Source organism: Elgaria multicarinata, chromosome 8, assembly GCF_023053635.1.
Source record: "Elgaria multicarinata webbii isolate HBS135686 ecotype San Diego chromosome 8, rElgMul1.1.pri, whole genome shotgun sequence".
In the NCBI taxonomy this organism is placed as follows: Eukaryota; Metazoa; Chordata; class Lepidosauria; order Squamata; family Anguidae; genus Elgaria; species Elgaria multicarinata.
The window spans coordinates 105,851,600-105,922,860 of NC_086178.1; the positions used below are offsets into that span (position 1 = coordinate 105,851,600).

At 43.7% G+C, this 71,261-nt stretch overlaps 3 protein-coding genes across 7 annotated transcripts in view; all 3 read right to left on the bottom strand.

Annotated features, from left to right (window-relative positions):
* Positions 1–1,626: 1,626 nt before the first annotated feature.
* Positions 1,627–11,334, bottom strand: LOC134403191 (pulmonary surfactant-associated protein D-like). The gene is made up of 5 exons (XM_063133298.1): positions 11,327–11,334; positions 8,045–8,226; positions 4,988–5,050; positions 2,640–2,723; positions 1,627–2,000 (listed from the first exon to the last, which is right to left on the bottom strand). Exons 1-5 carry the CDS (start codon positions 11,332–11,334, stop codon positions 1,627–1,629), a joined length of 711 nt encoding a protein of 236 aa, XP_062989368.1.
* Positions 11,335–14,103: 2,769 nt separating this feature from the next.
* On the bottom strand, positions 14,104–43,716 carry LOC134403077 (pulmonary surfactant-associated protein D-like). 5 transcript variants are annotated; one of them, XR_010025741.1, is made up of 7 exons: positions 43,606–43,716; positions 39,601–39,840; positions 38,142–38,240; positions 33,004–33,087; positions 27,237–29,692; positions 25,582–25,642; positions 18,390–18,414 (listed from the first exon to the last, which is right to left on the bottom strand). XR_010025741.1 is itself a non-coding variant. In XM_063133153.1 (6 exons), exons 3-6 carry the CDS (start codon positions 18,397–18,399, stop codon positions 14,517–14,519), a joined length of 765 nt encoding a protein of 254 aa, XP_062989223.1. In that variant the 5' UTR covers positions 18,400–18,414; positions 25,582–25,642; positions 27,094–29,311; the 3' UTR covers positions 14,104–14,516. The 5 variants fall into 5 exon arrangements, 2 of the variants coding, with proteins under 2 accessions (XP_062989223.1, XP_062989224.1); XM_063133153.1 differs by lacking the exons at positions 33,004–33,087; positions 38,142–38,240; positions 39,601–39,840; positions 43,606–43,716 and adding exons at positions 14,104–14,896; positions 15,111–15,194; positions 17,752–17,850 and having other exon boundaries at positions 18,198–18,414; positions 27,094–29,311; XR_010025742.1 differs by lacking the exon at positions 18,390–18,414 and having other exon boundaries at positions 25,580–25,642; positions 27,094–29,692; positions 39,601–39,779.
* An 8,817-nt stretch (positions 43,717–52,533) lies between these two features.
* Positions 52,534–71,261, bottom strand: part of SFTPD (surfactant protein D) — a 24,636-nt gene continuing 5,908 nt past the window's right edge. Inside the window, exons 3-8 of the mRNA XM_063133152.1 lie at positions 63,635–63,751; positions 60,181–60,288; positions 59,342–59,458; positions 57,373–57,489; positions 56,529–56,612; positions 52,534–54,754 (exon numbers count right to left, since the gene is read on the bottom strand). Coding sequence (XP_062989222.1) covers positions 54,378–54,754; positions 56,529–56,612; positions 57,373–57,489; positions 59,342–59,458; positions 60,181–60,288; positions 63,635–63,751 — 920 coding nt within the window. The 3' untranslated portion in view covers positions 52,534–54,377. The remainder of the gene's footprint in view (positions 54,755–56,528; positions 56,613–57,372; positions 57,490–59,341; positions 59,459–60,180; positions 60,289–63,634; positions 63,752–71,261) is intronic.

Consider the following 71,261-nt stretch of genomic DNA (forward strand, 5'->3'; position numbering starts at 1 on the left):
AAGGCAAAAAGCTTAAGGCAAAAAAGCCTTAAGGCAAAAAGCCTTATTCACCATGGTTAAAGCCATGATTTATTTATTTATTTATTTATTTATTTAATTACATTTATATACCGCCCCACAGCCGAAGCTCTCTGGGCGGTTTACAACATTTTAAAATAGTAAACATTAAAAGTATACAATTTAAAAACACACACACACACACATAAAAACAGTATAAAAACAACAGTATCCATTTAAAAACAACAATTGTGGGGTCCATTAAAAACAAACTTAACGTTGTTAAATGCTGTTAAAAAGCTGTTAAAAATGCCTGGGAGAAGAGAAAAGTCTTGACCTGGCGCCGAAAAGATAACAATGTTGGCGCCAGGCGAGCCTCATCGGGGAGATCATTCCACAGTCGGGGGAATGTCTTCCACGTGTCTTCTGTACAGAGCCATACTCTGTTAGCATAATCTACCCCACAATGCTGTTGTGAAGAGACAGTAGCAGAGGAAGAACAGTGTCTGCCACACCAAGCACATTGGAGAAAGGATTGGATAAAATAGGTATTAATTGTAAACAAATAAATAACATAGAAGCATCTATTAGCTTTGCCTGCCTGGGCAAAGTAGAGGCTGGGATTAGTCCTGCAGTTGCAAGGCCAATGACTGGTTATTGTTCTGGGAGTAACTGAGGAAATATACATGTATCTTTCAGAGTGCAAGAGTAATGGTATGACTCCAATTTTAATATAGAGGTATGCATTCAGCACCTGGAGAAATTCCCTCTTCGTCACAACAGTTAAAACTGCAGAAGCCCTGCCCTCTTTTGTCTAGAGTGACCAGATACAAAAGAGGGCAGGACTCCTGCAATTTAACTGTTGTGATAAAGAGGGAATTTCACCAGGTGCTGCATGCATACAACTGACACCAGTTGAAATTCCCTTTTCTGTCCAACTGTTAACGATACAGGAGCCCAGTCCTCCTTTCCATATGGCCACCTTAAGAGAAACAGACTTTACAAAATACCATATGCCTCAAACTGAATTTGCTATGTACTGAATCACGCCACATTTGTCCAGTTAGCTCAGGAACTGTGATTGGGGAGAAGCTTTTTTGAATGTTCTGAAAAGACCTTCCCTTGCCCGGCTACTTGAGATGGAGGGATTGAACTAAAAGATTTATATCCTGCCTTTCAGTGCATATTGCCCGCATAAGGCAGTTTGCAAAATGCTAAACCACAAAATACTACTACTAATAATAAATTATAACCTCAATAAAATATGCCACCAATTCCACAGATTTATATGCAGCAGCATATATTTAAAATATTTTTAAACAGATTGAAGCTTGTCTGAAGGACCTCGTCCCTCCAAACCCCTAGGAGACTCCTTATCGCTCAGGTGAATGCATTTTTAAAAAGCCATAGGATTGAGATACTAGATAACAATGTAAAAATCAAATCCATAGCAACCAATGCTGGTGGGAATGCAATTAATTTATCTATAGCCAAACAGTTTACACTTCTCTGTGAAATGTTTTCTACAAAGTAAGATACAGAAAAGTAAACACATTGGATTCGACTACTTCACTGTCACAAGCACTGTGGAAATCCCATTTTTTGCCAAAACAAAACCACTGCCAAATTTTAAAATTCGCAAACGATCAACCACGGAATGGCGCAACTCCTGTCGTGCCACGTGCCGTCTGGATGCATTTCTACACAGTCTTCATTGCCAACGTTGTTTGGTTCTCCTGGGGCCCAGTTTGAGTACCCGATGACTTGGCCATCCAGGTACTCAAACCTGCCTTCCGTCCCCATGTCGTGGATGCCAAGAACGACTCTTTTGTTATGCCAGGACACCATTTGCTGGAGGGCACTGTTCTCTGCAGCATCTCTTGGCACGGCCACCGCACCACCCATGTGTGAGCAGCTGGCCTTTGCAGTGTCGTAATCACCGGTGGAGCCGTCCGTTTTGAATATTTTCCCACCAACAACCCCACCATTGGGGTTAAGGAGAACTAGGAGGAGACAAAATGGCAATGCTTTTATAAGTTATGTTTTGTTTATGCCAGGTATGAGCAACTTCAGACAGTCTAATTGTGTCCCCCCCACCCCCCCACCCCCAGATCTGCTCCAGGATGCACACACATAACCTCACCCAAACACTGCAAAAGTGTGATTATGCTCTCCTCCAAATAATGAACAGTCTTTACACATTTGGCTTGCAATATAAGAAACAACTTCTTCAGAATCAATGCTCATTTTTGCCTATATGATGAGGATTAAGAACACTTTCCCTGTTAAATTCCTAACAGTTCTGTATTGGCCTGGTTCAGACAGCACACTAAACCATGCTGCTTAACCACAAAATGGTTAATGGAATGCATACCATTCTGTGGTTAAGCGGCACGGTTTAGCGTCTGAATGGGGCCATAATATGTTTAATCACAATGCTATGTTATATTATGAAATCTAATGACAGCAACCACCGTAAACTTGAACCTATACCAAAGCCCACCTATCTAAGCCATTTTTTCCATAGAATGATAGAGTTGGAAGGGGCCTATAAGGCCATATAGTCCAACCCCCTGCTCAGTGCAGGAATCCACCTTAAAGCATCCCTGACCGATGGTTGTACCATACTTTCCCTTTCTTACCTCTTTGGATTTTGTTGGTGGTATCTTTGAAAGTGTCCAGTTGGGTTTGCAAATCCCTGATTTGTGTTTTAAGAAGTTCAAGTTCTGAATGGGAAAATAGTTGCATTAGACTTCTTGATCAACATTAAATTCCATACATATTTTTTTTTCCTGTGGAAAGTTTTCATAGAATTTACACAACACAGTCATTTGGGTCCAGTTCCTGCCAACTACACACAATGATTGGACCAGGCTCACACTTTTTTAAAAAACTGCTGTATCAAAAACAAACAAAGAGTTTGCTTTTCACATTACAATTTTACTTTCAGTATATGCTAAAAAGTTGTGTCTGCTGCCTTTGGAGGAATCTAGCCCTTAAAAGTATTCAATTAATTCAATTCTGTAGTGTGGATATGCTGAAGGAGTTTAAGATCTTTCACTAGAAGGCATTAGCAGTCCAGCTAATAGGTAGGTGTCTTAGGTTTGCCAGCTTCCTAAACAATCTACATGCTTGCAAACAGGAATCTCCCTCATTTGAAATTTGTTTTTAGGTGTACACATGAAACATCGTCAGAGATGGCAGTCTGCAGACAAGCTAGGACAGCAGAGAGGCAGGGATGCACCATCTGAGATCTCAAACTCTACTGATTGCTCCAGCTGAAGATTCAAGCCAGAGTGAGCAGCTTTTTAAGGCCAGGTGAAGCCCTATTGGGCCACAAGTGTCACCTGAACCGTGCTGGGCTATTAGCTGCCTCAGTGATATTTGTACTGTTGCTGCTGCTGAAGCACATCTAAAATTATGTGTACATCTTATGTGTACAATCTAAATGTACAATTATGTGTACATCTAAAACTGAATTACAGTACAGAGTAGCCCATCAGTTGCTCACATTATTGTTGACTTATACATTTTTACTGTACGTAAGAAGCAGGATAACCTTCTTAATAAAGTAGAAGGAAGTTTGCTAGTACAAACAATAGCTATTCTGTCCTCCAGTCTTTAATCCTTTTGTCAGGAACACAACTTGGCCTTTTGTAGGAAGGCAGGTTGGGCAAGTTTTAACCACAGGTATACAAACAGTCCTTGACCGCACTGTTCTTGGGTGGTCCACTATTGCATGTTTCTCAAGAAGCGAGTCTTGTTCACTTCTTGGACGTGTTGAATTACTCTTGTTTGTAGGTGGAATTAAAGCAGTCTTATGTAAATATGTGTAAGTATAAGAAATGACCCAGCTAAGAATGCTGCTAACCATGGGAAGAGAAAGAGAGGTTTTGTGGATTGTCTCTGCAAGCTTTTGCCTAGCAACAAGGGAATAGTAGGCTCAGCTGTCTCCTTCTTGAGAGAGGAGAAAATGAGAAGACTGAGGAAAACGGTAAGAGTTTGTTTTGTCTGTTGAGGTATTTCTTTTGTACCTGAGGTGAAGAACTGCTGTCTGAGTACTGTGTGTTAGCTGTTGAGACTGCACCTGTGGAAGAGTTGCCAGTATCCTGATCTGCGGCCCTCTTTCCCAGTACCAGAGCTAGGCCGAGACATTTGTTGCCTAAGGCAAAAAACAAGATGGTGCCCCCACCAGTCCAGTACAGAAGCCAACTAGACATGCAGTTTCATTTTTATCTCACAGTGGTGACGGGACAACGTCTTCTACAGCAGCTGAAAGTGGCAAGCTTTGCCAATACTTGGATATTTGTAGTTAGTGTCACCTCCAGTGATATTGAGGCTCACTTTGCTTTGACAATATAAAAACATAAGGAGCCAGAACAATGCAATTATTAGTATGTTAGGGCTAGGACTGAGCATGACTTGAATTCAACTTCCTACTGCAAGCTAGTTAGGTGACTGTGGACAGAGTGCAAGTTCTTGGCCTAGCCTACTTACTTCATTGTGTTGTTCTGAAGATAATGAACAAAATATTGTAAAGCACAACCCACTGTTTGCACAACAGCGCTTCTGCTCTTCTAAAAAATAACCCCAAATGAGCAAAATCCCTCATTCCTGGAATGGGGCAAGGCAGTGGAACTCACAAAAGGGGTCTCTGCTGGCCTGGAAATGAGTATTTCCACTAATTTCTGGGATTTTTAGAAGTGCCAAAGCCCTGTTGCACAAGTGGTGAGTTCAACAAGTGCAGCAGAACCAGTAGATGTGGAATGGCCCCATTAGATACTGCCCTTTGCAGACTGCAAAAGTAGAATAGAAATGAATCATTAAAAGATATTTAAGTTTTTTCTCTAGAAGGCAAGCCTGTGGCAGGGTCTATGTATTTTTGTATTTTTTGTACAGTGTCTATCATCATCATCATCATCATCATCATCATCATCATCATCATCTGGAAGGTGGCTGCTTCCTTTTGATCTATTTTCACTTATTGAACCTTTATCTCCTTGTGGTCCAGGAGTTCCTGCTGGACCCCATAGTTCTTGAGCTGCTGGTATTCCTGTAATGGAGATAAAAACCAATGAACTTAAAAAATAAACACCTCTGTCATTTGAGGTTTCTTAGGATGTAATACCCCAAACCCTCAAACTTGCTCTAATTCAAATGTTCTTCTGTTTTGTAGGGTGACCATATTTTGGAAACCAAAAAGGAGGACAACATGGTCGCCCCCAAGGGGGTGTGTCCAGTACCAAGGGGGCGTGCCCACCCGAACATACCCGTGGTCACATGTCTGATTTTACAGCACACATTTAAGACAAATCTGTTCTACATAACATCTTAATGTTAAAATCACTGAAATAAAGAACAAGTGAGAGATTCAATGTATCTGAAATTAACTTCACTCACTCCTACTTTTGTAGGTTTTGCTATACTTTGAAGCTTTTGCTATACTCTGTGTGTTACATTCTCCCCTTCCCTCAAATATCTTTTCTGACTGTATCTTCACTCATTGCAAGCTGCTGTTGTTGTTAACAGGGTTTGCTACTGGGCCCAGATGTGTTTCAAATCTGGTATGGCTAAAGCTCTACCTAAAAGCTATCATGGTGCCAAGTTTCAGCTCTTTATCTTTAAAAATGACAATTTTAAAAATAATAATTTTAAAACCTCATTTTTTAAAAAAAATCCTAAAAAATCAATGGATGAACGGATCTGTTTCAAATTTGGTGTGGCTAAAGCTCTACCTAAATCCTATCATGGTACAAAGTTTCATCTCTTTAGCTTTAAAAATGACAATTTTAAAAATAATAATTTTAAAACCTCAATTTTTAAAAAAATCCTAAAAAATCAATGGATGAGCAGATCTGTTTCAAATTTGGTGTGACTAAAGCGCTACCTAAATCCTATCATCGTGCAAAGGATCATCTCTTTATCTTTAAAAATGAAGATTTTAAAAATAATAATTTTAAAACCTCAATTATTAAAAAAATTCCTAAAAAATCAATGACTGAACAGATCTGTTTCAAATTTGGTATGACTAAAGCATTTCCTACGAGCTACCATTGTGCCAAGTTTCATGTCTTTATCTTAAAAAATGACGGAGTTATAAGCATTTTTGTTAATTCCCATTATAGCTGCTCTTTGGAAAAAAAAAATCCGGATTTCCCCTCCCCCACCCGGATTTGCCATCAAAAACCCGGACAAATCTGGGCAAATTCGGTCATATGGTCACCTTAGGTTTCGTTATGTCTTATGGCTAAACAAGAAAACTGTACTACTAGCAGGTTAATACTCCATACCTTAGAATAGTATCCTTGTCGTCGCTGAGACTTTGCTTGAAAAGTTCTTTGGCACCTCTACCAAAGATATAAGGCAACTATTTGACTCCTGACAGGTCTACCAAATGTTAACAAAAATGTAGAGGATAGGGATCTGTGCCCAAGTTAATTTGTATAAAAAATCCAGTTTCCACCCAGCTAACAGTTTGGGTGCGAAACCGGCTGTTGCGAAGGGGAGGAGTGAGAGGGAGACACCCCATGTGGTGCCAAGAAGGACCATGTGAGAGTAGGGTGGGGCTGTGCTTATAAAAGGCAACCACGCCCGAGGCTCGGCCTCTTTCTATTTTGGCTCCCACCCTCTTCTAGTATGGGATTAGCCAGTTGCTCTCTTTGGAGGGAGGGCTGAGTAGGATTTTTTCCTATTATGGTTTTTTGCCTACTCCATACTTAAGGTTTTATGTGAGGGGGTGTGTAATTAGGTTGATTTGTGGAAAGGATGTGTGGGAATTGGCTTCATTAGATAGGGACGGTGAGCACTCTGGCACCTTTATGGTGATTGGCATAGCCGGATGGCCTGCTCCTCGGGGGCTACGCGGCCCCAGTGCCAGGATATGGTGTGCCTTTGGAGACCCTCCTGTCCTCACCTACGTGCTGTCAATATGGCAGTGGGTGGGGGTGTAGTAGGGGGGTCTCCCCACACTTACAAAGTGTCACATAAGGAAGGAGCTGGTTTACCCGACTCCTTGCTTTGGAGAGTGGCTTACCCTTTATTACAGGCAAGTGGCCTGAGATAAGGAATTAATTCCAGCACTTTCATGTGCAGATCCAGGGAGGGTTGAATTACCAATAATTAATGAAGAGGCCCTAGATGTTTTATTGTGGTTTTAATTTTTGTGAACCACCCAGAGAGCTTCGGCTATTGGGCGGTATAAAAATGTAATAAATAAATAAATAAATAGATAACCCAAGCTCTTGTGTCCGTGTCTTCATTCTCTGCTTCCTCCTCTACTCACAAAAGGAAGCAATGAGACGTTGATCTAATATATGTCCATGGGTTAACCACTGGGTTGTTTAGCCCCTAAATAGCCCAGCGGTCTGGGTTTGCATGTCACACTCAAAACCTCTGATTGAGCTGATCAGGGGTTGTTTATAGAAAGCGCAGGTGACTCATGCACAGTGTGCATCCCTGCCATGACATGTGAACCAGGTCACTTTGTATTCTATATATGTTGCTATTTCATGTGCATTCTGAAAGGAAAAAGGATCACTGCTAAGGTGCCTCATGAGGGCCAAAGATGCACATTATTACTTTGGTCAGTCACATCATACCTAGGGTGACCCTATGAAAAAGAGGACTGGGCTCCTGTATTTTTAACAGTTGTACAGCAAAGGGAATTTCAGCAGGTGTCATTTGTATGCATGCAGCACCAGGTGAAATTCCCTCTTCATCACAACAGTGAAAGCTGCAGGAGCCCTGCCCTCTTTTGTATCTCGTCACTCTAGTATAGCTCTTGCAGCTTCAACTGCTGAAATTCCCTTTTCTATAGAACTGTTAAAGATACGGGAGCCCTGTCCTCCTTTTCGTATGGCCATCCAAACACTGATGCACTAAAAGTCTGTGAAACCCTTACTTATGATGGTGCTAGTTTTAGCTTAAGGCCTGTCCATGAAGTTCAAATAAGCTCTAGGACTTATTACAGAAGAAAAGAATGGCACTGATGTCCAACCTTGCTTTAGTGCATGGAGAACACACCCTCCCATAGCTTTTTTGTTGTTACCTTGTTCTCCCTTGTCTTCTGTTGGGCCTGTCTCAGCAGAGGCACATATCACCAGTGTACATGCATTCGGAACCCATCCTTGGAGAACATGTTTTGTATCTGAGCTGGTGATTCTCTGCAGAGATACACCCAGGGCCAATGGCAGAAGTATAAGAAGTACCAGCAGTATTTCTATGTATGACCTGGAGGTGGGAGAAAGAATATGAAGAAAATTATATTAGGTGGGCTGTAAGGGTTGAGAAGTGGATCCTTCACCTTAGCTCAGCCTTCCTCAACCTGGGGCGCTCCAGATGTGTTGGACTGCATCTCCCAGAATGCCCCAGCCACTGGCTGGGGCATTCTGGGAGTTGTAGTCCAACACATCTGGAGCGCCCCAGGTTGAGGAAGGCTGCCTTAGCTGATTATATATATATAAAAGCACACACACACTTCACTATAAGCAAGTCCTTATATTAAAGAAACAGGGTATGGATGGTATTTGAGGAATCATGGCAGTGAATCAGAACAGATATAAAATATCAGAATTTTGATCCAGGGCATGTTGGAAAGACACGTAGCAGCAAGCATGGCCAGTTGCCACGTTGGAAGGTAACTAGGACGATCCTAAAATCTTTCTGAAGAACAAGCTGGTGACTGAAATATTAGAGAAGGATCCAAAGGATGCTTACAGATGGCACTATAGTTGTAACTGGTAGTGGCCGAAGAGAGAGTGGCTCAGTTCGGATGGTACGTTAATCAACAGTGGACTATTTAATCAACCATTACTTAAATAGTTCCCTGTTGACTATTGTGTTATCTGTCGGGCAAAAACCATGTCACGCTTGGTTATTCCCCAGAAATAACCAATGGAGGTAACCAACAGTTTGCAGAGTTGTTTTTCTGCACAACCGTTGCTTATTGTGTTGTGGGGTGGGCTTCGTTGATTATTTCCCCTGCTGACAGGGCCGCAAGGGAAGAACGGCACAAATCCCAGCCACTCTAGCCCAGCGGGGCTCCATTGGCAGGGAAATAACCCTGTGCCAGCAAGTGCTTGGGAAGCCCTGATAGTGCCGTCCCTGGGGGCGGCGGTGGCACAAACCTCAGCTCCCCACACACTTCCCAGCATGGGCACATGCCGTTCTTGGGTGGGGTGACACTGACTGCAGTGCCTCACGTTCCCAGGGACATGTATGTCCCTTGCCCCCCTACCTGTCACCCAATCCGTCTTGACATTTTATTGATTGATTGATTGATTGATTGATTGATTTTATTACATTTATATAATGCCCCATAGGTGAGGCTCTCTGGGTGGTTTACAGACGTTAAGAACAGTGAATATTAAAAACAAGTATACAAAATTTAAAACCATCAAGAACATAAAACAACAATATCCTTTTAAAACAACTATTCTGGGGCAATTAAAAAACAAACAACTCAGCATATGTTGTTTACTGCCTGGGAGAAGAGAAAAGTCTTGACCTGGTGCCAAAAAGGTAACCATGTTGGCGCCAGGTGAGCCTCATCGGGGAGATCATTCCACAGTTGGGGGGCCACCACTGAAAAGGCCCTCTCCCTTGTTGCCATCCACCGAGCTTCCCTCGGAGTAGACACTTGGAGGAGGACCTTAGATATTGAGCGTAGTGAACAGATAGGTTCATGTCAGGAAAGGCGTTCCATCAGGTATTGTGGTCCCAAGACATGTAAGGCTTTGTAGGTTAAAACCAGCACTTTGAATTGGGCTTGGAAATGTATAGGCAACCAATGCAAGTGGGCCAGAATAGGTCTTATATGTTCGAGTCTTCTGGTTCCAGTTATCAACCTGGCCGCTGCATTTTGCACAAGCTGCAGCTTCCAAACCATCTTCAATGGCAGCCCCAGCACTGCCATTGAGTGCAGAGGGCCAAGGGGGGGGGGGGAAGGAGAGGACAACTCAACAGAGTGGGAATAGTCCACTCCATGGAGAAGCACTTCCATGTCACTTGAGGGCGCCCCACAAACAGCCATCCGTGAAGCGGACTATTTCCACTCCGTGGACTAAAGTGTCGTCTGAACGCACCCAGTATCTCAAAACAGAGTTCATTCCTATTGTGATTGTCTTGCTGTTTCCACAGCATTGTCACTGTGCCTCTGGTGCTAGTCTTACTAGTCAGGGTCCTCAGCTATACGACCACTGGATTGCATCTCATTATTTTTTAACCTGCATTTTCCGTGATTCGCTTCTGCTCAAAGAGCGTGACACTGCAGCAGCCCTCCCTCGTCTCAGCCCCTCCACCCATCGCCTCCCCTGCCTGTTCCCAGGCATTTGCTTAAGTTACTCTGACACGGGGAGGAATAGATGCGGGCAGGGAGATGTGTTTACTCAGAAGTAAGTTCCCCCTGCGCACAGAGGGTACATCTCCACACCCTTCCACCACCACTTCTGCAAGGCAGATGCTTTTAGTCCCCCAACGGTACATTACCATGATGTGATTTAAAAGCCACCAAAGGTAAATCACAAAAGTCGAGGCAAATCAGCACCTACGAATATGCGCATCTTAGGGCATTTAAACCAGTGGAGCAGCAAATTAACGGCTGTGTCATGTGACGAGCAACTGGGAAAGGCGTAGCAGAAGCGAGTTATAGAGCCCGTATAGATGTAGCCCATGTGTCAGCTGTTCTCTTCAGTCTTTACAGAGCAGGGTTTGCAGAAGGGAAATAAATCACAGTGTATTTGTAAGTTGCTTTGCTGCCTTAATTACTGAAGGCAAAATGCTGGGTTCTAAATCTCTCTCACTGAGTTCTACCCACCAAAGTAAGCAGAATGCAGTATGAGACACGGGACAGGGACGGAACTTAGGGTCATTCAAGAAACTAGCATCATTGCGGAGAAGAGGCACTGAGTACAATGGTCACTGAGTACATACGTACACTATCTCCAATACAAATGAATGGGTGGCAATCATTTCTACATGTACTATGGTCCTCAGAAACACTCAGTGCAGAAATGCAGCCCCTATCCTGAGCCCAGGCTACAATCCTATGAAAGCTTACATGGGAATACATGCCCTTGAACACAGTATGCCTTATTTCTGTGTAAACATGCATAGGGTTATGCTGCATGAAGGGGCTGAAAGTGCACATTGAAACTTCCTTCTGGGTTGCCTTTACATAATAGCAGGAATTTTGATTACTCAGTCAAATAATCTACTGTTGATTTTACGCAATTTGGTTTACACAGAAATAATAGTCTACACATAAAATATTGTAGTTATTTATAGCCATCAGGTTATATCCAGGGTCCAAATCAAAAGTCTACTCACTTACTTGGTCATTGTCAGTGTTCCACAGACGCGTTAGCAAGAATATTTTAGCAGACATTCAGGCTTCCATTTATAGACAATGGATTATGTAACAAGAGGTCATGTTTCTTAAATAAATCATTTTAACAATAAATATCCTGGGTCATGATCCTCAAACCACCTTTGCTTTCCAGTAGGGCTGCTCAGGACTGTTGCTCCTGGCTTGCCACCTCATATGCCGTTGCTAAAACAAAACTAACCACAAAGAAAGTATTGTCCAGTGGTGTTAAACAACAAGCAAAGAGAGCAAACAAGCTTTTCACTTCTGAGTGAAGGGAAACAATTCATAAGAAATTGTTAACTCATTGTCCGTCTTGTAGAAATGGAACTTCTTTGCACTTTCTGCAATGTGGGGCAGAATTGGAATTTGATGATTCAACTTATTGATGATTTTCCATGCAGCATTTACTATGTCCATCTACACAAAGCAAATTTAACATCATGTGCAATTTATTTTCAATGTCATGTAATGTGTAGTTTGGCCATAGAGGCACAGGATTCTTTGGAGGAATCCATGAGAGCTCAGCTGGTATAAAACCGATTAATATTTATGCCACACTAAGGAATACTGTGCACAGTTCTCGTTACTGCACCTCGAAAAGGATATTGTGGAACTGGAAAAGGTGCAGAAGAAAGGTGCAGCTCCGAGGCCAGGCTCGGCCACAGTGGCTCCAAGGCTAGGCCAGGTGGTGGCAGCTTCAAGGCCAGGCCATCCAATGATGCTGTGCTCACTTGCCGCCCCTCCTCTGTCACCGCCTGCCCGCTGTGCCCACTGCTTTCTGGCCAATGGCGATGCACCAGTCTCAAGTCTCATGAGAACTGCCAGGGGGAACTCATCCTGGAAGTCTCACAAGACATCCAGGGACTTATTCCAGAAGTCCGGGATGTGTCAGCTGGCCAGCCAGCCGGCTAAACAATGGGTGCAGCAGGCAGGCAAAGGGCATGGCAGGCCAGGTGAGTGCGGTGTCAGGTGAGCACAGCGTCAGGCGGCCTGTCCTGGCAGCCATGGCCCAGTCTGGTGCGGCAGCCAGGTGGACGTGGTGGCTGGTGGCCTGGCCCTGAAGCAGACATTTCTCCAGAGATTTACTCCATCTAGAGCCTGGGTCAACCCGGGTTTTCCCAGGTGGGTTGGTCAGCCTAAAGTATTTATTGGTTCAGTTTCAAACCTAGTTGATGCATAAACCCCAAGTTACTTGGAAGGAGAAGGTAAAAAGAAGGAAGGTGGGACTCTTACAGAAGCAGAGATCCTTAAAGTGCTGCTCAGTGGATCTAGGGCATAGAAGGAACCCTGAAACATGGATTGATGTTCTCCAGGATGGCCTTGGTGGGCATTGCCTTTTGATTGGAAACAACAGCAATATTCAGCATATAAAAAGAGAGGCCTCATGGATATCCCCATACCCTTCAAGGTAATGCTATATCCCTCTTGCATATTTATACCGTGCAGGACACACAATGGGATTAATTACAGTAATTTGGATAATGTGGAATAAAAAGTAGGAAATAGCATTATAACACTATGAAAGTGGTATATGGGATGTGAAATATGCCTCAACAGTTATCAGTGCACTTCAATCTCACTATAAAGCAGTAGTGTAGATCCTGTTTTGATTGAGGATGGAATAAAGTATCATTAAGGCAGCCAGATGCAAAATCAGACAGGGGTCCTCCATCTTTAATAGTTGTGTAGAAGAAGGCATTTCAGCTGGCGTGACTAATGACATTTTCTGAAGTTCCCTCTTCTCCAAAACTATTAAAGGTTCAGGAGCCCTGGATTCTTTTGCATCTGACTACCCTACTCATCACAGAGTCAAAGCTCTCTGTAACAGAACAATAGAGGTATATTATTTGCCACTAAATTCCCCTGGCAGCCCATTTTGAATTTTTAAGGGAAAGGAAAGGAAAGGAACCTCTCATGCAAGCACTGAGTCATTACTGACTCTTGGAGGGACGCCAGCTTTTGCTGACATTTTCTTGGCAGGCCTTATAGTGGGGTGGTTTGCCGTTGCCTTCCCCGGCCATTATTCCCCTTTCCCCAGCTAACTGGGTACTCATTTTACCAACCTCAAGAGGATGGAAGGCTGAGTCGACCTGAGCTGTCTGCCTGAAACCAGCTTTCACTGGGATCGAACTCAGGCCGTGGGGAGAGATTCAGCTGCAGAAACTGCTGCTTTACCACTCTGCGCCACACGAGGCTCTTTGATTTTTTAAGGTGACCCCAAATCATTTTAAGGGAATGCTCTGCTTGTGGGCAGTTGGTTGGCTACTGTGTGAACAGAATGCTGGACTAGAATCATAGAATAGTAGAGTTGGAAAGGGCCTACAAGGCCATCGAGTCCAACCCCCTGCTCAATGCAGGAATCCACCTTAAAGCATCCCTGACAAGTGATTGTCCAGCTGCCTCTTGAGAGCCTCTAGTGTGGGAGAGCCCACAACCTCCCTAGGTAACTGGTTCCATTGTCATACTGCTCTAACAGTCAGGAAGTTTTTCCTGATGTCCAGCCCTCCTCTGAACATGCTCCAAGGTGGAGCCTTGGTCTGATCTAGCATGGCTTTTCTTATATTCTTATGCAGATGATTTTGAAATATGTAAAACGCAGTACCAGTATAGAAGGGACAAGATCACTGGGCTGTAGGCAGGCATTTAAGTGATGTTGATTTGGGATGGAATACACTGTTTAATAACAAATATGTCTTCATACTATTGACTAGCTAAAGACATTAATAATTAATGTTGCATCATTATCATATTAAAGTGGGAAATTTATTATGTATACATACAGATAATCTATATTTACAACACTGGTGGTGAAGCATTTAAGTAAAAATGGAGCATTTGTATATTAATGGACTCAATTTTTCATGATAGCAGTACTAATTGCATTACACACATGTTCTCTAATTGTACAAGTACCCTCTGAAGTGATCCATGTGGAAATGAGTTCTGTGATATGGGCCAGCACATGTTCAGCACTTCGACCAATACAATTAGCAGACATTTTTATATATAGGGGTTTTTCTTGACTCTCACTGTACAAGGGATCTTGTCCATAAGACTGAGTTATATGCGAACATCACTAGGAGATTCATGGTCATTTGTGTAGCAGATTTGTAAATCCTGCCTTAATAGATGTAGAAACATTCAGAAAGAAAGCTTAAAATTCACAAATTATTGACTGAGATTTAGTACAGACATTGTCATTCCATTTGCCATCCATATACAGCTCTATGCAGTCCTCATGTACTCCATTGGGTTCACCTTTTGCCCAGTTTGAGTATTCCATTGGGTCGCCATTTAGATGCTTAAAGACTCCTTCTGTCTCCTGGTCATTCATTCCAAGAAATACAAACTTTCCCTGCTTTGCAGCAAGATTCAGTATGGCGTTGTTTTCTTCTTCATTCCTTGGAGAAGCAATCTGGCCACCAATACGGTAACATAATGCTTTGGAAGTCTCAAAATCACCTTCAGCACCATTGGAAACAAATATTTTCTCTCCTGCTCTTGTGCTGTTTGGGAAAAGATGACCTAGAATGGCTGACAGACAACATGATAAAGTTAACTTTTTTGCAGGTGCTTTTATTGTAAGAACCCAAATTTAGAGCCTGGATTTGACTGAGATGTCAATTTCTGTAGATTTATCTGATTACATGAGTGGTTTCATTGCACGAGCACCATGTACTATCAAACTGTAAGGTATTCATGGAATCCCATGCATTTGTCCCCAAAGGAACATAGCTCTCTATCTTACCTCTCTGGGTTGCTCTTGCATTCTGTTGAAAAGCCTTCAGCTCTGCTTGCAAATCATTAACGTGAGTTTTAAGAAGCTCAAGTTCTAAAAGGTAAAAGAACAGCATTATTCTTATTCTGTTTGTGTCATAATATAAAAGAGTTTGAAACAAACTACTACTACTACTACTACTACGTGGGATTATCTGATTCACTAGTCACAAATCTCACATATGCGACTGAACTACTTTTTCCATCCAGTTTCTGATACTCTTAATTCCAGAAAAGTGTTTGTATCTTTGCACCAAAACCAACAAAGAGTTTTGAGGCTACATAAAGACTAACAAATGTAACCTAGCAACAATTTTGCATATTTCATCAGATGGGTAGATCAACTGATCTTTCTCTCTTTGTCTGTCTGACGTAGACATGTACATGGGACAAGAAAAGTGAATACTAGGGGAGAAATACATAGGTACAGTATAGTGTTATATATTTAAATAGCAGTCGACCCCATTTTCAGACCTGGCTCCTTTGCAGTTGAGGGCAGAGCAAGGCAAAGGAAAATTGAAGAAGGCATACAGTAAGTGGTCAGCAGAAGTTTTCAAGTTAAAGCGAATTATGTTAAAACTTTGGACTAGGGTGACCATATGAAAAGGAGGACAGGGCTCCTGTATCTTTAACAGTTGCATAGAAAAGGGAATTTCAGCAGGTGTCATTTGTATATATGGGAACCCTGGTAAAATTTCCTCTTCATCACAACAGTTAAAGCTGCAGGAGCTATACCGCAGCTATACTTTGACCAGATTTAAAAGAGGGCAGGGCACCTGCACCTTTAACTGTTGTGATGAAGAGGGAATTTCACCAGGTTCTCCATATATACAAATGACACCTGCTGAAATTCCCTTTTCAATACAACTGTTAAAGATACAGGAGCCCTGTCCTCCTTTTCATAGGGTCACCCTACTTTGGACTCTAGTTCAAAGACCTCCTCCTCCTCCTGAAATTTTTTTGTAATTACAGTGACCTTGAGATCAAAATGGAGATTTCATTTCATACACTTGGGGCTCATCTACACCAAACAGGATAGTCCACTATGAAAGCAGTATATAATACGCAGAAGCCACACTACTGCTTTATAGCAGCATTGAAGTGCACTGCAGGATCTACACTACTGCTTTATAGCGGTATTGTAGAATCATAGTAGAATAGCAGAGTTGGAAGGGGCCTACAAGGCCATCGAGTCCAACCCCTTGCTCAATGCAGGAATCCACCCTAAAGCATCCCCGACAGATGCTTGTCCAGCTGCCTCTTGAAGGCCTCTAGTGTGGGAGAGCCCACAACCTCCCTAGGTAACTGATTCCATTGTCGTACTGCTCTAACAGTCAGGAAGTTTTTCCTGATGTCCAGCTGGAATCTGCCTTCCTTTAACTTGAGTCCATTATTCCGTGTCCTGCACTCTGGGAGGATCGAGAAGAGATCCTGGCCCTCCTCTGTGTGACAATCTTTTAAGTATTTGCAGAGTGCTATCATGTCTCCCCTCAATCTTCTCTTCTTCAGGCTAAACATGCCCAGTTCTTTCAGTCTCTCTTCATAGGGCTTTGTTTCCAGACCCCTGATCATCCTGGTTGCCCTCCTCTGAACAATGCCCTCTTCTGAACATTGAAGTGCACTGATAACTGTTGGGGCCCATGACCCATCTACACCAAGCAGGATATAACACTATGAAAGTGGTATGAAAGTGGTATAAAGTATGTGTCAACCACTATAAAGCAATAGTGTTGCTCCTGGCTTTTATATACCAATTTCATAGTGGAATATCTTGCTTGGTGTAGATGAGCCCTTAGTATTTTCTTAATTAACACATACCACTGATAGTGTGGTTCATATTGCCCATTGGCCCCAGGTGAGTACCTCAAGCGTTCATGGGGGCACTATCATGCTCACAAGATGCATCATGTGTGTAAAACGGTGCTATAGAAGGTATATCTGTGTTCATTATGATTTGCACAATTATAGAAGCCTGGAAAATGCTGCTATGATAACAGCAAATCATGGCAGATTTATATACAGATGAGAAGCCGGGATAGGCACCCACACTGCCCACAGTCCTCGGGATCATCCTGGGACCATGGTTAAAACTGGGATAACTGAGATCTTGGTTATCCTGGGAAAATGAAGGGATCATCCCTGCCTGCTCCTGGGATCTCCTGTGTGTCATTTGGGTGTACAGGGATGATCCAGGAATGATCCCAGGAAAAAAGGCAGGTATAAAAAGGGCCTGAGAGTCAGTGTGTGGCCCAAAGTCACCCAGTGAGCTTCCCAGTCCCTAACTTTAGTTGACCAAACTTTCACTTAAAAAAAAAAAGGAGAGTACACAGCCCTAGATGAACCAGACAAATGTTGCATCAGTTATATATTTTTAAAAGGTGGACAGTTAGAGCAGCTCAAGGATTTTTATATGCTTGAATTCCAACAAAGATTTATAACCTCCCCACCATGACGTTACATGTTTTCACTCCGAATGGAAATAGCAAAGCTCGCGTTATTTTCCTTTGAGTGTTCTGCGTGAAAGTAAGACAAAGCTCAAGAAAATAAATCTCTCTCTCTCTCTCTCTCTCTCTCTCTCTCTCTCTCTCTCTGCATTCCTCATCATCTCTTACCTCTGCTGCCACTGTCACCTCTGGGACCTTTTTCCCCTTGATCTCCTTTAGAGCCAGGAGGCCCAGCCTTTCCTGGGGGCCCCTGAATCCCTCGTAATCCTGCCAGTTAGTTGAAAGAATGTACAGAGAAGACAAACAAATGAGAAACATAATTTGTGGACATTTTTGGCTTATGGTTAGTAATATGAACAAATAACCATTCTGAAAAATACTGTGCAGGAAAGCTGAGATCTTTACGGTTCCCCAAATGTAACTCGCCCCATCTCTTTGAAGGAAAGTGATTGGCGGTTTTTCCTAGCCATGCTCGCCAAGATCCTTTTTGGGTGAAGATCCCTGAGTTTTAGTGCAGGACCTTCTGCATGCAACTTATATTATTTACCACTGAGTTATGGGTCTTCTCTTGATGCTCATATTTGGCATAGCTCCGGAAACTGCTTATGTTGTACCTTGCTCTCCTTTTTCACCCCGAGGACCTTCCTTCCCATCTCTTCCTGGTAATCCATTGCTCCCTGGGGTGCCTGGCAGTCCATTAGTTCCAGTGACAACCATGCAGGAATTCACTTTCTCTTCACATCTGCATGGCTCAGGTGTTGACGTTCTCACCAAGGACACTCCCAGCACAAGGATGTAGAAGGAATGAAGATGCATATCTCAGGATGAGATCTAAAGAGGGAGATAACAGAACCTGCACTGTTAGGTGCTCAACCTGTGCCTGGAGTGCATCACAGCAGAATGACAGTGGGGACTTACATGATGGAATGCAGTGGAGGCTGGGGGTGCAGATGTCCATGGAGCAGTGAATCTGCTCCAGGTTTCCATCAGAATGCTAAAGGAGTTTTCCAAAGTGCTCCTTGGTTCTGACTGAGAACCCAGAGCTCTCAGGGTTTCAGTCAGGACTCTAAAGGAGCTTTCCAGAGTGAATTCACTGCCCCACTGTTATTGGTACCACCAACCTCCACTAGTTGAATGTTCCCTGAAGAAAGTTTCCCCCATATGGAAAATAATTATGTCAGAGAGAATGGTTCTAGGGCAGCTTTCTCCAACTCACTGGGGATGCTGGGCATTACAGTCTAACACACATCTCCTCTCTGACATTCCAGTTCCCTATGCTGCCCTAATGAGAACTTGGCCATTGCTGTAATGAGCTGGAGTGGAGGGTCCTGGAAGAGGCCATAGATTTCATGTTCTGCTAAGCAAAAAAATACAATGTAGATTAGGATTCTGAAGTTTCTTCACTCTCAGATCCAAACTAGACATGATGTTGTTCACATCTTTAGGAGAGCAGACTATAGAGGTTTTCAGGTTTGTGACTCAACTTCATAGGGCTCAAAAGTATCCTGGAAGCAGACAGATGTGTCTCCAACCATGAGGAGCAATGTTCAGTTTAAAAAACCATGGTTTTCCTGCAGTAGTTACATTTATACCAGCAAAAGAAAGAAGCTAGTCAAATAGTCTTTGCTTTTTGTGCTGTTAGCTGTTGCATGCTCTTTTCCAAATTAAATTCAAAGCACACACTTCATGCTCAGACCAAAAGGATTACTGTTAGAGTGGCCATGGTCCTAAGAGCCACTCACCCTGTGTGTTTCTTTCTGATCGGAAGGAGGTCATCTTGGAACAGTGATTCATACAGAAATGCAACAAGTAGCCTCCTCTGAAAGAGGTTAATTTGGCTGCATCTCTGTATCAGGAGTGATTTGCTCCCAAGGAAGCAATGTGGCAGAATTACCTGTGCTCAGGGGAAGCTGGTTAGAAGATGTGAAGGCCAGAACAATGAGCTATACAGAGATATAGTAGATGGCCTCTCTGGCACACTGTCAGGTCTCTGGTGATACATTAATTTGCCCTGGTACACAGTCTGGGAATGACTGTTATTTTATAGGGTCATAGAACTTGCTCTGCATAACTTGCACATCCATCTGCGTTCTTCTTCAGACAGTCAATGTGCAGAGAATGAACATGCGCTGGGTGTGGAAAGAGCAGGAATGTGGCTGCAGGCTCTAGTATAGCCTATACATGTTCACTAAACTCTGCAGCCCTTATCAGATGATGTACAGAGAGAAGGAATGTGAAGAGGGAGGCAAAATGGTGGTGGCAGTCACCAACCCAGCTGATGGGTTTTCATTTGAAGAGGTGAAGACATCATACATGTGCTCAAACAGGGACATTGCATAATGAGGAACATTGAAATAGCAGGGTTCCCCATTGGAGAAGTCCCTATGTCAGGGGTGAAGAACCTTTGGACCAAATAGGCCCCCTGTACTTGCACTTGCATGCATAGGGGGTCTTTTTGCACTTTCAAATCAACACATGCGAGTCAGGGGCAGAGGCTGCTGCAATTTCGTTTCCTCCACGTGCACTCATTCTCTCTGCATGTCAACTGAAAAGGGCTACAGGCACAGTCCAATAAATGCATGTAGGTCAGGAGCAGGACAACTCTCTGTGCACATAGGCATTGCGGTGTGTAGGTCGATAAATAAGAGATGAGATGAGATGGATTCAAAAAGGGCCACATTTATTTAAGATCTGCAAAGGTTTGAAATCCTATAGGGCATCCAGTAAGGCCTGAAACAGGTCATTCTAAGTTGGGCGCTGCAAACTTTGCCCTCCCCATGAGCCTACCCCTTGTGGGGTATGTACAAATAGCAAATTAGGTAATCAGTTGTGAAACAGATTAATCATCAATTCCCGTCCTGGAAGCTACCTGGAGCAGCCTTCTCCCATTAAAACAGCATGTGTCCTGGATTGCCTTTGGCCAAGAGAACCCAGGTCAACCTTCTCCAACCTGATACATGATGTTTTGAACTACAACTCCCATAATCCTTCACCATTAATCATTCTGGCTGGAATCTATGGGATTTTGAGTCCAAAACCTCGGGAGGCCACCCACTTGCGGAAGGCTGACCTAGGTCATGTATTTTAGTATCGATGCAATATTTACAAGGAAAGGGACATCAATGAGATAGTTTCATATGGAAAAGTGATATTAATTCAGCCCATCCATTTGATTGTAATATAGCAGTCAGATGTTATACACAAAATAAAAAGAACAACCAGGAGAAATGTTGGTTTACATATACCCCTTTCAATCCTGCATGCATCTACAGAGAAGACAAGAAATCTGGATGTTCAAAATTTAACGTATTTGCACAATTTCCCTTCAACAAATTCAACAAGAAAGTGATCTACTTAACTCAAAGGCGAGTATATTACACTCAAGGATAAACTGTATAGCATCCTCCATACAGAGAGCTTCTTGAAATGAGTGATTTTTAGCATGCCCTTGATTAGCCACTCATGGGATTTTGTGGGTCACTTAACGATGTCTTGAGCGTCCTGTGCATCTACCACTCATTTTCCCATTTAATCCGTTCAAAAATAAACCTCAGAAAACCCGATTCTTCTGAAATATGTTGGGATTTGTCAGGATTTCCTGCTGTGTGCAGTCAAAGTTGCGCTATAAAATGCCCACTAGAGGATGATGTCCCAATGAACTATATGAACTGGGAGGTTTTAAATCGTGCTTGGCCAAAACCTGCTCCATATTTTCTCTCTCTCTGCAAAAGAGACATTGCATTTTCTGTCTCTTTTGCAGGGGGGGGGGGTAAATTCAGATAATTTTTTTCCTTGGGGAGGAAGACAGGGTTTCCACATACCCTTTTAAAAGTGTCTCTGGTTGCTAAGGGCCCTTCTTCTTATTTTTTTTAGTTTTTCAAACAAACAAACAACAACAAAAAACAACAACAACAGCCCACCACCATTTCCTCCAGCATTTGGAAGAGCCCAGCAGTTCTTCATGAATGCCTTTTGGAGACCATGTGATCTCTCCCTCTCCAATAGGCATCCAATAAGCACTCCTGGGCTCCTGAAAATGCAGGGATGTTTCAAAAAAGAAAAGAAAGAAAGAAAGAAGGAAGACCCCTCAACAACTGGCTACGTTTAAAAAGGTATGTGTAAAAACTGTTCCCCTCCCCAAGGAGAATTTTTTCCAAAATTCTCACGTCTCCCAGCTTCTTTCTCCTGAATTTTCATTTTCTCCCTGTGGAACACTCAATTTTTGGGGCACATCACTAGTTTTAAATGACAGGCCACGTGGTCACTGTTTTATTCCCATATAATTCAGCCCATTTCAAGAGAATCGGGAAGCAGAGCGACCGTAAGCAAATGTGATTTCCCCCAGCCTGAAAATCCTCATAGAGAGCTAGAAAAGCAGACTCTGCCCAGCTTCGATGGCCTTCCCATTCTGCCTGTGGGAGAACATTAAACTGTGTCCAAGAACATGATATTTAGGCTTCAATCCCGTACATGCCTACCTCGGAGTAAGCTTCATTTAACCAAAAAGGACTTACTTCTGAGCAGGCATGCATAGGATTGCACTCTTAATCAGTTTAATAGTCAGTTAAACTTTGTAATTATATGAAAGAGTTAAAAATGCACACAACTGATCTGATTTGCAAGACATAATCTCAGCCATCTGGGATGTTAATTCAGATCCATACTCAATACTAACATAGGTTTCCCACTGCTATATGGCTGACCTGGCTTGTTTTTATTATCTATTTGTTTTGTTTAGGATCAGGGAGAGTCATCAGAAACCTGATTTTGGGTTTGAAGTGGCATTGGGAGGGGGCAAGTTGGAGGTTTGTCACAGTACCAGGAGCCTGGGTAAAAATATAGGAGTATTGCAGGCACTGAGAGGGAAAGCAAGGGACCTGAAATAGGCCTGTCTTTGGGGCCTCGGTGCACTGACCATCCTTAACATCCTCTGCAGAATGATAGTTCACAAAGCAAAGGAGCCTTTATTTGGGAAAAGCTGGGGGTCCCTTCAGTGGGGGCTGATGGCTCTGATGCCAGTGGGGTGGTGAACCCATTCTGGGTTTCAGTCAGAACGCTAAAGGAACTATCCAAAATGTGCAGCTCCTTAAAGTTCTGAATGTAACCTGGAGCAGATTCACTGCCCAACTGACACCGGAGCCACCAGGCTTCAATGGATGTCCAAATGTGTCCATACAAAGAATGGACCCCAATGATGTCAGCTCTACCTATGCAAGCCACTGACAAGGGCAGGATCTACACTACTGCTTATAACGGTTTATTTATTTATTTATTTATTTATTTATTTATTATTTTATTTTATTACATTTATATACCGCCCCCCAGCCGAAGCTCTCTGGGTGGTTTATAATGGTTATGACAACTGTTCAGGCCCAGGACACATTACATATACCGTTTTCATAACCTTTTTAAAGTGTTATATCTTGCTTGGTGTAGATCAGGACAAGGAGGTAGAAGCAGGAGGAGGTCTGGATAGGTTTGAATTTGACTCCTTGCATGACTGGGTAGTTTGGCAGGTAGGACCACTTCCTTCATTGCCTAATGTTTGATTTGACATTTATCTATGTGGGAAAGGTTGGCTAATCTGATAAATATTGTGTAAGTAAAATTGTTCACAACCCGTCCTTCCTTCTGCAGGAGGAAGTGGTTTGCTGAAAGCCACTGAGGAGTTTGGGTTGGGCATGTGTCGGGAAATGTTCTAAGAACAACTGGCAATGTCATCAGATTTATTCTTTCTGTACTCAGGGACACAAGAAGGGCCTTGCTGGGGGTCATGTCGATCTAATCCAAGAGTGTGGCATCCAACTAGTCCAAACCAGAGGCTCCTGGGTTTCCTTTGGTCCAAGCATAGGCATGCACAGCACATTTCATTAGGGTGTGCACCCAGGGAATTAAAAAAAAAAAACTTTTGAAAGGCGAACATTTCTTGAATACTCAATCATAAAGGACATAATTCTTATTCATTTATTTATGAAACACTGTAGACACTGATGCCCTACTCCGCACTCAGCCTGCCTGTCTGCAGGAAGGCTGTTGCAGGTGGTGGTGGGGAATGAGGAGACGCTCCTCAAGCCCCAGCATTGGTGGGGCTTTGTGGTGACACTGGCAGGAAGAGGGGCTTACGAGGCGATATTAGCTTTCGGGGGGGGGGCTCCCCCTGGGCTCTTTGAAGCGCGACTCCTGACAGACAGGAGTGCTGTTGGGGTGATGGCAGTGGAGCAGCGAGAGGGCCTTTTCTGCCTCATGGGTGACATTTTGGTGTGGCATGCACCTGGTTTAATTTACATGCATCCCTGTTGGTGGGAAGTTGGTTGGTGCAGCCACTCCATCAGAAGCCTAGTGGCTGAGGGGGTACGGCTCACAGCAGAGAGGCTCCTAGCAGAGCAATTCCTTTACGCTACTGCTGCTGAGAGCAATGGTGCCCTCAATGGTGCAGAGCAGCCGAAGGACCATTCCTGCTGTGTATGGATCCCTTTCTGGATCCCTATTCAATGGCTCCCTCAATTTGGCACTTATTGCCTGGCACACCCCTTGTGCACGCCTATGGGTCCAAGGTCCATCTAGTGGTACCCATCTAGCCCAGGGGTGGGAAAATTCACTTTTGGAGAAGCACTTGGGGCCACATTCCAGTGGTAGGTGAAATTAAGGCAAAATGGCATGGGGCCAAAGGAAGAAGGAGTTGGACCAAATACCGATTTTATCTACAGAGTCACATGGCATCCTGCTCTGGAATTCTTGTCAGTGGATTGCAGGGTTGGGCGTGTGGAATCCAAATATCTCTCCCCACCCCCCACTGGCAGCAAGCCCTTTAATAACTGCCGGCACACAATTCAGTCACCAGTTCCTACATTCATTTAACCTGCCCCCATTCCTTAATGTAGGGATGGGGGCAGGGGAAGTAGGTCTCTTCATCTTGCATGGCAGAACTGGCCCTGAGGCTGACTTTGCTTCTTGATCATGCTGGAGCAGGGGTGAGGGACCTTGACCTGCAGGCAGGATTTGGCCCACAAGGCCACCCCACCCGGCTCATGGAGGCTCCTGTCAAACCCCTTCTTGAATCACCATCCCTAAAGATTCTGTGAGTGAAATATTACATCATCATCATCATCATCATCATATATGATGGCTTTATTCTTCATTATTACTTTATTTATGTCAGATGTTAATGCAGCATTAGTGTCAAGTTTTAACATAACACTGTAGCTTATTTTGTTGCCTGCTTGCATATGTCACTCTGGGCTAGATGTAATAAAGCCCAGTCAAGCTTGTTTTTACACTATAGCAACACCTGATGAAATCCAGAAATGTCAGAATGGATCCTCAGGGGTGTTGATCGTTTCAGTGGCACCAAAAAGATCCTTTATTTATCAAAACCCAAGTTTGTAAGAACAGCAAGATTTCTGTGAGAATATAATCTCGTATACGAAAATGAGCTATAATTAACTACCCACACAATTACCTTCATGTAAGCAAAATAAATAGCCACTAGTCAATCATCAATTTCCATTTGCCAATTACCAATCTCTCCATTGTGTTTCTAGATTGCAGGTATATATTGAATTCTTTGTTAGGTATACTTATCTGCGAATTGTACTTATTTTTGTTGACACAGTATTGTCTGATGTATTTGAGAACTGGTGCAATGGACTATATTTTGAAATACTAAAACATCTGGTATTTTGTATACAGTGTTAATCAAAAAGTAAACCTTAGAACAGCTAAATGCACAATGCGTACCTTGGGTTGTTAAAAAAAAAAGCAGCTATATCCTGGCAAATGTATTTCATTATTATTATTATTATTATTATTATTATTATTATTATTATTTATTTATATAGCACCATCAATGTACATGGTGCTGTACAGAGTAAAACAGTAAATAGCAAGACCCTGCCGCATAGGCTTACAATCTAATAAAATCATAGTAAAACAATAAGGAGGGGAAGAGACATTCATACATTCATTGCTGCCTAGTTGACACCCTCATGGTTCACTTACCAGGGCTTGCTTCCTTTTTCTAGTATAAGTCTCTTCTTCACCAGCCACCCCACTTTTAACACTGTCAAAGGAATTAAGATTTTGTCATATTGGCAACTAATAATGTCACCAGAATTCATAACTGGTTGGCTCATTGGTAAAAAGTTCTGTGTTCATAATGCTCACTGTTGTAGTGAGCTTGGATCACTGTCTTACAAATTTATTATTAATTTGGGAATAGATTGTGAGCTTCGGAGCATGTACACTCTGCATCTAAACACCAACATTTCTGCATATGTGCTTGAGTTGGTTGTTTTAACCCTCTTCTTTCAGGAAGAAATCTAATGACATCACATTAACCCTTTAGGGAAAGTTTGGCATTCCAACGCTTTCCACAAATCAATCATTTTTGAAGAAACATTCACGCAGGTTGTATACACCTCTATATACTGATCCATCTCTCTCTCCTCTACATACCAATCGGTGATTGTGAGTAAAGCATTATGAGGAACAGTCACATAAAAACAACCAATCAGGAAGGGATACATGATGTAATGATGCATGACGTCATAATGCATTGTGTGATACCAAACTACGGATCCCAAGATGCAGTTTGATATTGCACATACGCAGAACGAGATCTCAAATTAAAGGAGAACTGTCATCTGAAATTACATGGATGGATGTTACTTTACAAGGACAAAACACATTCATTTGGGGTAAGTTCATCTATCACAAGCAGAACACAAAACAGATTAAGGGTGCAAGCCTATGGCCCCTGGGAGGGTGTTTTAGGACTGAGAGGAAATAGCAGACCTCCCTTTGTAATGTTGGAAAGATCACTCCCATCTGGGAGGATGCTGTTGTGTTCATGTCTTACTTGTGGCCCCTGCTGGACTAGATGGACCCTTGGGCCAGAACTACACCAAGCAGTATAAACCATTTTGGAAATTGCATAAGGAGTGTGTCCTGGGCCCCAACAGGTGTCAAAACTCCTGTAAACCATTTTAAAGCAACAGTGTAGATCCTGCCTTGGTCTGATGCAGCATGACTCTTCTAGTGTTCCTTTGTTCTTACAATTCAACCTCAAATCCCAACTCCCATCACTCATCTCCCCAACCTCAGAGCACCACTGGGACAGGCGAAAAAGAGATGGATTAGGGATGTAGTGTGGGTAGGTAGGGGGAGTCACAGGACCCAAGGCCCTCCCAGGCCCTGGAGTGCCCACAACATGGGGGAAAGTTATGCCAGCTGTGAGTGTAAATAACTTCCCTCTCACTGCTTGAAATGGGAGGGAATCATTGAGGGGGAAACAGCTGGAAGAATTGGAAGAGAATGGCACCCTTTCTGATACAACTAGCAGGAGCCCAACCAAGCTTTGGATATACTGGATGCTATGACCTCAGTATGTTCCAGAGTTGTTTTATAATTAGGTATAATGTTGCTGCCCCTTCTAACAAACATGTTGTACTTGGCAGAACCCCCCTCCCCCCCAGCATTTAGACAGTATTTTAAGGAATGTTACCCACTTACCTTACACAGGTTCTCTCTCTGTATGATTTAGCAAGATCAGATTCTCTTACTATCCCTTCTCTCCAAAGAGGAATTTATTGCATTCTGGTTTCACTCTGACTGTGGGAGCTCCCCCGGAATCCACTCCCTTACCCTAAACTCACCTGCCAAACAGGAAGCAAGGATTGTTGAAGAAAAGATCAGATGAAGCAAGCTGCAGAAATTGGATATTACCAAAGTCTCTGTTTGTTAAATCAAATCAACCTTTGCTTTTTTTTTAAAGTTCTCTAAAAAAGCACTGCATTGCAAAAGAGTGTGACAACATGTGATCAATGTTGGCATGCTTAAGGGCCTATGTAGATGCTAACATAGTGCTGAGTTTCCTCTCTTTACCTTTAAAAATGACGGAGATGAATGCATTTTTGTGAAGAGGGAAATAGTAATTTTTTAAAAAAATCCTAAAAATCAGCAGATGAACCTATGTGCTTCGTTATTGGCATGCCTAAAGCCCTACTTAGGTTCTATCAAGGTGCAAAGTTACATGTGTGTATCTTGAAAAAAGACAGCACATTTTAAAAATAAGAATTTTAAAATCTCAAACTTTAAAACATTCCTAAAAAGTCAGGGGATGAACTGATATGCTTCAACATTGGCATGTCTAAATTCCTATTTACAAGCTATCATGTTGTTCAGTTACATCTTGAAAAATGACGGAGATGAATGCATTTTTGTAAATGGGAGGATGGTTTGAGAGTAAAACCTTAAAAAATTCCTAAAAATCAGTGGATGAATCTATTTGCTTCAAAATTGGCATGCCTAAAGCCCTGTGTAGGTTCTATCACAATGCAAAGTTACATGTGTGTATCTTGAAAAATGTGGAAGTTATAGCACTTTTAATTGACTGGAAATCACATTTTTTTTAAAAATAATTGCAAGAAAACCGATGTACAGATCTGTCTAACATTGGGCACACGTAAGTATCTCCAAGGTATCTGTAAGCTCACCAACTTTCATGTTTCTAGCTATAAAAATAAAAAGTTAGAGGTATTGCTTTAGGCCAATGCAAGTCAATGAAAAAAAATGCGGTTTGACCCAAAATGGCGTCCGGAGCTCTGGATCGGTTTGGATCAATCTGAACCAATCTGGACCTCCCCCAACCCAATTCGGATGTGAATTTAGGGGGTCCAGATCGGCCTGATCCACTCCAGATCCAGGGATCCGGAACGGAGAGGAGCACAGCACTACAAAAAACCACTGTTTTGTTCCCCCCCCTAAAGGTGACTTTCAACTGGAAGTCTTTGATGGGAAAAAAGCTCCTGTGTTTAGCAAAACACAACAGCAAGTATGGTAACTTTCCCCCAAATCCTCCTTCCCTCCTTCTTCTGTAGCTCAGTGGGAGAGATGTGTGTGTTTGTGTGGGGGAATAATGAAAACAAGTATGTTGTGATGGGCACAGCTGCATAGATGTGCACTTGAAATAACCCCAGGGAGAAAAAACAACTACAAAATTATGTTTATTTAAAATTACTTTTAGGCTGCCTTTCAGGGAAAAGCCCTCTCAAGGTGGCAAAACCCTCCCAGAGAAATAAAAATTCAAAGTGAAAACTGTCTGCTCAAAAAACGGGGACATGTTGCCAGAGGTGAGGTGGCTGAAGCCATGGAAGACAAAGAACATAAAATGGTGGGAAATGATGCAAAAGGTGGAGGTGAGGCAGAAAGGATGTCAAATGGGTTGTTTGGGCTAAACCACTCCCACAATTCAGGTGTAACAAGACCATGTCACTTGTCCACACTGGAATTAGTTATGCAATGACAGCACAGAGAAGGAAAAACCATCACAAATCAGGTCAGGTAAATATCAGAAGAAAGTAGTGGAAATGATGGGAACACAAGTTTTGCTTTTTGGGTTCAGAGTGAGGAGGATGGTACAATAACAGGGGGAAAGTCTAGCGTGGATGGTATCTAGGTCTCTTATTCACACCAGGTAATTGTGCATAGGACTGAAGACTGAGCATGTAATAAAAGGAGACCCTGCTAAACTACTGGTGCGCTTAACAGTGGTGGGTGTAAGAACCTATGAGATTCCTATGGGGCCTTTGAGATCAGGAGCCATATGGATAGCCTCAGGCTGCTCTTGTCTATCCCAACGGTAGGTTTGCCATTGTGGACACGTAGATATGACTGATTTTGGTATTGTAGATACGTTATAAATGCACACAGGACTGCAGCCACAAGGAGAGAGATTAAAATTCACACACGATTAATCGTCTTTCTGTGCAGGACCTGTCGTTCCATTTGCCGTCCAGATAAATTTCAATGCAGTCCTCTTTCCCTCCGGCATTATTGGGTTCTTCATTTGCCCAGTTTGTATATCCTACAGCGTCACCACTGATGTATGTAAACGTGCCTTCTGACTCCATGTCGGTCATTCCCAGATATGCTGCCTTGTTATGACGAGCAACAATTTGCTGGACAGCCGTATTCTCAGCAGAACTCCGTGGGGCAGCAAGTTGACCACCAGCCTGGAAGCAGGTTGCTTTGGAAGCCTCAAAGCTACCTTGGGAGCCGTCTGTTTTGAATAGCTTTCTGCCAACACTTACACCATTTGGGAATAAATGAGCTAGAGGAACACAGAAACAGTAACAGCTCTCTTAAGTTTTGACTCCATGATATTAGGCTTAAATTATAATTTCCTCTAAGTGTGTGTGTGTGTGTGTATTTAAACCCAAATCAGCTGGCTTAACACAACATGCTAACCCACACTCAGTGGTTGAGTGCAGGTTGTTGTTGAATTCTGGGTTGTTCTTATACCATGAGTTACTGTATTGTCTGAATGCAGTGCACTTTCCATGGAGTGGCTTCTGAAACATGCAGTATGGCTTATTTTTCTCAAACAAGCCACCCTGATAACCCATGGTTTGTTGTTGGGTTGTTCAGGACAGTTAACAAGCCACACTGCATGTTAACAAGCCACCCTGTGGAAAGTGTGCTGCATTTAGACAATAAGACAACCTACCCTGCAGAAAATGCACTGTGTTCAGACAACGCAAAAAAACACGGTTCACCAACAAGCCACATTCAACCACTGAATGTGTGTTAGCTTGTTGTGTGAACCCAGCCTGTGTGTCTGAAGGGAGGCAGGGCTCAAAGAGGGAGGCTGTAATATATACAGCCCCATATCTTTTTCTCCATGGGTGAAAAAACAACTTGAGGTAGGTCAATTTGGATTGAAAATAGGAACGTAGGAAGCTGCCTTATACCAGATGAGACCAGGAGTCCATCCAGTTTAGAATTGTCCACTCTGACTGGTAGGTCTCAAGCAGGAGACTTTAGCATCACTTATCTCCTGATCCTTTTAAGACAGAGTTAAAACCTCAGGCCCAGGGGCCAAAGTCAGCCTGCCTGGGGTCCCAATCCTTCCCTCTGGGGGTTCAACAGATGGCCCCTACCCTGACCCTTCCCCATGTTTCACCCCCTTCCCCCTACCACTGATAATTTCCTCAGCTTTTGTGCAGTCTCCCACCCCATATTAAAAGCTTGAAATGTCTTCCTTCAGGCTTAGTTACCGGCAGGAAGAGCTTTAAGCTAAAATGGGCCAGGACTTTTGGTATTTTGGGCCTCAGCCCTTTGGCCTTCACCTGTACTCTTTTGCCTTTGGGCCCCACCCACTGCTAGGACTTCTCTGAAAGGGCTTCTCTGAAATAGAATTTGAAAGAGGTTCAATGCCCCTGTTTTACGTGCAGGTACGAGGGTTTGAATTAGTGCTGTGCCGGAATTTTTGATGGGTCTGTTTTTGGTATTTCGCGGGGGGTTGAGGGAAAATGGAAACTCTGGCAAAAGAGGCTGGAAGAGGTGAGAATTTTAGAGAATTTTCTCCTTGGGGAGGGGGGACAGGGTTTTCAAATACCCATTTTAAGTGTAGGTATTTGTTCAGGGGTTTTCTTTCTATTTAAAAACAAAACAAAACACTTGTAGGAGCTCAGGAATTCTTCTTTACTGCCTATTGGAGAGGGAGAGGAACTTGGGTTCCTCCAAGTGCTAGGGGTGTTTGTTTGTTTGTTAGTTTGTTTTTAAAAAAACCAGAAAGACGATCCCTAAACAACAGGCTACACTTTAAAAAAAGTATGTGGAAACACTGTCTCCCTCTCCAAGGGGAAAAAAACCCTCCAAAATTCTCCCCTTCCCTGTGAAAGAGGCAAAAAAGAGCTTCTTTTGCAGGGAGAGAAAAAGTTATGGAAAATAGGGGCCAGGATTCAGCACGGCTGTACCCCTGAGCCATGGGTCCTTCCCTTTTAGTAGTGGGTAAAGAATTAAACACACCCTTCTTTCACACCAACTCACAGGGCTCATCTACACCAAGCAGGATATTCCACTATGAAAGCGATATATAAAAGGCAGGAGCCACACCGAGCAGGATATAGCAGTATGAAAGAGGTATATCGTATGTCTCAATGGGCCCCAACAGTTGTCAGTGCACTTCAATACCACTATAAAGCAGTTGCGTGGCTCCTGCCTTTTATATACCGCTTTCATACCACTTTCATAGTGGAATATCCTGCTTGGTGTAGATGAGCCCACAGCCTACCCAGTGGAGGAAAGAATCATGGGACCTGTTGCAATATGTACTTTCTAGGTGGGGTGTTGTCAGAGTTCACTGTGACTCTGTTGTTTTGAGATGTAGCTAATGTAAACCACTGTTGTTAGAACAGCTGCTAAACCCGCTGCGACTTTTGAAAAAGTTAACTATATAAAAATATTTATATAGGAGCATCAGGAGTGTCATGAATAACTAATGCATCACATGTTGAGCTCTGCTTCCACAATTGTCTAATCCCCACCAATCAATTGCCTTCTTTACACATATATCCCCAAGTCTACAACCAGTGATTCACCAGAATCTGATTTAACTCAGCAATAGCAATCTGAAGCTGATTATCTTATAAACAAGCACCAATTAAACATGCAACACTGCAACAGCAGCCAGCAACGGTACAGTCCTAGAAAAGTTTTATTGAAAAATCTGCCAATTGTATAAATGAACCCTCGGTGCTTTAGAGGGAAGAGCCAAAGCAAATAAATCCTTAGTATCTATCAGGGCTGTGCACTGCCTCGGATCCAAACCCTGAATCCGAAGTGGATCGGGGTGATTCGGACCTCCGAATCACTGATCCGAGGTGGTTTGGGTGAAGGCCGAGATGCCCCGAAGCTGAAGCCAATTGGCTCCAAAGCTTTGGGTAGCCTAGGTGTTTCAGAGCCGACCCCACCCCCACCAGTCCCCTTACCTGCTGCCTCCATCACTGCTGCCATCTTGGTTCTGGTGGCTACTGGTGCCGCCGCCTGAAATGAAAGTGAGTAGGCCACGCAATTTTAAGATATCACATGGCCTCTGCTGTGATTAGTACCTCTATGGCCTCTGTAGTTTGTGGCCATATAGGTACTAAACAAACTATGGTGGCCATAGAGGTACTAATCAGCAGAGAGGCCATGCGATATCTTAAAATTGTACGGCCTACTCCCTTTCATTTCTGGCGGAGGCACCAGAAGCTGCCAGAAGAAAGATGGCGGAGGTGACAGAGGCAGCCGGTAAGGAGACTGGTGGGTGGGTGGGTGGAAGCCTTTTCTGGGTGCCGGCTGTGCAGCGTGGCTGTGCAGCTGGCACCCAGGGAAGTCTGTCTCCTCGGGCCCGAATCACGCCTTGGCTTAGGTGCCGAGGTAGGTTGGGCAACCCCCAAGGCAGCCTCACGGAGGATCAAGCTGCTTCAGGGGCTCGGATCAACCTCCGAGGCAGATCAGGGAGTGGCTGCACAGCCCTAGTCTCTATCCTCTGTGGACCAAATTAGGAAGGTCTCGATAGAAAATTATACACACTGAGTAGAAGATGATATCTATCGGTCCCCATTTCCAATCCAGTCTACTACTCCATTGTCTCACCATTTTGATTTTTGTGGACAGTGTTCCTCAAAGCCTCCAACTGCTCTTTCAAACTGGCCACCTCGGCTTCAAGGTGTTGAAGTTCTAAAAGATGAAATAATAAGTCAATTCTTAAAAAAAAACACCTGTCCTTAAAAGATAAACATCAACTAAAAAAAGCATGCCAGCCAAAGGAATCATTTCCTAAACAAGTCGTCACATCAAAGAAAGTGGTATATAAATATTGGAAATAAATAAAATAATAAAGATACAAGCCTCCAATTTTGAATTCTTGGGGAAAGGGCTTTAACACAGCACGTGGTGCATTCTGATGCCAAAAATACAGGTTATAAAACAAGCTGACAATTTCTAGAAAACAATGGCTGCCCAGATTCATCAAGGGACCATGTGTGCATACTATTTTTTTAAAAAAGAAGAAGTTGTAACATTGTTTTAACTGTTTTAATTGTTTTTACTGCTTTTAAATTATATATTGTTTTAACTTGGTTCATGGTTTAATTTGTTTTTAGCTATGTAGATTTATTGTTTTATACTGTACGCTTTTATGCCTGATATCTTAGTGATATAGGCCGGGATACAAATGTTTTAAATAAATAAATCCCTTCAAGACAGCTATTCTCATGGGAGAGTTGGGGCCCTGATTCATTCCCTCCACTCCCCTTTCTCCACTAAGCAGCCACTTGGGAGGATGACAGCTGTTTATTTAGTTTTAAAGGGCTATGCCTGTGTAGCCCCGGCTGCTCTGTTCACATTGCGCTATATTAAGGTAACTACCATCATCACCATTTTAGGGACTTAGAGCCTCTTTATACAGTACATATCCTAAGAGATGTGTCTGCTCTCTTCCTGGCTGAGGTCTATGTAGGGATGTCAGAGAAATCTGCAACAGATCCAAATGAGTTTGGATTTCTATGAAATCCAACCTGTGGATTCTGCAGCCTTTTGGCTTCTTCCGAGTCACACGGACTCACAGACCAGTTTTTCACATTCAGTGGAGATTTGCGCCAATTCACATTAAAAAATGTGCATTACCGCAAGTAGAACGAGACTCCAGTTTACAAAATCTGATTCCGTCAACGATTAGACGGTGGAACAAAAGACGCCTGACAGTCTGCAAAACACAGATGGGATTTAACAAAACCCGTACGCCCCTAGGTGCACGTAAAGGATTTTACCAGTGTGGTCTGCTGAGGAATCCACAGTTTGGATTCATAGAAATCCAACAGCAGGGTAGCATCCCATGGAAGTAACTCGATTTGGGTGTTCAAGTCCCCTGCATGATTAAAATTGGATGAGGCAGAAAGGGAAAGAGCTCACTACCCACCCCCCATCACATCCCTGTGCCCAGCCCTCCCACACATTGGGGAGAGTGAACATCTGGAGCAGGGAATCACTGTACCTGTATCTACTGAACCTGTCTATGCAGTTCAGAACCCTGTGCAATCAGCAGGCTCCCCAGTGCAGAGCCCCTCCTCCAACACGTGAAGGGTGACCGGTGCAGACATGGGTATGTGAAGAGGTCAGACTCAGCCGTGGCATCCCCATTCTCCCTCGTATGGTTCTAACCATGCATAGGAATTAAACATCTGAATAGGGCTACTATCAGCTAAACATGCTCTTAGAGGAATCACATAAGCTGTATTCCACGGGTGCAGAGCCTGAAGTCCAGGCGGTAAATCTGAAGAGCCAGAAAAGTCCCACAAAAGCTTTAAAAATATGTTCCTGCCTGATTGCTAAGACCGTCTTCAGAGACTGTTCTCTGGGTGACACTGCCCACAATGGTGTGGTGGGTGGTTATCAGGAAAAGAGCCTTCTCTAAAGTGAACCTGGGGAATGCCCTTCTCAGGGCAGTCTTCACAGTATATATTTATACCAGGTAAAGCCTTTCCTCTTCCCACAATATCTAATCTTTAATTTGTTGCTTAAATTATCTTTTTTCAGGTTGTTATCGTAATATTGTTTGGGGGTTCTTATTCTAAGCTGCCCTGAGGCCATCTGCCAGTTGGGTAGCATATACATTAAATAGATTAATTAATATGCATACAGGTTCCAATTGGTGTGGGAGCAATCACAGGGGAGGAAGCAATGACACCATTTGGGTACATGTAAGTGGGTGTGGGTGGGTGTGACTGAAAACACATTATGGGGGGGATTATGAACATGAAAAGCCTCTGAATTTTAGGTGGCTGTAATTAGGTTATCAGATGGCAGGGGGAGGCAAAACCATTGAAATGTTGCCTGGGGGGGATCTACACTATTGCTTTAAAGCACTTTATAACAGTTTTGACAACTGTTGGGGCCCAGGACACACTGCATATACAGGTTTCAAAACGTTTTCAAAATGCTTTAAAGCGCTTTAAAAGCAGTAGTGTAGATCCCCCCCTGGTAGTTTGCAAATATTTCATCATAAAAACTGTCTCATCGATGTCCAGTATGGTTTACCACCTTGTTCACCAGTGAAGTTTTGGTGAAACGCTTGGAGACAGTGTAGGAATGTTACGGAAAAACTGGAGCCCACACGGAGAAACTGGAGTCCACACCAAAGTTCTTGTCCAAACAGATAGCTTTATTCGCTAGCGAAACAGCAGCCCGGGATGAGTCCACGGGCAGCTGCCCTGGGGACTGGGAGGAGGGGCTTTTTATACACGCCCCTCATGCAGAGGAAACGCCCACACTTTTACACAAAGGAATTGCGTGCGCATCTTGGCAGCATAGCACAACCGGTTCAAACCTGTTCGGTAGGAATGTCTGCCTTGGACTTCAGGCATGCACAAAGAGCATGGCCTTCATTAAGGTCATAACCGGAAATGACAGCCAGTTCCCTCACATTCCCCCCTTTGATACACTCTTAGCGAAGGCACAGAGTGCTATCATTATCCCAGATTGTCATCATTGACAGGGACTGGCCTGTAATCCTGCAAGGCCATTAGATGCACTGCAGTACGTTTATCTGCAATTTGCTCTATCATGTCCTTCAAACTTTGTATAATCATTGGCATAAGACAGGGTTACAGCAAGCATAACATAATTCTTATAACAACAATACTGATAATCTCTTTTAGCCCACCAAACTAATTGAACCATGAGCCTAAGCCCTGGCCTGAAGTGAGCTTGGCCATGGGCGATTAGGAGGTATGACGGTTTGATTTGGTCAATAGGACAAGATAGTTTGGTTCAGCATGGTAATGGTCTGACACGGGGTTTCTGATCTGATCTTGGGGCCCCCGGAAGATATTCTTTGGATGCACCACCTTCTAATTAGGGTGTTTGTCAGCATCCACTGACTATGGGGATTGGGGTCAGTGGTCTCATTATACGGCTGGCTGACATTGTATTCTTGGGCTTCCTAAGGCCATTGGTCTCCTAGGTTGGTTCCTCCACATACATAACAATTAGATAAATTCAGAGTCGCAGCAACAGTTTCTGCAAAAGTGACAAAAAGGTTGCGCGCTATCTCTGGCACTTCAAAAGGCTGTTCGACTTCTTTCCAAAAGTCTTGGAAGAAGTGCTCTTGTATGGTGTGGCCTGTTTCTACAAACTGGGTGAGCTTCAGATAAATCCGCCCCAGGGGATCTGCTCCCCGTCCATGAATGCGGAGCCCGAATTGGTTCCCAAAAGTGGTCACAAACTGTTGTGGGTTAAAAACGGTAAAATTCACTAAGTTGCACTGTTGTGCTTTGCAGTTACTGAGGACTGGCACTTTGGTTAAAGAGGCGTGGATTTTACTAAAGGGGGGGTGTTGTTGGATAAGTGGCCCACCATACACAGTTCCAATAAGGACAGCTGTTATCGCAATTGGCTTGTTTTTTTTGTTTCCCTCCTACACATCCCCCTTGCAGCCTCCTCCTCCCTAGTGTTTTTTTTTGCTTCTCCTATGCTTAGCAGCTAGAGATAAGCAGTTTTGTTTCAGTAAAAGTTTTGTTCTCAATAGAAGTAGTCCAAAGATTTTGAAGACTTTCTGTATTTTGTCTTTCACTAACCTCAGATAATTAGAAAATGTAGAACCCCATGAGATCTAATGGAGTGGAAGAACCTCCCCCCATCCTAACTTTCTAAATTCACCAGACAGACAGACAAATCAGGTGGGTAGACGGGGAACCAACTGGCTATCGGTAGTGGGGGAGTCAGTTGGTGAAACAATAGGTTCACAATCACACGCTGCCAGCCCACGTTGCCGGAATTTCCAGGCACCAAATGGCGCCAGAGGACTGATGGATCCAACGGTCAACAATGGGAATCAGGCTGCCATTCACACACCAATTACACAGACAACACCCTTCCTCCCCAAATCCAGCCCAGCAGAGAAACAGAAAACAGAGAAACCTTCCGGCTTCTGAGGGGTTGATCCAGCCCCTCCTTCAGCTCCTGGGAGCTGGCTGAACAGAACAGAAACAGATTACAGAGAGAAACATTCCGGCTTCTGAGGAGTTGATCCAGCCCCTCCTTCAGCTCCTGGGAGCTGGCTGAACAGAACAGAAACAGATTACAGAGAGCTCATTGTTACTTGCCTGTTTGAAGTTCCGGCGCCGGTTAGAAAGGTATCTGTAGCAAAACTTCCACAGAGGTTCAGCTGCGTCCACGCCGCCCCCTCAGGTCGGTCCATCCCCACATCACCAGGCATCAGCGAAGCCGAAGGCAAGCTGACGGCGCGCTCCCAATGAGTGTCGACGTACGCCTGCGGGGGGGTTGCAAGGAGGCAAGCTGGTGGGGGAAATCTCCCTGGCAGGCTGTCCAGTACTCCGTGAGGTTTCCTTGTTGAAGGAAGCGGCCCCACGTTGGGCGCCAGGAATGTTACGGAAAAACTGGAGCCCACACGGAGAAACTGGAGTCCACACCAAAGTTCTTGTCCAAACAGATAGCTTTATTCGCTAGCGAAACAGCAGCCCGGGATGAGTCCACGGGCAGCTGCCCTGGGGACTGGGAGGAGGGGCTTTTTATACACGCCCCTCATGCAGAGGAAACGCCCACACTTTTACACAAAGGAATTGCGTGCGCATCTTGGCAGCATAGCACAACCGGTTCAAACCTGTTCGGTAGGAATGTCTGCCTCGGACTTCAGGCATGCACAAAGAGCACGGCCTTCATTAAGGTCATAACCGGAAATGACAGCCAGTTCCCTCACATGAATAGGCCCCTACCTTTTCCTCCATGGTCTCCCTTTGGTCCTCTTTCACCTACTGGACCCTGGTCTCCTTTAGGACCTGGAGGTCCAGCTTTTCCTGGGGGTCCCTGTGTTCCTTGTGATCAAAGCAGTTCAGGTATTGGATGGAAGACAGGAAACAAGCAATGTAACAAGGAGGAAACATCAATGGATATTCAAGGTTTATAAGAGATTATTTTACAGCAATTAAAATATACACCCAATTGCATTGAGCCACCTCCCCCAACCTTGTTGGAATAGGCTGGCATAGAGGAACATTTAAATTTAGAGCAAATCTCAAGCACTTTAGCCTGATGAATTTCACACCTATCAAATTCAAACTGTTGGTCTACAAGGGTCTAGGGTCTGTTCAAGTTGCTTGAATTTTTCTGCAGGCATAACGACACATATTTCTTGGCTATCTGCTAATACTGTACATGAGGGTAATTATTACTCTCTAAGGAGCCATTGTGACAAATCTATCTTCGCGCAGGGATTCTATGAGATGGAATTCTAGTATTTAGCTGGCCCTAGACCACCAGGTAACCACTCCAAGATTTTGTATTTTCTGTCTTTCACTTATTTCAGGTAGTTCCCTAGTACAAAATAAAAATTTAAGCCCAGAAGGCTGGTACAAGGATAAATCAGAAAAACATCAAAATATATTTCTAAGAACAAGGCCTATGAAGAGCAAAACATCATAGTAAATGAGGCTTCTTCCTGTTTCCCCAAATCAAGCAATGGATTGAGTTCTCTCTGGGAAACTGAACTCTATGACCACTGGACTCATTTTATACATGTTATGCATTTTTACACATGTTCATCTGCTTATGTACATTCAGATTTTATGTTTTCTCTTAATACAATAAAAATATCAACACATTACTAGATCTCCTCCCTAAATCTATATCTCCTGTTCTCAAAACTGGATTTCTAGACACAAATATTTTTGAGACAATGAATTCATTTGTCACTGACATACCTATCTATGTTGTGATGATCTCTGATGTTTTCTCATAGACACATCAGAGATCGTCATAACATGGGTAGGTATGTCAGTGACAAATGAATCCATTGTCTCAAAATATTTGTGTCTTAGCCAGGGAGATTCAGCAACTGGTCCATAGACCAAATCCATCCCCTTCAGGGCTACCTTCTGGTACTCCAATTACCAAGCTGGGGGCAAGTGGGAAACGTGGAAAGTGTGGAGATTTAGGATAGTGCCATGACAAAGATAGCTGCAGTCCAGTTTGGAATGGGGATGTAGTGGCTGCATCACATCCCACACCTCTTCACTCCTTCTTCAGAATGGCTTTCCAGTAGTTGAAGTTCCTGATCATGGACCTTACTACATAAGAATCACTTGTCCAAACTTTTAGAAATGATTACAAAGGGAAAACTCTGATCAGATATTCTTGTCACATTAAGCACACCCTGATAATCCATTTTAGCCATACCTTGATCACCCTTCTCTCCTGTAGGACCTGGTAATCCATTATTCCCAGGAATTCCAGGAACAAAAGAGCAGGTGTTTGCTTTGTCTTCACATCTGCATTGTTCAGGGCTTGAACCTTGTGATAATCCCAGTGCCAAGACAAGGCAGCCAAAAGTCCAAAGGAAATCCATTCCTGGAGATCTGGAAGAGTTTTTATATTGGCTTAACAGCATGATATGCATCTTTCAAACAGCATACTGTTCTAAAGTGATCCAAGTAAAATACAAAAATAATGATAGTATTAGTCTTAAGCATGCCACTGGAAAGGTGTGATGTAAATTAAATATATAAATGAGGATAAATTCGAGCTGATTGGTGAACATGCATAAACACTAGTGATTGTGCATATTCAAACAAAGGCTCAGAGAATGGGCACAAACTGACATCAGTGGGAGATTTTGCACATCACCCTTTCAGTATGATTATTTACCACCAAGCTGTTGGACAATGTGAATGGATTACGCATGAGTCGTACCTTGACTGCATAAAAAATGTTGTACATTGCCCAGGGAAATTGCATTGTTCTAAGAAGAGACTGGCCAGTGTACACACTATCTGATTTACCATTTATGCATATTATCCAATAAATGAATATATGAAATTTTCAGTATGGCCATTACTCTTTCTAGCCAAGTATTGCCAAATTAGGTGAGATGGTGCTCATACTAGTAAGACTCATGTGAATTAATTTTTAAAAATAAATAGCTCATGGAGTGGGTGATCTGGATCAGGAGGAAGGAGGACTAACCCTTTGGCCCTGCTCCATTACTGATCTGGATTAAGGCCCCCATACCTGCCATTTGCATTGGAAGAAAAATGATCATTATCATGAATGGGAGCTTTTCTTTTAATGCAAAGAGCAGGCTCAGAGTGCACAATCCAGATTAGGACTGCAGTAAGGGAGAAAACTCCTCTATACACCCCCATCCTAGGTCCTGACCTGGACTGCCTTCCTCCGCACATGCTATTGACATTTCATAGAATCATAGAATCATAGAATAGCAGAGTTGGAAGGTGCCTACAAGGCCATTGAGGCCACAACACCCATCTTGTGTCAGTAGGGTGGCCATGTGTTTATAGATCACTACTTCAAGAGCTGCTGACGCTCTGTCCTCTATTTTGAAGGGCTGTCCAGTCCAAGCTTGGCTTGAAGGTAAAGAACCATCAGAAGGGAGAGTCCAGCTGTATTGAAGTTGCCCATCAATGGTTAACACCTGGACAGCAGACTGAGCAGGTAGGCACACATTGTTACCTGGTCACAGTCTTCCACAATATGGTGAGGTGTTCTGTATTTCTCATTAAATGATAATAATTATTTCTAAATATGTGATAGATGCACATTTAGAAATAGCATATGCAAATCTTATGTAAATCACTATTCTCTTTTGTCCTTTTTTTGGTGATGCAATTCCTTGTTTTTGGGTGATCCATAAGTGGCCATCCTGTCCTTCAACACTGACTATGCTGGCTAAGGGCTGATGGCAGTTATAGGCTGAAAAATCTGGAGCACCACAAGTTGCCCACCCCTGCTGTAGAAAGAAGTGAGTTGAGCAGTTTTCCGCCCCCCCCTTCCAACTCTGCTATTCTATGATTCTATGAAAGTTTAAGGCAGATGGATCATGAAATGGGATAATGACGTAACTGGGGGTCAGACAAAAAAATCCCTTCTACCCTCTTACAATTCCCAATCGGAAAACAAAATTAAAAACATATACAAGATGAATGAGTGTCTTTATACAAAACCTTATTAAGGGTACAATTCTATGCATGTTTAGACTGAAAGAAGTCCTACAGTTCACAGCATTCCCTAGCCAGTCATGTTGACTGGGGAATGCTGGGAGTGGTAGGACTTTTTTCTGTTTAAACATACATACAATTGAGTTCTAAATACATTTTATGTGCTCTGATAGCAGAGGAAAGATGGGGCAAGAGTAACCAGGAAAAAACAATGCAAGATTTATTTTCAGAGCATTTAATATAAAGTCTGAGCCCTCCATTATGAAGGATTGACTTCTGCCTGAAGAACGTGGATGCTGAGGACTGAAAAACTTATTACCAACACCATCATCTAATTAAAGTAAGTTTAATAATCATGAGTTGATTGATCATATGAGGTTTTATTTAAAAAATAATTAATTCCCTCCACATGTTTGTAAAGGAATAAAAAAGCATTGCATTGCACCATTGTAGAAAAGGCAACTCCTTTTTTTATCCAGTTTTCATCCATGATTTCCACCTCCGTTCCCTTAGTGAGTTGAGCACTGGGCACTTCCATGTCTGTGCGTTGTTGCGCTCTTTCAGCTCATGTATCTTTTCACCTGGCGCGCTGCTATGCTGGTGAAATCTCCCACCCCACCCCTTGGGAAAGGTTTACAGGGGAGGAGGAGCAAAGGTTTGTTTTGTTCGTTTCAATGGGTGGGCAGATGAACAATCCTTTTAACTAATTTCTTTTGTAAAGGTGGTCAGGTCCCCTTCTTTGCTACAAGGTAACCAAAATGCTTACATCTGTGTATGTTTTAAAGATAAAGAGATTAAACTTGGCATGGCGATAGCTCTTAAGGAGGGCTTTAGCCACCCCAAGATTGAATCAGATCAGTTCATCTCTTGATATTTTAGGATTTTTTTTTTTAATTTCCCCCCTTAAACCCTTTTCCTGGTAGTCCACCAGTGCAAAGGACCTATTTTCCTTTCCTTTGATCATGCGAAGCTGTGCATCTCCAAGTTTATGAAATAGAGATCTGCTGGTTCCCTTACTCAAGAGTAAATCTCATTGATTTCAACTGCATTTACAACGAAGTCATACTAAAATCCCATGCATGCTTACCTTTGATAAACCCCATTTTAGTAAGTTTCTCTCTGTTCAATGGGGTTTACTCAAAGGTAAGCATGCAACTAATTTTAGTATGACTTGGATGTAAATGCAGTTGAAATCAATGGGATTTACTCTTGAGTAAAGGAACCAGCAGATTTGCACTTGTGGACTTTCAGGAAAAGCATTTAAGGGGAAAAATAAAAAAATCCTAAAAAAATATAAAAGGATGAACCGATCTGATTCAGACATGGCATGCTGAAAAATCTACTTAAGTGCTATCACTGTGCCAATTTTGATCTCTTTATCTTTAAAAACTAGGGCACTGCAGGCAAGGAGGGTGCGTTTTCCACATTTCTTTTAAGGTGAAAATGTACCCCTCATCATGCCTACTCAGGAGTAAGAACATAAAGTTAAATGGGACCTCTCTCCCTCCCCATTCATGGTTAAGTGGAGAACCCCACTGCCCTCCTCTTTTGTTAGTGAGACCACCCTTAGTCACACACGCCCCCAACAATGAACGGGATGGTCGGATAGAACGCAATGACACCAATACGAGGAGGGAGGAGCGCATTTATTTCACATGGAGGGAAAATAGTCCAGACTTTCTCCACTCCAAAAAGAAACGAAACATGGAGAAGAAGCAAAATGAGTGCAGGACGGGGACAACATCATGTGAGTACTGGGCTGCACAACTGCAACAAGGCATGGTGAATGTGTGATAAATCGCTGGTGTGATGGAGCACTTAGAAATCCTGCACAATTCTCCATGATTGTGCTTGGCACTAACCATTTTTATAAAGCCTAGAATTCAAAATCTTAACTTTTAAAATATTTTTCCCCCTCACGGAAGATTAATCCAATGCCAATAAGCTAACTAAGGCTACAACCCAATACCCACTTACTTGAGAATAAGCCCCATTGAAATTACTTACACCTGAGTAGACATGTGTCTATGATTGCACCGTAAATGCTGTGTGTGTGATCTCAATAACTACACACAAGAGCCAACTTTTGACAATCACTTTTGAGGCGGAATTTGTCCAAAGCAAAATAGCACAGGACGTTTCATTTTTGTTTTGTATTTTTAAACGACGAGCAGGTCTTTTGTCACTTATACAGAAAAGATTGCTTAGAGAAGGTAAGGGACTCACTTACCTTCTTTGAGTCCAAATTTAATTTCCCTGTTGGAAACCACCAGATTTTACAGACCCTGATGTTCTCTATCCTCGTCTTTGAAGTGAGAATATATTTTTGGTTCCACCCACTCTGTTTACCAGTGGGGCATCTGTGGGGCAAAGCTCACCCTCACCCACCCCATCCCTTCTCCCCCCTCCCAGTTTAAACAACATAGAAATGATTCAACAAACCAGCATTGTGTACACACACATTATGGAGAACTGCCATTGAGGGAAGTGGTAGATATAATCTCAGTGAGCAAGTGAAGTTGTCATGCATGAACAGAGAAATTTTTCTTCCCATGGAATTAAGCGAAGAAAAAATAATAGTTTTAATCAGCTCAGAATACAACTTGATTTAGCAAATAGTACTTTATTGAAAAATAATGTCCCAAACACAACAGGAATGCTGGCAAAACAGAATATAACTCCATAAATCAAAAACATTCTTTTCAATATATGTAAGTTAGGACTATTGTAAACGGGGGTGGGGGGGGATACTAAGTATGGAAAAAGAGGAATGTTCATAAGTGAGATGAATAAATACAGCAGGAATTGATAGTTTTTTTAAAATCACGTATTAGTAGGGGTGTACTGACCTGACCTCAAAATTAACTGTTTTGTTTTGGTTATAGTTCAGCTGTAAGGCAAAAAAAAATTGATCACCAATTTGTTTCCCACAAAAGTCCAATTCTGAGATTCTTTTTCAATTTTGGAGACTTCAGAATGGCTGCCATAATGCTAATACTACTACTTATAATAATAATAATAATAATGGCTGCTTCCTTTGCTACTCATTGGAGAACTTCATTATAGTGGACAGCAACTGAGGGCAAATCTACACACAGTCTTCGGGGCGCCTGGAGTGCGCCTGCAGTGCGCCCCGACATCGATGCTGTAGACCAGTGGTTCCCAAACTTTTTCAGGTCACCGCCCCCTTGCCCAGCGCCCCCCCTAACCTACACTATAAAAATCATTATTCAGAATAGCGGTTTTCAATGACCCACCAAGGAAGATAATAACAATAAAATTCAAAACAGTAACAATTAATTGAATACTTTATTCAAAATCCAATTGGTGTGCCCTGCCATGCTGGCTGCAAACAGAGGCGTTCACTCTCTTTTCCCTCCCTCCTTCAGCAAGCCTGAGGTGGGTGCTTCCCATTTAGAGGGGATTCTAGGAGTTGAAGGACTTTTTTCTATCTAAACATGCATAAAATTGTGCCTTTAACTTATCATGTCACACTAGCATGAAAACAGGAATCAAATAGGATTTCCTTCTTCAGTGCAACACACTTACTTAGGAGTAAGCACCATTTTGTTATAAGAAAGGATACTGTATTTTAATTAAAATTTTAAAATAATTATCTGACACCTGGTACAGAGTTTTCCTATGGAAAATCTGGCTGGGACTGAAGTAGAGGGGCACTAAGTTTACTGTACTTATTGTCTTTAAATAGGGTTAAATATCCGACAGTTACCTTGCTATTCTATTTCTACAATTCATTTTCTCCTGTCTTTCCTTCTTCATTTTAAGGCTGAATCCTATGCACATTTACCTCAGAGTAAGTTCTATTGATCTCAGTGGGGCTTACTTCTGAGTAGACATACTTAGGATTGTGCTGCAGCTCTGTTTTTATGGTGACACAAGATACACACATGCCATGTTTACCAAAAGAACGCTTGAAAAAAGGGGGTTGGACACCCTGAAATAAGCAAGGGCAGATAGGAATGGTTTCAGCAAGCATTCTGGAAAAAGGTGCAGCTGAATCTTCTTTAGCCAGGAAGGACCTGGGGAATTGCCATTCTCTCTCCCTCCCCCTTTTCTTTTCTCTCCCAATCCTGTTGTAGTCCAGATTTTTTGGGGGGTGGGAGCAGACACAGAGACACACAGCATCTCTCTCTCTCTCTCTCTCTCCAACCCCCCTTCCTCCAAGCCCCCTCCTCTCTCCACCCCCCTCTCCCCAAGCCTCACAATAGCTGCCGGGCTGATTATGACAGGAGGGCAGCAGCTCAGATGGGAGATGGCCCCAATCTGCAACTCCTGACAGGGGAAGGGAGCCTGGTGATACCTTGCAGCAGCACAAGCAGTCCTACTCCCCACCCAGCCTGCTGGCTGACTGCTGTTCTTGGCAGCTGCTCTGCCGTCCTCCACATGCTCCTTCCTCTCCGCCACACGGCTGCTGCTCCCGCCTTGTGCAGCAACTATTGTGAGAGGTCTGCCGGGGCAGCTTATAAGAGGGAGCAGCTCTGGCAGAAAGAGCGAGCGAGCGGGTGGCGGTGGCTCCAGCAGGAAAGAAGCCCTGGGCCCTCCTAGACAGGAGAAGAGTGGGCAGAGCAGCTGAATTTGCCGCTCTTTCCTGCTCTGCTGCCTCCTGGGGGTGCTTCCCCCACCCCCTACTTCTGGTGGGGCTGCTGTGGGCTTGAGATAGGAGGAGAGAGCAGCTGCGTGAATGAGAAAGTCCTTCCTGAGCAGGAGCGGTGTGGGGAGAGCAGCTGAATTTGCCGCTCTTTCCTGCTCGGTCCCTGGGTTTTAGGACCTTCTGGAGAAACCACCTTGAGCGCCCCCCTGCCGCCCCTTTGCCTGTTAGTGCCCCCTGCCAGTGCCCCCTGCCATCCCTTTGCCTCTTAACGCCCCCCTATGCAATCCCACCGCCCCCAGGGGGGCAATACTGCCCACTTTGGAAACCACTGCTGTAGACAGTACCTTAATCGTTCCAAGAAGAGGCGGCGGTGGAGGAGGAGGAGGAGGCCCCAAATCGCCCGTCGCGGGGATGCGTCCTTGGCTCCGCCCACCTGCCCGCCAGCCTCCTGTTGCCGGCAAAAGAACCACCCGGGTCATAGAGCTCGGCGGAAGAAGCCGGCGGCGGCTTCTTCCGCCGAGCTCTCCGACCCGGGTGGGCCCGGGTGGCTCTTTTGCCGGCAACAGGAGGCTGGCGGGCAGGTGGGCGGTGCCAAGGACACAGATGATTCCCCGGCGAAGCCGCCGGGCCCGGCAAATCTTCACCCCGTCCCCACAAGGGGCGATGCAGGGCTGCCTCCTCCTCCTCCGCCTCTTCTTGGAACGCTTAAGGTACTGTCTACAGCATCAATGTCGGGGCGCACTGCAGGCGCACTCCAGGCGCCCCGAAGACTGTGTGTAGATTCCCCCCGAATATCTCTAGGAAAACACACTTTTACAGCTGAAGACCTGGCGCCTACACTGTACTCTTTTTGTCGCCAGCTGAAGACCTTTTTATTCTCTCAGTATTTTAACACTTAATTTTAACTTAAATTTAAATTTTACTGTTGTAACTCTGTATTTTAATCTTATATCAATTTTGCTGCGTGGTTTTATCCTGGTTGTGCTTTTTATACTGTATTTTGTAATTGTGCTTTTAATATGTTGGTTGTTTTATTGTGGTTTTAATTTTTGTGAACCGCCCAGAGAGCTTTGGCTATTGGGCGGTATAAAAATGTAATAAATAAATAAATAAATAAATTTTACAGAGTGCTCCAACAGCTCATTTTGTTTAAGAAGTTCAGGGATAAACATCCCCCCAAAGGAAAAGCACTGAGTGAAACTGGCTTGCTAAAATAGAAAGTAACCGTGTGCCATTCTATCCAAGCCCATATTTAAACCTTAAAAATTGGTTACCCCCCCCCACCCCACAAATGTATTGGAAATCCTACAAAGATGCTCTATTTGAAGGACTAAAAGGCACCTTGTGTTGGTTTTGGGTGTGGGGGGGGGGCGGGGGCGGGGAGTGACAAAGCAGAGAATAACAGTGCAGTCCTATTTATGTCTAATCAGCAGTAAGCCCCATTGAATTCAATTGGATTTACTCCCAAGTAAATGTACTGAGGAATTGGCAGAATGCTTTGAAGGAAATTCATCTGGAAGGCACCAGACTGGGGAAGGTTGGACTAGCAGGCATTGAAATGTGTTGGGTCCAAAGCTGCAGGATCCCTAATTGACCCCATCAGCACCCATATGATTCAGATGCCACAAAACTAGAGGGGAAGAGATATTAACCATCACGCTTGATATGCCTAAAGAACCCTGCATTAAATATATTTGTGGTAAACATTATATGTAAAACACACCTAAGAACTGGTTCAAATGTTGGCAGATTAATATGGCTGCCATTGAAGCTGGGAATCACATGGGCACCTAACCTCAGGAGAAGGCATTGGTATGAAGAGGTATTCATTTATTCATTTTCATTTCATTTATTTTCTTTATTTATACTGCCTAATAGCCAAAGCTACAAAGTTTACAAACCTTAAAAACACAGCATATATAGTATAAAACCAAATGCAGTTCATTCAGGTATGATGGGTTCAGGTGATTGTTATCTATGCTAGTGAAATCTCTAATTTCTGGGAAGGCTTTATTGGCATGGTTAAAATTGCTTCAACCACACTGGTGCTCTTAAGGTAACAGGATCCTGCACCTTCAGCCATCAACACGATACAAGGTTTTCTTGGCAGCTGCACAAGCCCTGCTCTGGCAAAGCAGATTTCAAGAGTTGAAACACGTGATCAAGAACATTACAGGGTGGCACTTTGGCTAGACTGTACCATTTTGGACTAAAGTGGGGAGATCACATGAATGATACTCCCCAGTCCGATGCAAAGAAAACTAGCGTATCAGGAAGAAGGGAGAAGCTGCCAGAAAACGAGTGGATAGTTTAATCTTTTTTCATACGACTTTGTTTTTTATGACAGATGAACAACTGGTCTTGAGTATACACATTTGCTACTTTGACCATGTTTCTAAGGCAGAACCAACTTTGTTCAATCTTTGAACTGCCTCTGAATTCAATATTTGTTTTGGAGACAAAAGTCGGCCAATCTTAAATGCTCTCTGGAGTTTGCAAACATGACACGAACCATTGACCTGTTCACCTCTTGGTTGGGAATGGTTTCCTGCAATCACAGTTATCCTTTGCAACCATAAATACATAACTGGCTGACACTAGAAGATTGCTCATATGGGTATGAATTGGGAGGTCCTGCACATGAATGGCTTGTCCAGTTGAAACCTACATTGTAAATCCCCCTTGCCCTAAATACTAAGGCTTCCTCATGTGTGTGAAAAGGAGAAATGGAACCACACAGCTTGGGATAGACAAAAGGGTCAATTTCATTTTTTCATTTTTCCTATCTTAAAATCAGCTCCTCCCAAACTTTGAGAATGTTTTTTTTCCCCCAATCTTCCATTCAATTCATCCCAAACTACTACTTTTTTAATGTTGGCATGAAAATATGTATACATTTTTGTGTAAATTTCTCCCAATATACACATTTTTGTACACTTTTTTGTTTTGTTTGGCAAACTCCATTGCAAAATCTCGAGAAGTGTGAATAAGGATAATGGAGTTTCAGTTCATGTGTTGGTTTGAAAGTCTGAAACTAGGTAAATTCACAGTAAAATGCGAAATGACCAAATTTCTTCCCACTTTTCTAGCTACAGTACAACATTCTGTCCCATCAGTGTCTGGGTTGGCTTTTTTTTTTCCTGAAGTGCAGCCCATTATTAAGAAGCAGATTTTGTGTCTGAATTTGAAGAGAAAGAGGTTAAAAAAAGGTCCCCCTTTCAGATTTTTCTGTCACCTAGGCCACCTTGATCTATGGGTGTACCAAATTTCCAAGTGGCATAGAAGCACCAAAACAATGTTCATGCGCCTCAATTCAAGAGTGATATTACAGGGCTGGAAAAGGTCCCCAAAGGGGCAGCCGAAATAATCAAGGGGCTGAAGTATCTTCTGTACCAATATTTGGGACTTTTTAGTTGAGAAAAACTAAGGTGGGAGTGGGCGCATAATAAAAGTGTATGAAGTTATGAATGGTGTGGAGTTTGTTTTTTAACCCTCTTTCATAATGCTAGAAGTCAGGGTCATCCATGACATTAATTGCAAGTAGTTTCAGGACTGAGAAGAGGAAGTCCTCTTCCACATAGCACATAATAAATTTAAGGCATCTACTGTCACAAGGCTTGGAGATGCGCTTTAGTTTCAAAAGCCTTCTTCTTCTTCTTCTTCTTCTTCTTCTTCTTCTTCTTCTTCTTCTTCTTCTTCTTCTTGATTAGACACATTCATGGAAGAGAAGTCTATTGGTAAATATTAGCTACCACAATAGTGAAATGGAACCGCCATATTTAGGGGCAGCGTACCTCTGAACACCAGATGCAAACAGCAATGGGAGAGTAGTTTTGATGCCCTGCATGTGAGCTTACAAAAGTATTGTAGCTGGACTACATTATAATGAGCCTCGTGTGGCGCAGAGTGGTAAAGCAGCAGTTTCTGCAGCCAAAACTCTCCTCACGGCCTGAGTTCGATCCCAGCGGAAGCTGGTTTAGGCAGCTGGCTCGGGTCGACTCAGCCTTCCATCCTCCCGAGGTCGGTAAAATGAGTACCCAGCTAGCTGGGGGGAAGGTAATAACGGCCGGGGAAGGCAACGGCAAACCAACCCGCTATAAGGCCTGCCAAGAAAACATCAATGAAAGCTGGCGTCCCTCCAAGAGTCGGTAATGACTCAGTACTTGCATGAGAGGTTCCTTTCCTTTTCCTACATTATAATAGAAAAGGGGTGGGGAACCTCAGGGGGCAAAAACAGCCCTTTGGGGGCCCAACCCAGCAATCCAGAATTCCCCAGATGGCCACACCCTTTCACCCACCCACCCTGATCTCCCAGCTTTCATGCAGTTTTTTTCCCATTCTAAAAGGTGGGAGTGTCTTTTTTAAGGCTAGTTACTGGCAGTAAGTGTTTTAAGATGAAAACCTATGCATGTTTAGACACACACAAACAATCCTACAACTCCTAGCATGGCTGACTGGGGCATGCTGGGAGTTGTGGGACTTCTTTGTTTCTGTCTAAACATGCATAGGATTGAACCTTTAAGCTCTTAAAATATGATAGTGGCTTTGCCCAGCCCCTTTTGCTTTTCGGCCCATCCAATCCATGGGGGAATCCGCACGTCATTCCGAGATCGCTTCTAAGCGACCCCAGAGCTGCGTGAAAGCGAGCGTGTAACTTGCCTTTTGAAGAGCCAATGAAGAGATGTCCTTCCCGCCGCCGCCCCTGCCACCTGCACACCTCCTCGCCGAGCTCATGGTAGAGTGAGCTCGGCTGAAGAAGGCGGTGTTGAGAGTGGAAGAAGCTCTCCACCCCGCCTTCTTCCCCTGAGTGCTCCGTCCCAGCTGGCAAGGAGAGAGTTGGGTGGCGGTGGCGGCGGCGCGAAGGACATCTCTTCGTCGGCTCTTCAAAAGGCCAGTTACACGCTCGCTTTCACGCCACTCTGGGGTCGCTTAGAAGCGATCTCAGAACGACGTGCGGATTCCCCCCATGACTCCTGAAAGTTTCTCCAAAATGAAATTTGGCCTTTGAACTGAAATAGGCTTAGCATCCCAGCAATAGATCCATGACCTGAACCAGCTGGGCTCTTAAGTGACTGTGGGAGGAAGAAACAGATGTTGCCCAAAGAAGGCAGCCCCCCCCCTTTTGTCCCTGGGCCTAAGCAAAACTTTGAAAGTAGATGAACAGGTAGATGTATCAGCAATAGGTGGGAATTCTGGGGATTACAAGTACTTGGATGATATCTAGGAAGCCAAATAGAGAGGGGCAGAATCTGGCTGTTGCCCTTTCAAAGAACCAGGCCAAAAAGCTAGGAGGTTTAATAACCAGGTCAGGGCAAACCAATAGTCCTCCTGGATGGGTAGAGCGTTTCTGGAACATGGGGAGAATGGGATGAATGATTCACCATAAGGGCCAGCAGAATACAGATCTAGAGTCCCCCCCCCCCATTCTGATATTTTGATATATTCATTGGGGTGCTTCTGTAATGTAACAGTTTTGATTTCCAACCTGGATACTGTAGTTTTAGCTGGTAGGGACCACTCACACAAACTCTGATGTCTGATTCTATCCAATTTCCTTTCCAGCAGGAGAAAATTATCAGTGGCTGCATGTGTAAATTCCTGTGCAAGCTAATGAGAGGGGGTTGGTGGTGGTGGTGGGGAAAGCTGGATATAGAAAATCTCATGCAAGCTTTTTGGAAGATGAACATCCAGTATGGAACATGCATCTGGATGCACATCCAAACATATATCCCAATGGACACTGAAAGCAATAGAAGAGAAAAGGTGGCATCTGCAGGCAGTTGTGCATCCTGTTGAAAGCAATGGATAGGTAGAGCAGGCATGGGCAACTTGTGGCCCTCCAGACATTTCAGCCAACAACTCCCATGAGCCCTAGCCAGCATAGCCAATGGTGAGAGATGATGGGAGTTGTCAGTCAAGACATCTGGAGGACCACAAGTTGCCCATCCTTGAGTTAGGGTGTTTCCACATTTGAATGTGGATTCCAATGCACATCTGATTTACACTGGTGGTTTCTGAGGCCATGAGACCAAAACTAGCATCAAGGTCAGATATAGTGGGCACTTGCCAAGGGCCCAGACCCCAACAGGGAGGCCCACTGGCAAGAGCTCTCTCAAGTTGCTCCTCCTCTTCGCTGTTGCAACTTGATTGTTCACCTGCCTCTTGCTCTGGCCCAGACACTGTGGCGGTGAGAAGGAGAAGCAGCAGGTGCCATTGCCTACTTGGTGGTCACAATGGTGGTGAGAAGGTCAACTCCACAAGGGAGGGTGTCCATGGAGGGTATCTTGCCCAAGGGCCCACGAACACCTGAAGCTGGCTCTGTACAAGACTGACAGTGGAAAACAGAACTCACACATCCTTAATTGGTCCCATGGCTAAGTACTTTCTAGCACTCCACCACCTAAAATAAACAGCCCTATGAAAGCTTGATCGCATGATGAAAAATACTTCTGTTTACTAGAAGAAATTTTCTTTTAATGAACATTTATGAAAATAATATAAATACAAACGTATCCTGTGCATGTAAAAATCTGCCCACCCATATAAAAAAGTGCTGTGGCTTTCAAACCACACCATTCTTTAGACTTCAGATTTAAGAGACCTTCCATTTCTTTCTGAAAGTATGCCTGAAGTGGAAAATTGACGATGACGACGATGACGATATGATGATTTATTTATAAAGCCCCATCAATGTACACAAGTATTTTACACAGTAACACAAGCAAGAAGACAGGCCCTGCTCCAAGCAGCTTACAGACTAAATTTTGACAGAAGGGGAGACAGAAGAGGGAAAGGATGGGAGGAAAGGGAGAGGGGAGGTAATAGGAGAGGAATGCTTAAGCTTCAATTCAGGCCATGGCTAGACCAGGCCTATATCCCGGGATTGTCCCGGGATCATCCCTGTGCATATAAATGACACACAGGGGATCCCGGGAGCAGGCAGGGACGACCCCTCCATTTGCCTGGGATAATCCTTAGGTCTAGCTAAGGCCTCAGAAAGGGATGATGTTAAGCCAGAGGCTACATAGAAAAAGTGGATGTGAAGAAGGGATTTGAAGGTGGGGGAGAGAGGGGTGATGGTGCCACATGGGTATTCTGGGAGAGAGTTCCAGGAATATAGGGGCAGCAAGGGAGAGACATTTAAGAGAGAGGAGAACTTCAATGGTTGGTTGGTGTGTGTTTGTGTTTGTTCTAAATCGTTATCCACAAGGATTTGAAGAAATCCATTCTGATTTAGAGTAACACCCAGAACAGCCTTAGATCCGTTATATGACTTGAGCTGATTCTTCTAAATGTTTCTTCTAAATGTGAAGGTAAAACTGGCTACATTTGCTATAGGAGACCACCTTCGGCCAACAGGCAGGTCAGGCCTGTTTGAGGTGAGCAACAAGATGGTGGCTCCTCCCCAGTCCATGTATAGAAGCTAGCAGTTGAATCGTACTTCAATACTGGTAATGGGACAGTGTCTTCTACCATACCTGAGGCAGCAGCCTAGTTTAGAAAGGCCCAAGTTGTATGGCATATACAGCTCTGACCTCCAACAGAGGGAAACAGCTGGAGAGTTCATGAGGAACAGCCAGCAGGCTGCCCCCACTGCCCCACAGCACCTGCTACCTGAGGCAGTTGCCTCATTCTGCCTAGAGGTAGGGTTGGCCCACCCAAAGGTTCAAGGAAAAGTGCAGTTTGGCTTTGACTGAAGAGCCAAATAACTTTGCTTAACTGTCGGCAGGTGCTATATATGTCCCAGATTCTAGCAGCTAGAAAATCCCATTTCTTCGCTTCCCTCCTAATTCCCACCAGCAATAACTCACTTCTTCTGCTCTCCCTTTAGAATCTAAAGTTTAGAACAACTCATGAATATGAAGCGGCCTTGTGCTAAGTTGAATCATTGGTCCAATTGGCCACTCTTGACTGGTGGTGGCTCTCCAATGAGATAATGCCTTGAGGAGCCTGCACAAGTTGTTCTCTGGAGATCTGGGTCCCTTTTTTAGAAGTCTATTTGTTTCCAAAAGACGTTGCTTCTATATTCGTAAAAGAAAGCAAATATTACTAGAATGTTTCCAACGCTCTCTCAGCCAAAGGAAACTAAACATGGAAGTGCTGCCCCTCAATGTCTCACCCCTCAGGGAAGTGGGAAGTTGTAATAATACAGCTGTGCCTCATTACGTGGCTTCCTGTGTGAACTGGCCTTTACAGAAAAGTTGTTTTGTTTTGAACACTTGCCAATGGCTACCTCATGCATGCACGTATAACAACAGACCTACCTCACAAGGATTTGGTGAGGGTTATCAAAATCACGACTACTTTAATGCCTACAGGTAAAAAGCAAATGGCATATTAAAAGTTGTGTTCCTTATTGTAAATGGGCTGAACGCTGGATGAGAGATGGCCTAAAATTCACAGACTATCAGTCTCTTTTCCCCACAGGACTTGTCATTCCACTTGCCATTCACATAGAGTTCTACACAATTCTCCGTGCCTTTGTCATTATTGGGTTCTCCCTGTAGCCAATTGGAATAATTGATGGCCTCGCCGTTCAGATACTTGAATTTCCCTTCCGTCTGGATATCGGTTATCCCGAGAAACACTGACTTCTTATAGAGAACAGCAATCTGCTGGACTGCAGCGTTCTCAGCAGCGTTCCTGGGGGTAGCAAGCTGGCCACTGGCTTGCAGGCACCTTTGTTTCAGATCATCAAAGTTGCCTTCGTAGCCACTGGTGACAAACACTTTGTTGCCAACAATTTGGCCACCTGGGAACACTGCCACTAGAACAAACAAAAAAAGGGAGGTATTTTGTGAAGCCATCAGACCAGTGAAGATTGGTGCTACATCTATTCGCAATAGATACAAATCTAGAATGAGGAGACCAGTGCCTCTTCCAATAATTCTTTTAGCAACATGTTGATTTCTAAGTAATCCCACCAGTAGCAGAAGCAAGAGACCCCCACTTTAGCCTAGCAGTTTTGAAACAGCTCTTTAGCTGTAGCCACAAGCATGGCCACGGAAAATGCACAGTGGCCACAGCTGAGGCCATGACATAGCATGCTGACTGTAGGTACAGTTTAGAAAGAATAATAATAATAATAATAATAATAATAATAATAATAATAATTGCCTTTTATATTGCTTTATAACCTTTTGTAAATGCTATAATTATTTTGTTAAAAAGTTAGATTTTTTTAGAAGGTATTGGACCATTGTGTAATTTCTAGGGTTAATTTATACCAATTCATTCCTAATCTTTATAAATTTGGCCATATGATAGGACACATAGTGACATCTGTGATGTTTTACTGCTTATGCCTATGTTGTTAAGTATAAAGTGCTAAGGTTTGCAGTGTTTAAAGTAAGTACTCACTGTGTATTTGCTGCAGATTGGTAAGTAAGGGTCAAAGAAGAGTTCATAGAATCATAGAATAGCATAGTTGGAAGGGGCCTACAAGGCCATTGAGTCCAACCCCCTGCTCAATGCAGGAATCCACCCTAAAGCATCCCTGACAGATGGTTGTCCAGCTGCCTCTTGAATGCCTCTAGTGTGGGAGAGACCACAACCTCCCTAGGTAGCTGATTCCATTGTCGCACTGCTCTAACAGTCAGGAAGTTTTTCCTGATGTCCAGCCGGAATCTGGCTTCCTTTAACTTGATCCCGTTATTCCGTGTCCTGCACTCTGGGAGGATCAAGAAGAGATCCTGGCCCTCCTCTGTGTGACAACCTTTTAAGTATTTGAAGAGTGCTATCATGTTAATGAGTGCTGGATGGAAGGAGAGCACTGACTGGATGTTTGTGTAGAGTACCTAGATTGGCTGTGTGAGAAGGGGAGGAGTTGGAAGACTGTAGGGAATATATAAGCTGCTTCTGAGGAGAAAAGGTATTGAAAGCTTTGAGATAGAAAGGGTCTCTGTGTTTGTTGTTTTGGTGGTTTAGAGTGTGAGAATGAGAACAGAGTAGTTTAGAGAGGGGAAGAGTAGGTAGGAGTACCTGAAGTTATATTTTGCGAAACATTAAAGTGAATTAACCTATGAAGCCACTATGCTTTGTGCTCTGAAACCATACGCTTGTCACGGAGAGAAACCAATAAGCTTTGAACCTGAATATTCATCTTGTTAAATAAACAACGTTCATAGTGTGGACATTGGAGTACCTGGGGAAGGGTACAGGTCATCATATGGTGGCAGCGGAAGGGAGAAGATTGGGTCAAGGGTGCTGATCTGTGCTGCTGTGGGGGCCTAAGCAGAAGTAGGCGTGCCACAGGGACAGAGTTGGCATCTCTAGCCCTGACGAATGCACCTGAGCTGGGTCCTTTAGAGTCGCAAAAGAAGTAAACTGATCAAGAAGTAAACCCAGTGGAGGGTGGGCATCACAACGTCTGCCTGCTCTGTAATCTCTGTTATCGGGAGCTCCTTGGTGCCATCACAGGTAATTCGTCCATGGAATTGCACTGGCCTGAAAACTCATAGTTAAGGGATCAAACTGGATCCCTTAACACAGGAAGATTGCAAAGCATCCTCACCATTCTGCTCTCATATACAACACCTTACCTTTTTGGTACTTGGAGAAACTGGCTTGTAGGGCTTTGAGCTGCCCCTCCAGAATGCTGACTTGTTTTTTCATAAGGTTGACCTCTGAGAAAGAAAAAAAATGACAATGATCTGCAAGACATAGTATTAAAGTATCATGTGGAAGGGGTTGTATCCAATGTTAGTGCTACTTAGAGTAAACCCATCACAATGAATGGGACGTAAGTCAGACTAAAGTTGAATAAAAACCCATTGGATACAACCCCTGGTAATCAGTGCTGTTTCCAAATAGTTTGCTAATCCAAATTGCACCTCCCACCCTCCTCACTCTCAGAATAAAAATTATAGGTGGACAATCCAACTGGCACCCTCCCAGTAAACATATATTAATGAATTGAGTAACAGATAATTTGCTGTCATTGCCTAATAGTAGGGCTGGTCCTGTGTGTACATTAATACATGTTTGTTATCTTTTAAAAGAAAACTTTGGTCTCATGGAAGCACGTACATATCACCTCATCCCTATTTCAGATGTTCAAATTAATGAAATTATGACCCTAACAGGGATAAGTAATTTTGCCAAATCTCCTGGAAGTGAATAAAACATGCATTATCTCTGGAGCCCTCTGATTTTGTGTTGATTTGTTAGAAGACAATCTGCCCTGATTTGCAAGCAAATTCCAATTCTTTATTGAAGTTTTTCCTGATCATCCAAGTCCAAAACTTTACAGGGATTGTGAAAACCCTTCCTTGCTGAAAAGGGGCACTCAGTGTGATCAATGGTAAGTTAAACTTCTCCCAAGCTTTGTTAAATGAATCTCTTTTACCAAACGAAAAACAATAGCAAACAGCTTATCCTACTTACCCGAGAGGCCGCTGTCACCCTTCGTGCCTTTGTCACCTACAGAACCTTTATCTCCTTTCGATCCAGGAAGGCCCGTTTTCCCCACTGGCCCTTGCACACCAGTTGCTCCTTGTAATCCTATTGTGGGATAAGAAATTAGCAAGTTAATGGCAGGTGGCAATCTGTGCTCCTGTGTGTATATATCTGGGTTGTTGGTGTTGTTTTAAAAAAATATCAGGTTGGATCCAGGATCTGCTTTCCACTAGTGCTCCACCTAATTTTGGGGATCACCCCTCCCTCACATACCATAGTGCACCCCATTCTGTAGGGTCTCCTCTCTCTCTGCGCAGCATTTTCAGGGGGCAAGAGGAGCTGCCATTTTCATCAGTGCAGTTAATCCAGTTTAAATCTGGACCCAACCCACTCATTTTAAGACATTATGGAAAATTAGGATACACAGGAGAAGTGTGAATCATCACTTAACTTGTCTTTTACTCAAAAGGAGTACGAGGGACTGCAATTGAATGGGGAGGAAAAAACATTGTGGGCTGCCACTGGAGGCGGGTGGTTCCAATGTCAGTGGGGCTGTGGACCTGCTTAACCCGGAGTGGATTAGCCACCCGCTAACATTGGAGCCACCAGGCTCCTCTGGGTGCACTGGAGAACCCCGTCAGCTGCTTTCCACTAGTGCTCCACCTAATTTTGGGGATCACCCCTCCCTCACATACCATAGTGCACCCCATTCTGTAGGGTCTCCTCTCTCTCTGCGCAGCATTTTCAGGGGGCAAGAGGAGCTGCCATTTTCATCAGTGCAGTTAATCCAGTTTAAATCTGGACCCAACCCACTCATTTTAAGACATTATGGAAAATTAGGATACACAGAAGAAGTGTGAATCATCACTTAACTTGTCTTTTACTCAAAAGGAGTACGAGGGACTGCAATTGAATGGGGAGGAAAAAACATTGTGGGCTGCCACTGGAGGCGGGTGGTTCCAATGTCAGTGGGGCTGTGGACCTGCTTAACCCGGAGTGGATTAGCCACCCGCTAACATTGGAGCCACCAGGCTCCTCTGGGTGCACTGGAGAACCCCGTCAGCTGCTTTCCCATCGCATTTGCCGCAGCAAGAGTGTGGCCGGTGGGGCTTCTAGAGCAGCCACCCTCTGGAGAGCCATGTTGGCCAAAGAAGCGGCCAGTAGGACTCTTCAGAGCGTCTACCTGGCCAAAATGCCTGGCTCCGAGGAGGTCCTCCATCAGAGCCAGGCATGGGAGATGTGTCCCCAGAGATCCCTTGTACATAGCGATGAAAGTACAGGGAAAGTGACGGCAACATGGAAAAAGCAAGGGTTGAGAGAAGCGATGTGACCTTCATGAATTCAAATCAACAGGTGAAACTTTTCCCTATCACTGCAGCTCCCAGTTGGCACAAGCTTTATCTGTTGATTCCTACCTGCTGTGCAGCTATTACAAGTAAAGAGCTTCTGCTCAAACATGGCAATCATACTCCCTCAAGAAGCACAGCTTCTATTTCCCTGGCCACTCTCCGTCAATGACACCTTCCTCGTTCCTTTTGGACTAGCTCCCCAGGTGTGCTGGGATACTAAACTCACCTCTTCGAAACCCCATACAACCAACCTGCTGGATTAGACCAAAGTCCATGTAAACCCAAGTATCCTGTTTCAAACCATCTTCAGACACATTCCTTTGAGAAGCTTACGCTAGGTGGCATCTGGTGTTTGGTATTATAGTTCCTCCATATACAGAGATTCCATTTAGTTCTCATGAGTATTAGTAAACCTTTCCTCCGTGAATTTGTCTAATCTTGTTAGGCTGCTGTTTAAGCTCTCAAAGCTAATGACCATCATCAGATCTTCCAGTTGCAACTTACGATGCACTGTGCGTAAAAGCGTGTTCTTGTGCCTCTTCTGAAATTTTCAAGGTCAGCAAAAGGTCTTGTTAGGATGCACTCGTTAATATACCCACACCACTTACCTCTGTCTCCTACATTGCCCTTGGCTCCCTTTTCACCCACTGACCCTTTAACGCCTTGGGGGCCAGGGGCACCTGGCTTGCCTTGGGGACCTTGTGCTCCGGTGGCTCCTCCTGAACCTACAGTGATATTGAGAGTGGAGGGGGGAAATCACCCCAAATGGGAGATGGGTTTTAACAGACACAAACACAAAACATGGTTGGTCATTTCGAATTAGCCCTTCCGTCAACCTAACTACTACTGTGAATTAGCACATGCAGAACAAATTCTGGTTAAAAAAGAAAAGCCGATTCTGTCAATGAGCGGATGATGGAATGAAAGACACCTAACAGTCTGTGAAACACAGATGAAATAGCTCTAACAATGTCCGTATGTTCCTATTTGTAGTCAGACATCCAGAGGGAAAGGTGGGAAAGGAGGCGTAAAAAACATTTATGGATGTCTTAGGGTTACTTTGTCCCCTGCTAACATTTCTAAATCTGAAGCTCTACTAAGAGCTACTAAGTGCAACAGGGTTGAAATAAACATCTCTAGTGTAGTTTTAACATTGACAGCTGGGATCTAAAAACCTACTTTAGGCGTGCTCAGTGGCTTGAATATACTCATGGCCATTTTGGATCTTGTCAGTGCTGAACAGCAGGCTCTTTCCCACCCTGCCTTGGGACATCATGAATGGATTTTTGATCCCCTTTGGATCCCTCAATTCCTTTCTGAGCAACACCCCCCCAACTCCCCATTGGGCATGCAGAAGTGGTTGTGTGGCTCTTTGGATGATGGCCATTGTATTTTATTGAATTTTCAAGTTTAAAAAAAAAGCCAGCTGATTCATGAACAGGATTACCTCTTTCTCCTTTTACACCTTTTTCACCTTGTGGGCCACTGTTGCCTATTGGTCCAGAAGGGCCAGCATTTCCAGGAGGACCTTGCAAACCTCGGATTCCACGTGGTCCTGCTCAAATGGAAAAGGTGACATGAGTAGGCATACACACACACACACACACACACACACACACACACACAGAGAGAGAGAGAGAGAGAGAGAGAGAGAGAGAGAGAGAGAGAGAGAGAGAGAGAGAGAGAGAGAGAGAGAGAGAGAGAGAATGAATGTGGGGGGGTTTGCGTGGCCCAGTTCACGGGGCCAGCTGGCCAACAGCAGTGGGGCGAGAGCTCCCCAAGTTTGCTCACCCCTACCCTCGGCCACTTAAAAGTCTCCTATATCCTTAATGAGGAAGTTCACTCACTGCCCCCTATGCCTGACACTCCCTCCCTGAACACTTACATGGTGACACCTTTCCCCCTCTCAAATCCCACCTCTTCTATGTGAAGCTGTAGTGTCAACCCCCTTCATCTTCCCCCACATCTGAAATGAAGATTATGTGGAATTACTTTTGGGCAGGGTCATCTCCCATAACCCTTGCCTCTCCCCTTCCTCCCTTCTCTCCCCTCCTTCTGTTACCTTGCCCACCATGGAAATTAAGATTGCAAGCTCCTTGGAACAGAGACCTATATTTTCCTGGCTTCAGTTCCTTTGTAAAGTGCCCTGTACACTGATGGTGCCATGCCATTGTCATCATAACCATTACAAAAAACTTACATTGGCCCGTTCCTCTTTTATTGGTCCCACTTCTCCACTCCCTCTGTTCTCTCTCCATTGCTAAAATTTAGATTGTAAGTTCCCCTGGGCAAGGACTCGATAATAACTGGCTATGTTGGACCAACACTGGACCAATCTTTGAGATCATAAATATATCTTCAGGGTGCTGTTTCCAGGGTCAGCGTCAAGGGCAGGCATGATCGGGCACCTGCTGAGGACCTCTCTCTCTGGCCCAGACAATGGTGTAGTGAGAAGGAAGTGCAGTAGATGCTTGCATGTGCACTGGCTGTCTGCCTGACAAGCGAGCAAGTGGTGTCAACGATGAGAAAGAGTAGGAGAGGACCAAGAGCAGCTGGTGACAATGGTGCTGCTGCTGAAAAGGTAGACTTGCTGGGGGAGGGCACCCATTGCGGGTGTCTTGCCCAAGGACCCTGAAAAACCTGGAGCCAGCCCTGACTGCTTAGGTGAAACCTATGCTTGCTGCATCCAATTCTGTGGTAGCCAACAGGTTCATACAGAACAATGATTCAGTGACCTTGGGATGGGCAAATCCATCAAACCTGATTTCACTTGGGTCCTCATATAATCTTGTTTCTGGATGAGATTTTGATGGGGTTTCCCCCCATTTACACAAAACTTTGCATGGCTATCTGTGCACTTTTTTCTGTCTTTTTTTTTAAAAGGCAATTTGTGAACACATTTTAAAAATGTGCTTATTTTAGTGCACATTTTATTTATTATTAACGTTTATATGCTGTCTTGTTTTCTTAAAAATAGATCGTTTTTTTTTCAAACGTATACATTTTTGTGCACATTTAGAACATGTTCCAGTGTGTGTTTAGGTTTTGGAGATACACATGTGGTAAGGTTACATGAAAATGTGAACCCAACGAATTTCTCACCCATCCCCATCACAACTGGTGACAAAGAAATGGCTGTTACTAGCACAGCCACGGTCAACTGAACTACTCTGTCATCAATGATGTTCTGTGTCCTATGTTCTATGTTGCATTTTACAGCCATCATTAAGCCCAGTCCTAAATATTTAGTTTGCAAGAATGGGCCATTATTAATCACAATACACCATTCAAATCAATATTGTTGTATCTGGCAGGTTCATGATGATATTATTCAGCAGGCAAAGGTGAAAAGGGTTAAGAGCTGCTAAGTTCAAAAGTGCAAATGAAAATAGAAAACCTGATCACATTTTATATTCAAAATGTATCACTCTGCGGTTTAACATAGCATCTTTGTTCACACACTTTTCTGATGAAGTCAGTTTAGAAGCAGATAGAGAAGACATAAAGTGCACCTTCTCAGATACTGATTAAGCAAAACCAACACACATGGAGACATTAGTTGTTCTTTTAAATTTGGGAAAGCAAAGTTTACTGGAATATTCACCCATTTGTCATTTAGAGAATAAATGCTTCCCTTTCACCACCACTTCACTAATGGCCTCACACATGCACTGTACCCAACAAAAGCCAACTGTTATGAGAACACAGCAAACTCCTCATTACACTGTTTCATCTGACTCTGGCAGGATCTACACTACTGCTTATAATGGTTTATAATGGTTTTGACAACTGTTCAAGCCCAGGACACATTACATATACAGTTTTCAAAACATTTTTAAAGTGATGAATCCTGCTTAGTATAGATCGGGCCTCTGTCTCTAATCATTTGGGTTCATGGACGGTTTCTCCTGGTTCAGTTTACCCCAATCTGGCACCTTCAATACAATTAGGACTACAACACTCATCATTCCTGATCATGGGCCATGCTGGCTGGGGCAGATGAGAGTTGTAGCCAAAACATCTAGTGGGCAGCAGGTTGGGGTTGGGAAAGCCTGCCCTAGATGTACAACTTTTAGGTGCCATAAAACCTTTTAGTGCTCCTCAACACCCTTTCACCTTTCTCCTGACAGTAAATCTCCCTAGCTTGGTAGATTCTCTTTTGTTGTTATTTTTATCTTTCAATTCCATTTTAATGATTGTTCTAATGAATTTTAGATACTGCCCTCTGATTAGATTGTGAAGGGCAGTGTATAAATGTTTTAAATAAATAAATAAATAAATAAAATCTTGTTGAAAAATGAGTTAAAGCTACGTTATGGAAAACTTCTTCATAAGCGTGCTTCACAAACCAGCTCAGAATAGGCTATGGCAGAGCGAATGGAGTGGAACACCCTTCCATAGCATGTAAAGGGCACGCTTTGACAGTGGTCCTTAGTGTCAGAAAGAATATTCCAAGTCTACAACTTGTCCATGTTTTCATTTGTGATTTGTTGGAGGGTATGCTGCTGCTGTTGGTGACAGGGGCAGGGCAACTTGGATGGCTTTGTACCCCCTTCCAAAGTGTGCATCCAGGACAAATGTTCCATGTGCCCCAACAGGAAGGATGCCCTCTAACAGGAAGGATGCCCTCTAACAGATGGCTTCTTTTAGGTCCACACACAAGCTGTGCCCTTCAGGTTGCAAATTTATGCACACTTACATGGGAGTAGGTCCCCTTGAATTCAGTGGGGTTTATTTCTGAGTAGACATTCCTAACATTGGTCGGCCCATCTATTAAGGCTGCAATCCTATACACGCTTACCTGTGAGTAAGTCCCACTGAATGATGCTTACTTCTGAGTAGACCAATATAGGACTGCACTGTAAGCTGAGAGCAGTTCATTTGGTCAAGACACTGCTTACCTATTTCTCCAGCATCTCCTTTTGGTCCTGTCTCTCCTTGGGTCCCCTTCTGTCCAACTGCTCCAGCTGGGCCCATTTTCCCCGGAGGACCGAGTATCCCTCTTGGTCCTTGCAATCCTGGTGTTTTATAAAATATGGAATAGGTGGATTATTAAGTGGGTGAACAATAGGTGCTTTGGGAGATGAAAGCGAGGCTGATAAATTACAGGCAAACTCAGTATGGAGAAATACAAAGTTAACAGACCTTTAAATTGTGTAACACTTCCAGGAAATAACATCACTTTAACCTTATATCATCTACAATTTAAAGATGCAAATACTGGAGGCACAGGATAATGCTGAGCAATTTTTCATCCTAATGTTAGGTCATCATCATCGTTAAATTAGCTAAGGCAGTGTCTAAGTAAGGTGGCTGGGAAATTCACAAACACACCCCATCCACTCCGTTCTTCAGACTTGCTTTCTCTTTCAATGCCTTTTCTCATGTCTCTGCTTGAAACCCTCTGTGCTTTGGGAGATTAATGGACTCGGAAATTGAGATTCAAAGGTTTCTCTGTTCCCGGTACATGGTCTACTCATCTAGCCTGTTTGCAACTGTATCTGTGACATCAGACAATGTGTATCTGGTGGAGAATGGTGGGGCTGAATTCGGTGGGGCTGTGAATCCCTTCTGAATTTCAGTCACAACCAGCCAGAACTCTGGAAGAGCTAACCAAGATGCTGAACCCTATCACCAAAATAGGGTCAGGACCTTGGAAAACTCTTTTGTTTTAAAGAGTTTCGACTGGTTCTATATGAAACCCTCAATACATTCACAGCCCCCCCCCCCAAAAATTGGAGCCACCAGCCTCCACTGTGTACATCAATAGTAGCCAGAAGGACTCCTCCAGCCTGCATGAGGCTTCAAATGTAGGTGCATAAATCAATCCAAGGATCATGTTTACATTTTTTTAGTAATTCAAGAAGGCTGCATTACTACATTAGTTAGGGTGACCAGATGACCGGAAAACCCCGGAGACCTCCAGAAAAATGGGGCTTCTCTGGGGCAACCAGGTCTGCACCCCAATTCACCAGGGAAAACTCCCGGATTGGTGCTGGGAGGGCCTAGAATGATGCATTCCTGGTTTTCCAGGAACACATCCTCCAGCTCCCCCCCCCCACCATTGCCAATCTGGCCTTCTCCTTGGCTGGTGCAATGTCTGAATTGTTTGAGTGAATGGATGTGTGTGCATGTGTTATGGAGTGGTTGATCCTGTGTTTGTGTGTTGGCAGTGTTTAAATGTATTGATGTGATGATGTCTGAATGGGATGCCTGGTTGTTTGACCATGAATGGATGCATGTGCATGTTTGCAGTGTGTATGTGGGGGAGGGATGTAGTTTTCTGTGTGTGAGTTGTGGGGGATGATTTGGAGATGATATTCCTATTAAATAATGCATTTTGACCCATGGACCTTCCTCTCCATTTTGATATAACTGGCATGACGTATATTTTGTATACGTCATGTTCATCCATCTTAATTGTTCATCCTTCTTCAAAATCTTTTTAAAAAAATTAACAGGGTTGCCATCATCATCATCATCATCATCATCAGTCTCTCTTTTCTTGCTCATGGTGGTTTTTCTAGCTGAACATGATGGGCTTTACCAAGTCATGCTGTCTTTTACTGATTAGGAAATTTCCTGTCTATTGAACATGTTTTAAGTATGACTGCTCTCTGGATGTTGGCATGTATGTATTTTGGTGGGCTTAACTTCTGAAAGTTTTCTGTAAATAATAATAATAATAATAATAATAATAATAATAATAATAATAATCTGATGTGATGCTGGTAACTGATGTGACTAACAGAATAATTGTAACTTTTCCCTGTTGCCATAGTTCTTTAACTTCCGTAGCCAGTGGTGCATATTTTTCTCTCTTGTCCTCTTCTTTTACTGCAACATTTTTGTCATTAGGTATTGCTATGTCAATGAGGTAGGTGTTTGTTTGTTTTTTGACTGTTATGTTTGGTTGAAGTTGAAACAAGATAAGAGGTGCTAGCCTTTTGTTCCATGGCTAATGTTTGCAGGGTAATAGTATTTTGTCTTAATTGTGTGCTGTGAAATCAGATATGTGACCAAGGCCATGTTTTAGTGGGCACGCTGTTTCAAAGATAGGTTTGTTGCAAATGAGGAATGCAGTATTATATAAAAATAAAACTTTTATTGCCTCAAACAAACATACCTTCTAACTAACTTCTCTCCAGCCCTGACTGACTCCTGAGAGTGCTGAGTCACTGACTGCTGTGTCACCTCCTGATTGGGCGAGTATTCCTTCAATCAAAGTCTGTGTCCCTGACTTCCTCTTCCATCTAACTTCCTGTGTGTTTCACTTAGTTCTACCTATTGATACACACGCCCCTTGGGGGCTGGGTATATTGGTGAGCATGCCCCTTTGGGGGCTGGGCATGTTGGTACCGCCCCTTGGGGGCAGCCCTGTTGTTCACCTCTTTGGTTTCCAAAATATGGTCACCCTACATTAGTTGTGGGCAAGCATTTTTCTTTCGATTGTAATTCTGTTTTGCTTTTTACCCATTCTCTTCCCTACTTCCCTACTTCTTAATCTTCTTTTTCTGTATCCTACTGCACACCTTCTCTTTTCTTCTCTCCCTTTTCTCTGCACCACTGCAGGTGTGCAGCCCCATTTGCTGGTGGAATGTGGTAGAGATAGGGTATGGTACCTGGCGGGTCAGGCAAAGCTGATTTAGTTGCCTGATCGAGATGAGGGCAGAGTGAAGAGCAAAATCTCTAGCCCAGCAGGAAATAGCCCCTTTGATTCTAGTGCTTCACGCTGAGATTTTACTCCTTCCCCTGGACTACCTGAGAAGGGGGCTAGAGCCATAACACTTCTGGTCAAACCCCAAGACATGGTAACCCTAATCTCTGCTTTTAATCTAAGATGATGGATGATCAAACTTTGGCCTAATCTACACCAAGCAGGATATTGCACTATGAAAGCGGTATGAAAGCACAGTATTGAAGTGCACTGACAGCTGTTGGGGGCCATTGACACATACCATACAATGCTTTCATAGTGCAATATCCTGCTTGGTGCAGGTTAGGCCCTTGTTTCATTGGGAAAAGGACTAAAAGGGGAGGGCAACCTGCAACCCTTGGCCAAATTTCAAATCCCCCCTGCAACTAATCAGCTTCAGTTCTCTGGCAAGAGCAATCTTTCCCTTGGTCAACAGCTTGCTGGGCAAAGAAGATGGAGAGAGGGAGAGAAAAGGGGATGTCAGGGAGCAAAAAGGGGAGGCACTGCCCACTTTTGGCTCAGACCCCACCCACTGCTGGCTTTGGCCCTGCCCACCATCATAATGTGGCCTCTGATAAACTATCCCTGAGGGAATGTGGCTCTCAATAGAAAAAAAATTGGGTCCCCAACCTCTTTGGGCTGGTGGGTGCATTTACCATTATGAAAGCATTATGTGCACTCTTACAAAATGGCTGCCATAGCGGGGCTTGCCCATTCACATAATGGCTGCCCTAGTGGGCATGGTAAGTTACAAAACACTATTTTCCCAGAAAGAAAACTGGTGAGGTCAAAAGAAAAGTAACTTCCCCCAGGACCTAATTACAAGGTAGAGGTGGGGGTCTGAGCTCCAAAACTCAAAACCACTCTTTTGAACCCAAATAAAGGTGGTACTGGATGACAGCACTTTGCTTCGTACCATGCCAATTCCCCAAGTTTTTTTTAAATTAAAAAATCTTAAGAAATAAAATAAAAATCAGGAGGAACAGAGAGACTGGTGTATCTGTGGGCACGTTGTATCTGTGGGCACATTGGTACCAAAGGGCACCACATTGGAGACCCTTAGATTATAAATAAGAATACATTTTTGACCTGAATTAATAAATTCATAAGAATTGGCAGATGAAGTAAAGACAACACGTTTCCGCACCCATTCCTGCCTCCCGGAATAAATATCATCGCAAGGAGGAGACCAACGTAGACCCACGCACTGGCCGGAGAAGGAACAGCCAGAAGGAGCTAGTTTTGTTATTCCCTGTCAGAAAGAACACTTATGAGAACTCTCACTGGTGCCTGAGTTTTGCTTTCTCTTTTTTTCCTCCTCCCTCCCAGTTCCTTTTCCTTTTGTGTCATCTCTTTTGGATAGGAAATCTGTGGGTAGAGACTGTCTTATTATTAACCTTTGTGAGATGCTCTCAGAGCCAATTTTGGCTGAGGATCAGGGTCAAAATGCCGTAAATAAATAAATAAATAAATAAATGTGTCAAGTCCACCATGCTATAGAACTGCTGGACCCAAGAGTTTTCACTTACACACGGAAGTGCTAAAGACATCTGCAAATGTGCCAAAGACAAAACATTTCGCAGACTATTTGCAGTGGCGAATCTGAACAGCTCTTCGTTGTCATTTGCCCAACAGAGTAAACAAAACAACGGCAACAATGCCAAGGACATTTAAACAATAAACAAATGAAATAGAACAGAAGCTAGACTGGGCGGACTCCCACTTCCTTGTTCTAAATTCAGGCAAACACTGAGCAAGAACGAAGCTGCATAACTTCTGGAAAGCATTGAAAGCCATGAGCCATCAGTGATCACAAATATTGAGAAATAAACTTTAGGAAAGCACTGATTTGCATGAACTGCACCGTGCGAGCACATGCCGAGAACTGCGACAAGTGAAAAATCATTGTCCACTTAGTGCAGCACTGAATCAGGCCCACTGTAAGCCCACTGAAATCAATGGGTTTCGGTGCTCCAAACTCTGTCCTGTATTATTCCGTTAACTGATGAATGGCAAAGAGAAAGAGAAGATACTAACATTTCTCATATCAGATCATTAAGAAGTACTTACAGGTTTCCTAGTATAGAGCCACCATCTTTACGGAGGCACTTTGGCACCAGGAGGCGCCTTCCACCCGCACTTGTCTTCCTTCCTGGCATCTTCATGGGAAGGAAGGCAAGTGCGATTTTTCCTGCCCGGCACCTCCTGAAAAGTTTTTTTAAAAAAGAAATGGGGGAGGAGAAAGGAACAGGTTCATTCTTCCCCCTTTTCTTAATTGATTGAGCCCTATCTGCAGAGCTCAGCAGATTCATATAGGGGGGGGGGGGAACGTCTCCTCCATCTGGCTGCCTGTTCCTCCGCATTTGTTTAAATTCAATAAGCTCTATATGTGGAGCTCCACAGAGTCATATATTTAAAATGCCCGACTTTTTTGGAGCAGAGTTTCCAGGGTTTGCCCCTCGATGGCTTCACATTTGCGGCTACGGCATGTGTCCCAAAACGCAAAACTGCGCATTTACAGTGGTGTAAACAAGCTTATAGACATGCCCAGAGTTATTTAGACTGTGCCTTGCTTCACATTTTCCTGTTTCTGGAACACGGCCCTTTAAAAGTTATCACAGTCCAGAGGGTTTAAACCTTTTTCAGCTGAAGGGCCATACTCCATTTAAAAAAAAAAAAATGAGGGGGGGATTTCACTTGTGAGCAAGGCCAACGGCAACTGGGCCAGAATTAAAGGCAAAGGCAGTGGGACCAAAAATACCAAATGTACCAGCACAGTTTAGCGTACAGCTCTTACTGCCAGTATCTAAGGCATTCCAACCATTTAGAATGGGGGAAAACATATAACCTCAGAAACTACCAAAGATTGGTGGTTGGGGGAAAGGGGGCGTGGCTTTCTGAAGACTCCTGGATGGCCGGATTGAGACCCCAGGACTGAAGCTCTGTGCTCCTGTCCCAGGTGTTTGGCACAGATCCCATGTGACTTGGGAAAGGAACATAGAAAGCTGCCTTATGTGGAGTCAGACTAGTGTTGATTATTGCCAGCCCAGCTGGCAGCTCTCCAGACTTTCAGGCAGGTGACTGCCCAGAGAACTTCAGGTATTGGGCAGATTTTAATATAAATCAATAAACCTGGTGCGCTCCCAATGGTTTTGATGATAACACCCGTCAGCCCTACCCAACATGGTAGGGATGGTGGGAGTTCTGGTTCAACAATGTCTGGATAGCATATGCTCTACCATAGAGATATGCCTCCCCTGCCCCACAACCCTATGCATATTTAGACAGAAAAAAAAGCCCTGCAGCTGTCTGCGGCAGGGTGGAAGTTGTTGCGGCAGAAAGAAGTCCTGCAGGCACAGGATAGTAACTTATTTCATGGGTAAGAGCTAGGCATGTGCTCCGCTCCGATTAGAATCGGAGAATCAGAAGTGAATTGGCCTGCTCCGCCTTGCCCAGAGGCGGACTAGAAGCGGACCACGGACCCGTAGAAGCACGGCAAAGAAAAGCGCCCATAGGCAGAGCAATTCTCTTTTTGCGGTACGATCCGATCGCCATTTTGAAGAATTTCGCCCATAGGATTGCATTGCGGGAAAGAATAGGGGATAACTGTGTTGTTTTTTAAGCTATCTTTCTGAAACTTCTTGTGCTTAGAGGGTCGTGGCTGGGGGTCATTTTGAGCCTACTCTCAGCTCTCTGCGTGGTGCGGTTCACTTGCTAGAATTTTTGGAAAAATCGGGTAAAAAACCCGGGAAAGGTACCTTTTCGAAGTGCTGAGAGAGGCAGAGTCATGATCCCAAAGTTGGAGGAGGGGATAGGCAAAACGGGTAACTTGGGATCCTGGGAAACTTCTCTTTCTACTCTGAACGGATTTTTCCCAGTGTTTTTTAAAACAGTAGCCCCACCAAATGCACAAACACAACCTGAAATCGAATACTAAGCAAATAAATAACAGATAGGAAACACAGCACTGCTACCCACCCTAACCTTGGGGAACAACTGAATAGATGTGGTGCAAGGGGATGAGGTCCCCTAGGGCATGTGGACATGCCCAGTGCACATACACTGTGTCCTGCCCTGGAGGGTCATCAGAGCCCTCCAAAGGTTAACCAGTGGAGAAGCAAGCTAATGCCTATCATGAGTTGAAGTGGCAGGTTGCTTCTCAAAGAATGGTCCCTAGACAGGGACAGTCAAAATTGGCAAAGTTCCCCCTCCCCCTGGGCACATCCACTTCCCTCTTACTGGTAAAAGACAGATATAGCCTTTAAAAAAAATTATCGTTGTTGTTTATTCAGCAACACTGCTGCTTTTAATTCCACCCCTCCTTTGTTTATTTATTTCTTTATATATTTATTCCATTTTATATTTACACCCCATAGCCCAAGCTCTCCTGGCTTTTCCTCTTCAGTGAAGTCAGGCAGGCTTTCATTGTGGTTCAACTCCTTGTTGTTGTTGTTGTTGTTGTTGTTGTTGCTATTAATATTAATTAGTACTGCGATTAACATTATTATTTTGTTGTTTAGTAATGGCTGTGATCACAGTGCAGTCAATCAACTCTGAAGCAAGGATCACAAAGCTTTACTCTTATCCTCCTAGCCTCCTAGTAGTTATGGGATGCAAAAGAAAAGGCATCTCTCTGTGCTGCTCCCACCTCACAGGGATGGTTTGCATTACTGGGTTTGAAACTATCCTTGGCTCACTTCCTTATGCCCCAAGAAATGTCTGCTGCCTGCCTGCCTTCCCTCCCTCCTCCCCAGCCCGCCTCGCAGGGATGGTTTGTGTGTGTCTTGCTTTGACTCAGGGGATAAGTCCTTCCTGCACTCACTTAGACTTTT

Excerpts from the sequence above, each read along its gene's own strand:
- LOC134403077 (XM_063133154.1), bottom strand. The coding sequence starts at position 18,399 with ATGCATCTTCATTCCTTCTACATCCTTGTGCTGGGAGTGTCCTTGGTG. Across the intron at positions 15,195-17,751 it reads AGGTGACAGTGGCAGCAGAG|AACTTGAGCTTCTTAAAACT; the intron begins GTAAGAGATGAT and ends TTTACCTTTTAG. Across the intron at positions 14,897-15,110 it reads TGCAAGAGCAACCCAGAGAG|CCATTCTAGGTCATCTTTTC; the intron begins GTAAGATAGAGA and ends GTTGTCTGTCAG.
- LOC134403191 (XM_063133298.1), bottom strand. Across the intron at positions 2,724-4,987 it reads TGGACCACAAGGAGATAAAG|AACTTGAACTTCTTAAAACA; the intron begins GTTCAATAAGTG and ends TTTCCCATTCAG. Across the intron at positions 2,001-2,639 it reads CACCAACAAAATCCAAAGAG|TTCTCCTTAACCCCAATGGT; the intron begins GTAAGAAAGGGA and ends GTCTCCTCCTAG.